General features: G+C 46.8%; 1 protein-coding gene and 1 long non-coding RNA gene across 5 annotated transcripts; one reads left to right on the top strand and one right to left on the bottom strand.

The window, feature by feature from the left end:
• Nucleotides 1-30,773: 30,773 nt before the first annotated feature.
• On the bottom strand, nucleotides 30,774-38,509 carry LOC149325267 (uncharacterized). The gene is made up of 3 exons (XR_016286424.1): nucleotides 38,301-38,509; nucleotides 34,629-35,697; nucleotides 30,774-33,329 (listed from the first exon to the last, which is right to left on the bottom strand). It is a non-coding gene; the product is annotated as an uncharacterized LOC149325267 (long non-coding RNA).
• Nucleotides 38,510-40,500: 1,991 nt separating this feature from the next.
• On the top strand, nucleotides 40,501-50,457 carry LOC149325266 (BEN domain-containing protein 5-like). Of its 4 annotated transcripts, XM_089563595.1 has the most exons (8): nucleotides 40,502-40,827; nucleotides 41,150-41,218; nucleotides 41,733-41,797; nucleotides 43,523-43,706; nucleotides 44,112-44,282; nucleotides 45,407-45,540; nucleotides 47,912-48,137; nucleotides 50,283-50,457. In XM_089563595.1, the coding sequence occupies exons 4-6, from the start codon at nucleotides 43,550-43,552 to the stop codon at nucleotides 45,448-45,450; spliced, it is 372 nt and encodes a 123-aa protein (XP_089419721.1). In that variant the 5' UTR covers nucleotides 40,502-40,827; nucleotides 41,150-41,218; nucleotides 41,733-41,797; nucleotides 43,523-43,549; the 3' UTR covers nucleotides 45,451-45,540; nucleotides 47,912-48,137; nucleotides 50,283-50,457. The 4 variants fall into 4 exon arrangements, with proteins under 4 accessions (XP_089419722.1, XP_089419721.1, XP_089419723.1 ...); XM_089563596.1 differs by having other exon boundaries at nucleotides 40,501-40,827; nucleotides 41,733-43,706; XM_089563597.1 differs by lacking the exon at nucleotides 43,523-43,706 and having other exon boundaries at nucleotides 40,555-40,827.
• Nucleotides 50,458-71,824: the final 21,367 nt, after the last annotated feature.

The raw sequence follows: 71,824 nt of genomic DNA, 5'->3' as shown, positions 1-71,824 counted from the left end.
CACCTATTCTCCAACCTGGGTGCAGTCTCCGAGGCCGGGTTACTACCCCGTGCACCTGCCAACGCAGTCGCGTAACGCCTTAGCCACTGCGCTACCTCGGAGAGTGGTTACGTGTGGTGTGAGGGCCCCTTGTATGTGTGTAAGGTGCAGCGATAAGCTCCTTTCGGTCTTTTACAGGTATGGCAGGCAGGCGTGGCACCAGAAGCCAAAGGGTTGGGGTGCGTACATAGGGGCTCCAATGCACACCCCCACTCCACGCTCGCAATCTTCATGCAATTGGTCTGCCTAGCAAATCAAGAGGCACTCGTGCCCTCTACTTAACTCTTTGCTAAAGCGATTAATTACATTAGATAGTTTATTTCACAGTTGCTGGATAAAAAAAATTTTATTTTACAGTTGCAGTGTTAGTTTTTATTATAATTAGCAACATTTTCTTACAGTTACATTTCTGTTGTTTCTACTTGTCTTTTTATTGTTTTGTTACGGAAGGTTGTATTTCCGTAGTGGAGAGCTACGGAAGCCTTCCTTTGTACGTGTACCTGTACAGTACACGGGCGTTTTCGCACCCATTCTCCAACCTGGTTGCAGTCTCCGAGGCCGGGTTACTACCCCGTGCACCTGCCAACGCAGTCGCGTAACGCCTTAGCCACTGCGCTGCCTCGGAGAGTGGTTACCTGTGGTGTGAGGGCCCCTTGTATGCCTGTAAGGTGCAGCGATAAGCACCTTTCGGTCTTTTAAAGGTATGGCGGGCAGGCGTGGCACCAGAAGCCAAAGGGTTGGGGTGCGTACATAGGGGCTATAACGCACCCCCCCCCACTCCACGCTCGCAATCTTCATGCAATTGGTCTGCCTAGCAAATCAAGAGGCACCCGTGCCCTGTACTTAACTCTTTGCTAAAGCGATTAATTACATTAGATAGTTTATTTCACAGTTGCAGGATAAAAAAATTTTATTTTACAGTTGCAGTGTTAGTTTTTATTATAATTAGCAACATTTTCTTACAGTTACATTTGTGTTGTTTCTACTTGTCATTTTAATGTTTTGTTACAGAAGGTTGTATTTCCGTAGTGGAGAGCTACGGAAGCCTTCCTTTGTACGTGTACCTGTACACTACACGGGCGTTTTCGCACCCATTCTCCAACCTGGGTGCAGTCTCCGAAGCCGGGTTACTACCCCGTACACCTGCCAACGCAGTCGCGTAACGCCTTAGCCACTGCGCTACCTCGGAGAGTGGTTACCTGTGGTGTGAGGGCCCCTTGTATGTGTGTAAGGTGCAGCGATAAGCTCCTTTCGGTCTTTTACAGGTATGGCAGGCATGCGTGGCACCAGAAGCCAAAGGGTTGGGGTGCGTACATAGGGGCTCCAATGCACACCCCCCACTCCACGCTCGCAATCTTCATGCAATTGGTCTGCCTAGCAAATCAAGAGGCACCCGTGCCCTGTACTTAACTCTTTGCTAAAGCGATTAATTACATTAGATAGTTTATTTCACAGTTGCAGGATCAAAAAAATTTTATTTTACAGTTGCAGTGTTAGTTTTTATTATAATTAGCAACATTTTCTTACAGTTACATTTGTGTTGTTTCTACTTGTCTTTTTATTGTTTTGTTACGGAAGGTTGTATTTCCGTAGTGGAGAGCTACGGAAGCCTTCCTTTGTACGTGTACCTGTACAGTACACGGGCGTTTTCGCACCCATTCTCCAACCTGGTTGCAGTCTCCGAGGCCGGGTTACTACCCCGTGCACCTGCCAACGCAGTCGCGTAACGCCTTAGCCACTGCGCTACCTCGGAGAGTGGTTACCTGTGGTGTGAGGGCCCCTTGTATGCCTGTAAGGTGCAGCGATAAGCACCTTTCGGTCTTTTAAAGGTATGGCGGGCAGGCGTGGCACCAGAAGCCAAAGGGTTGGGGTGCGTACATAGGGGCTATAATGCACACCCCCCCACTCCACGCTCGCAATCTTCATGCAATTGGTCTGCCTAGCAAATCAAGAGGCACACGTGCCCTGTACTTAACTCTTTGCTAAAGCGATTAATTAGATTAGATAGTTTATTTCACAGTTGCAGGATAAAAAAAAAATTTTATTTTACAGTTGCAGTGTTAGTTTTTATTATAATTAGAAACATTTTCTTACAGTTACATTTGTGTTGTTTCTACTTGTCTTTTTATTGTTTTGTTACGGAAGGTTGTATTTCCGTAGTGGAGAGCTACGGAAGCCTTCCTTTGTACGTGTACCTGTACAGTACCCGGGCGTTTTCGCACCCATTCTCCAACCTGGGTGCAGTCTCCGAGGCCGGGTTACTACCCCGTGCACCTGCCAACGCAGTCACGTAAGGCCTTAACCACTGCGCTACCTCGGAGAGTGGTTACCTGTGGTGTGAGGGCCCCTTGTATGTGTGTAAGGTGCAGCGATAAGCTCCTTTCGGTCTTTTACAGGTATGGCAGGCAGGCGTGGCACCAGAAGCCAAAGGGTTGGGGTGCGTACATAGGGGCTCCAATGCACACCCCCCCCACTCCACGCTCGCAATCTTCATGCAATTGGTCTGCCTAGCAAATCAAGAGGCACCCGTGCCCTGTACTTAACTCTTTGCTAAAGCGATTAATTACATTAGATAGTTTATTTCTAAGTCGCAGGATAAAAAAAGATTATTTTACAGTTGCAGTGTTAGTTTTTATTATAATTAGCAACATTTGCTTACAGTTACATTTGTGTTGTTTCTACTTGTCATTTTATTGTTTTGTTACGGAAGGTTGTATTTCCGTAGTGGAGAGCTACGGAAGCCTTCCTTTGTACGTGTACCTGTACAGTACACGGGCGTTTTCGCACCCATTCTCCAACCTGGGTGCAGTCTCCGAGGCCGGGTTACTACTCCGTGCACCTGCCAACGCAGTCGCGTAACGCCTTAGCCACTGCGCTACCTCGGAGAGTGGTTACCTGTGTTGTGAGGGCGCCTCATATGCCTGTGAGGTGCAGCGATAAGCTCCTTTCGGTCTGTTACAGGTATGGCAGGCAGGCGTGGCACCAGAAGCCAAAAGGTTGAGGTGCGTACATAGGGGCTCCAATGCCCACCCCCCAACTCCGCGCTCGCAATCTTCATGCGATTGGTCTGGCTAGCAAACGAAAAGGCACCCGCTTCCTGTACTTTACACTTTGCTAAAGCGATTAATTACATTAGGTAGTTTATTTCACAGTTGCAGTACAAAAATTTTTATTTCACATTATATATATTATTTTACAGTTCCGGTGTTAGTTTTTATTATAATTAGCAACATTTTTTACAGTTACATTTGTGTTGTTTCTACTCGTCATTTTATTGTTTTGTTACGGAAGGTTGTATTTCCGTAGTGGGGACCTACGGAAGCCTTCCTTTGTACGTGTACCTGTACAGTACACGGGCGTTTTCACACCCGCTCTCCAAACTGGGTGCAGTCTCCGAGGCCGGGTTACTACCCCGTGCTCCTGCCAACACAGTCCTGCCAGTCCTGCCAACGTAACGCCTTAGCCACTGCGCTACCACGGAGAGTGGTTACCTGTGGTTTGAGGACCCCTTATATGCCTGTAAGGTGCAGCGATAAGCACCTTTCAGTCTTTTAAAGGTATGGCGGGCAGGCGTGGCACCAGAAGCCAAAGGGTTGGGGTGCGTCATTAGGGGCTATAATGCACACCCCCCCCTCTCCACGCTCGCAATCTTCATGCAATTGGTCTGCCTAGCAAATCAAGAGGCACCCGTGCCCTGTACTTAACTCTTTGCTAAAGTGAATAATTACATTAGATAGTTTATTTCACAGTTGCAGGATAAAAAAAATTTTATTTTACAGTTGCAGTGTTAGTTTTTATTATAATTAGCAACATTTTCTTACAGTTACATTTGTGTTGTTTTTACTTGTCATTTTAATGTTCTGTTACGGAAGGTTGTATTTCCGTAGTGGAGAGCTACGGAAGCCTTCCTTTGTACGTGTACCTGTACAGTACACGGGCGTTTTCGCACCCATTCTCCAACCTGGGTGCAGTCTCCGAAGCCGGGTTACTACCCCGTGCACCTGCCAACGCAGTCGCGTAAGGCCTTAGCCACTGCGCTACCTCGGAGAGTGGTTACCTGTGGTGTGAGGGCCCCTTGTATGTGTGTAAGGTGCAGCGATAAGCTCCTTTCGGTCTTTTACAGGTATGACAGGCAGGCGTGGCACCAGAAGCCAAAGGGTTGCGGTGCGTACATTGGGGCTCCAATGCACACCCCCCACTCCACGCTCGCAATCTTCATGCAATTGGTCTGCCTAGCAAATCAAGAGGCACCCGTGCCCTGTACTTAACTCTTTGCTAAAGCGATTAATTACATTAGATAGTTTATTTCACAGTTGCAGGATAAAAAAAAATTTATTTTACAGTTGCAGTGTTAGTTTTTATTATAATTAGCAACATTTTCTTACAGTTACATTTGTGTTGTTTTTACTTGTCATTTTAATGTTCTGTTACGGAAGGTTGTATTTCCGTAGTGGAGAGCTACGGAAGCCTTCCTTTGTACGTGTACCTGTACAGTACACGGGCGTTTTCGCACCCATTCTTCAACCTGGGTGCAGTCTCCGAGGCCGGGTTACTACCCCGTGCACCTGCCAACGCAGTCGCGTAACGCCTTAGCCACTGCGCTACCTCGGAGAGTGGTTACCTGTGGTGTGAGGGCCCCTTGTATGCCTGTAAGGTGCAGCGATAAGCACCTTTCGGTCTTTTAAAGGTATGGCGGGCAGGCGTGGCACCAGAAGCCAAAGGGTTGGGGTGCGTACATAGGGGCTATAATGCACACCCCCCACTCCACGCTCGCAATCTTCATGCAATTGGTCTGCCTAGCAAATCAAGAGGCACACGTGCCCTGTACTTAACTCTTTGCTAAAGCGATTAATTAGATTAGATAGTTTATTTCACAGTTGCAGGATAAAAAAAAAATTTTATTTTACAGTTGCAGTGTTAGTTTTTATTATAATAAGCAACATTTTCTTACATTTACATTTGTGTTGTTTCTACTTGTCATTTTAATGTTTTGTTACGGAAGGTTGTATTTCCGTAGTGGAGAGCTACGGAAGCCTTCCTTTGTACGTGTACCTGTACAGTACACGGGCGTTTTCGCACCTATTCTCCAACCTGGGTGCAGTCTCCGAGGCCGGGTTACTACCCCGTGCACCTGCCAACGCAGTCGCGTAACGCCTTAGCCACTGCGCTACCTCGGAGAGTGGTTACGTGTGGTGTGAGGGCCCCTTGTATGTGTGTAAGGTGCAGCGATAAGCTCCTTTCGGTCTTTTACAGGTATGGCAGGCAGGCGTGGCACCAGAAGCCAAAGGGTTGGGGTGCGTACATAGGGGCTCCAATGCACACCCCCACTCCACGCTCGCAATCTTCATGCAATTGGTCTGCCTAGCAAATCAAGAGGCACTCGTGCCCTCTACTTAACTCTTTGCTAAAGCAATTAATTACATTAGATAGTTTATTTCACAGTTGCTGGATAAAAAAAATTTTATTTTACAGTTGCAGTGTTAGTTTTTATTATAATTAGCAACATTTTCTTACAGTTACATTTCTGTTGTTTCTACTTGTCTTTTTATTGTTTTGTTACGGAAGGTTGTATTTCCGTAGTGGAGAGCTACGGAAGCCTTCCTTTGTACGTGTACCTGTACAGTACACGGGCGTTTTCGCACCCATTCTCCAACCTGGTTGCAGTCTCCGAGGCCGGGTTACTACCCCGTGCACCTGCCAACGCAGTCGCGTAACGCCTTAGCCACTGCGCTGCCTCGGAGAGTGGTTACCTGTGGTGTGAGGGCCCCTTGTATGCCTGTAAGGTGCAGCGATAAGCACCTTTCGGTCTTTTAAAGGTATGGCGGGCAGGCGTGGCACCAGAAGCCAAAGGGTTGGGGTGCGTACATAGGGGCTATAACGCACCCCCCCCCACTCCACGCTCGCAATCTTCATGCAATTGGTCTGCCTAGCAAATCAAGAGGCACCCGTGCCCTGTACTTAACTCTTTGCTAAAGCGATTAATTACATTAGATAGTTTATTTCACAGTTGCAGGATAAAAAAAATTTATTTTACAGTTGCAGTGTTAGTTTTTATTATAATTAGCAACATTTTCTTACAGTTACATTTGTGTTGTTTCTACTTGTCATTTTAATGTTTTGTTACAGAAGGTTGTATTTCCGTAGTGGAGAGCTACGGAAGCCTTCCTTTGTACGTGTACCTGTACACTACACGGGCGTTTTCGCACCCATTCTCCAACCTGGGTGCAGTCTCCGAAGCCGGGTTACTACCCCGTACACCTGCCAACGCAGTCGCGTAACGCCTTAGCCACTGCGCTACCTCGAAGAGTGGTTACCTGTGGTGTGAGGGCCCCTTGTATGTGTGTAAGGTGCAGCGATAAGCTCCTTTCGGTCTTTTACAGGTATGGCAGGCAGGCGTGGCACCAGAAGCCAAAGGGTTGGGGTGCGTACATAGGGGCTCCAATGCACACCCCCCACTCCACGCTCGCAATCTTCATGCAATTGGTCTGCCTAGCAAATCAAGAGGCACCCGTGCCCTGTACTTAACTCTTTGCTAAAGCGATTAATTACATTAGATAGTTTATTTCACAGTTGCAGGATCAAAAAAATTTTATTTTACAGTTGCAGTGTTAGTTTTTATTATAATTAGCAACATTTTCTTACAGTTACATTTGTGTTGTTTCTACTTGTCTTTTTATTGTTTTGTTACGGAAGGTTGTATTTCCGTAGTGGAGAGCTACGGAAGCCTTCCTTTGTACGTGTACCTGTACAGTACACGGGCGTTTTCGCACCCATTCTCCAACCTGGTTGCAGTCTCCGAGGCCGGGTTACTACCCCGTGCACCTGCCAACGCAGTCGCGTAACGCCTTAGCCACTGCGCTACCTCGGAGAGTGGTTACCTGTGGTGTGAGGGCCCCTTGTATGCCTGTAAGGTGCAGCGATAAGCACCTTTCGGTCTTTTAAAGGTATGGCGGGCAGGCGTGGCACCAGAAGCCAAAGGGTTGGGGTGCGTACATAGGGGCTATAATGCACACCCCCCCACTCCACGCTCGCAATCTTCATGCAATTGGTCTGCCTAGCAAATCAAGAGGCACACGTGCCCTGTACTTAACTCTTTGCTAAAGCGATTAATTAGATTAGATAGTTTATTTCACAGTTGCAGGATAAAAAAAAATTTTATTTTACAGTTGCAGTGTTAGTTTTTATTATAATTAGAAACATTTTCTTACAGTTACATTTGTGTTGTTTCTACTTGTCTTTTTATTGTTTTGTTACGGAAGGTTGTATTTCCGTAGTGGAGAGCTACGGAAGCCTTCCTTTGTACGTGTACCTGTACAGTACCCGGGCGTTTTCGCACCCATTCTCCAACCTGGGTGCAGTCTCCGAGGCCGGGTTACTACCCCGTGCACCTGCCAACGCAGTCACGTAAGGCCTTAACCACTGCGCTACCTCGGAGAGTGGTTACCTGTGGTGTGAGGGCCCCTTGTATGTGTGTAAGGTGCAGCGATAAGCTCCTTTCGGTCTTTTACAGGTATGGCAGGCAGGCGTGGCACCAGAAGCCAAAGGGTTGGGGTGCGTACATAGGGGCTCCAATGCACACCCCCCCCACTCCACGCTCGCAATCTTCATGCAATTGGTCTGCCTAGCAAATCAAGAGGCACCCGTGCCCTGTACTTAACTCTTTGCTAAAGCGATTAATTACATTAGATAGTTTATTTCTAAGTCGCAGGATAAAAAAAAATTATTTTACAGTTGCAGTGTTACTTTTTATTATAATTAGCAACATTTGCTTACAGTTACATTTGTGTTGTTTCTACTTGTCATTTTATTGTTTTGTTACGGAAGGTTGTATTTCCGTAGTGGAGAGCTACGGAAGCCTTCCTTTGTACGTGTACCTGTACAGTACACGGGCGTTTTCGCGCCCATTCTCCAACCTGGGTGCAGTCTCCGAGGCCGGGTTACTACTCCGTGCACCTGCCAACGCAGTCGCGTAACGCCTTAGCCACTGCGCTACCTCGGAGAGTGGTTACCTGTGTTGTGAGGGCGCCTCATATGCCTGTGAGGTGCAGCGATAAGCTCCTTTCGGTCTGTTACAGGTATGGCAGGCAGGCGTGGCACCAGAAGCCAAAAGGTTGAGGTGCGTACATAGGGGCTCCAATGCCCACCCCCCAACTCCGCGCTCGCAATCTTCATGCGATTGGTCTGGCTAGCAAACGAAAAGGCACCCGCTTCCTGTACTTTACACTTTGCTAAAGCGATTAATTACATTAGGTAGTTTATTTCACAGTTGCAGTACAAAAATTTTTATTTCACATTATTATATTATTTTACAGTTCCGGTGTTAGTTTTTATTATAATTAGCAACATTTTTCTACAGTTACATTTGTGTTGTTTCTACTCGTCATTTTATTGTTTTGTTACGGAAGGTTGTATTTCCGTAGTGGGGACCTACGGAAGCCTTCCTTTGTACGTGTACCTGTACAGTACACGGGCGTTTTCACACCCGCTCTCCAAACTGGGTGCAGTCTCCGAGGCCGGGTTACTACCCCGTGCTCCTGCCAACACAGTCCTGCCAGTCCTGCCAACGTAACGCCTTAACCACTGCGCTACCACGGAGAGTGGTTACCTGTGGTTTGAGGACCCCTTATATGCCTGTAAGGTGCAGCGATAAGCACCTTTCAGTCTTTTAAAGGTATGGCGGGCAGGCGTGGCACCAGAAGCCAAAGGGTTGGGGTGCGTCATTAGGGGCTATAATGCACACCCCCCCCTCTCCACGCTCGCAATCTTCATGCAATTGGTCTGCCTAGCAAATCAAGAGGCACCCGTGCCCTGTACTTAACTCTTTGCTAAAGTGAATAATTACATTAGATAGTTTATTTCACAGTTGCAGGATAAAAAAAATTTTATTTTACAGTTGCAGTGTTAGTTTTTATTATAATTAGCAACATTTTCTTACAGTTACATTTGTGTTGTTTTTACTTGTCATTTTAATGTTCTGTTACGGAAGGTTGTATTTCCGTAGTGGAGAGCTACGGAAGCCTTCCTTTGTACGTGTACCTGTACAGTACACGGGCGTTTTCGCACCCATTCTCCAACCTGGGTGCAGTCTCCGAAGCCGGGTTACTACCCCGTGCACCTGCCAACGCAGTCGCGTAAGGCCTTAGCCACTGCGCTACCTCGGAGAGTGGTTACCTGTGGTGTGAGGGCCCCTTGTATGTGTGTAAGGTGCAGCGATAAGCTCCTTTCGGTCTTTTACAGGTATGACAGGCAGGCGTGGCACCAGAAGCCAAAGGGTTGCGGTGCGTACATTGGGGCTCCAATGCACACCCCCCACTCCACGCTCGCAATCTTCATGCAATTGGTCTGCCTAGCAAATCAAGAGGCACCCGTGCCCTGTACTTAACTCTTTGCTAAAGCGATTAATTACATTAGATAGTTTATTTCACAGTTGCAGGATAAAAAAAAATTTATTTTACAGTTGCAGTGTTAGTTTTTATTATAATTAGCAACATTTTCTTACAGTTACATTTGTGTTGTTTTTACTTGTCATTTTAATGTTCTGTTACGGAAGGTTGTATTTCCGTAGTGGAGAGCTACGGAAGCCTTCCTTTGTACGTGTACCTGTACAGTACACGGGCGTTTTCGCACCCATTCTTCAACCTGGGTGCAGTCTCCGAGGCCGGGTTACTACCCCGTGCACCTGCCAACGCAGTCGCGTAACGCCTTAGCCACTGCGCTACCTCGGAGAGTGGTTACCTGTGGTGTGAGGGCCCCTTGTATGCCTGTAAGGTGCAGCGATAAGCACCTTTCGGTCTTTTAAAGGTATGGCGGGCAGGCGTGGCACCAGAAGCCAAAGGGTTGGGGTGCGTACATAGGGGCTATAATGCACACCCCCCACTCCACGCTCGCAATCTTCATGCAATTGGTCTGCCGAGCAAATCAAGAGGCACCCGTGCCCTGTACTTAACTCTTTGCTAAAGCGATTAATTACATTAGATAGTTTATTTCACAGTTGCAGGATAAAAAAAATTTATTTTACAGTTGCAGTGTTAGTTTTTATTATAATTAGCAACATTTTCTTACAGTTACATTTGTGTTGTTTCTACTTGTCATTTTAATGTTTTGTTATGGAAGGTTGTATTTCCGTAGTGGAGAGCTACGGAAGCCTTCCTTTGTACGTGTACCTGTACAGTACACGGGCGTTTTCGCACCCATTCTCCAACCTGGGTGCAGTCTCCGAGGCCGGGTTACTACCCCGTGCACCTGCCAACGCAGTCGCGTAACGCCTTAGCCACTGCGCTACCTCGGAGAGTGGTTACCTGTGGTGTGAGTGTGAAGGCCCCTTGTATGTGTGTAAGGTGCAGCGATAAGCTCCTTTCGGTCTTTTACAGGTATGGCAGGCAGGCGTGGCACCAGAAGCCAAAGGGTTGGGGTGCGTACATAGGGGCTCCAATGCACACCCCCCCCACTCCACGCTCGCAATCTTCATGCAATTGGTCTGCCTAGCAAATCAAGAGGCACCTGTGCCCTGTACTTAACTCTTTGCTAAAGCGATTAATTACATTAGATAGTTTATTTCTAAGTCGGAGGATAAAAAAAAATTTATTTTACAGTTGCAGTGTTAGTTTTTATTATAATTAGCAACATTTGCTTACAGTTACATTTGTGTTGTTTCTACTTGTCATTTTATTGTTTTGTTACGGAAGGTTGTATTTCCGTAGTGGAGAGCTAGGGAAGCCTTCCTTTGTACGTGTACCTGTACAGTATACGGGCGTTTTCGCACCCATTCTCCAACCTGGGTGCAGTCTCCGAGGCCGGGTTACTACCCCGTGCACCTGCCAAAGACGTCGCGTAACGCCTTAGCCACTGCGCTACCTCGGAGAGTGGTTACCTGTGTTGTGAGGGCCCCTCATATGCCTGTGAGGTGTAGCGATAAGCTCCTTTCGGTCTTTTACAGGTATGGCAGGCAGGCGTGGCACCAGAAGACAGAAGGTTGGGGTGCGTACATAGGGGCTCCAATGCACACCCCCCAACTCCGCGCTCGCAATCTTCATGCGATTAGTCTGGCTAGCAAACGAAAAGGCACCCGCTTCCTGTAATTTACACTTTGCTAAAGCGATTAATTACATTAGATAGTTTATTTCACAGTTGCAGTACAAAAATTTTTATTTCACATTATATATATTATTTTACAGTTCCGGTGTTAGTTTTTATTATAATTAGCAACATTTTTCTACAGTTACATTTGTGTTGTTTCTACTCGTCATTTTATTGTTTGGTTACGGAAGGTTGTATTTCCGTAGTGGGGACATACGGAAGCCTTCCTTTGTACGTGTACCTGTACAGTACACGGGCGTTTTCACACCCGCTCTCCAACCTGGGTGCAGTCTCCGAGGCCGGGTTACTACCCCGTGCACCTGCCAACACAGTCCTGCCAGTCCTGCCAACGTAACGCCTTAGCCACTGCGCTACCACGGAGAGTGGTTACCTGTGGTGTGAGGGCCCCTTATATGCCTGTAAGGTGCAGCGATAAGCTCCTTTCGGTCTTTTACAGCCATGGCAGGCAGGCGTGGCACCAGACGCCAAAGGGTTGGGGTACGTACATAGGGGCTCCAATGCACACCCCCCCACTCCACGCTCGGAATCTTCATGCAATTGGTCTGCCTAGCAAATCAAAACGCACCCGTGCCCTCTACTTAACTCTCTGCTAAAGCGATTAATTACATTAGATAGTTTATTTCACAGTTGCAGGATAAAAAAAAAATTATTTTACAGTTGCAGTGTTAGTTTTTATTATAATTAGCAACATTTTCTTACAGTTACATTTGTGTTGTTTCTACTTGTCACTTTAATGTTTTGTTACGGAAGGTTGTATTTCCGTAGTGGAGAGCTACGGAAGCCTTCCTTTGTACGTGCACCTGTACAGTACACGGGCGTTTTCGCACCCATTCTCCAACCTGGGTGCAGTCTCCGAGGCCGGGTTGCTACCCCGTGCAGCTGCCAACGCAGTCGCGTAACGCCTTAGCCACTGCGCTACCTCGGAGAGTGGTTACCTGTGGTGTGAGGGCCCCTTGTATGTGTGTAAGGTGCAGCGATAACCTCCTTTCGGTCTTTTACAGGCATCGCAGGCAGGCGCGGCACCAGAAGCCAAAGGGTTGGGGTGCGACATAGGGGCTCCAATGCACCCCCCCCCACTCCACGCTCGCAATCTTCATGCAATTGGTCTGCCTAGCAAATCAAGAGGCACCCGTGCCCTGTGCTTTACACTTTGCTGAAGCGATTAATTACATTAGATAGTTTATTTCACAGTTGCAGGATAAAAAAATAATTTTACAGTTGCGGTGTTAGTTTTTACTATAATTAGCAACATTTTCTTACTGTTACATTTGTGTTGTTTCTACTTGTCATTTTATTCTTTTGTTACGGAAGGTTGTATTTCCGTAGTGGAGAGCTACGGAAGCCTTCCTTTGTACGTGTACCTGTACAGTACACGGGCGTTTTCGCACCCATTCTCCAACCTGGGTGCAGTCTCCGAGGCCGGGTTGCTACCCCGTGCAGCTGCCAACGCAGTCGCGTAACGCCTTAGCCACTGCGCTACCTCGGAGAGTGGTTACCTGTGGTGTGAGGGCCCCTTGTATGTGTGTAAGGTGCAGCGATAAGCTCCTTTCGGTCTTTTACAGGCATCGCAGGCAGGCGCGGCACCAGAAGCCAAAGGGTTGGGGTGCGGCATAGGGGCTCCAATGCACACCCCCCACTCCACGCTCGCAATCTTCATGCAATTGGTCTGCCTAGCAAATCAAAACGCACCCGTGTCCTGTGCTTTACACTTTGCTAAAGCGATTAATTACATTATATAGTTTATTTCACAGTTGCAGTATAAAAAAATAATTTTACAGTTGCGGTGTTAGTTTTTATTATAATTACCAACATTTTCTTACTGTTACATTTGTGTTGTTTCTACTTGTCATTTTATTCTTTTGTTACGGAAGGTTGTATTTCCGTAGTGGAGAGCTACGGAAGCCTTCCTTTGTACGTGTACCTGTACAGTACACGGGCGTTTTCGCACCCATTCTCCAACCTGGGTGCAGTCTCCGAGGCCGGGTTACTACCCCGTGCACCTGCCAACGCAGTCGCGTAACGCCTCAGCCACTGCGCTACCTCGGAGAGTGGTTACCTGTGTTGTGAGGGCCCCTCATATGCCTGTGAGGTGCAGCGATAAGCTCATTTCGGTCTTTTGCAGGTATGGCAGGCAGGCGTGGCACCAGAAGCCAAAAGGTTGGGGTGCGTACGTAGGGGCTCCAATGCACACACCCCACTCCACGCTCGCAATCTTCATGCAATTGGTCTGCCTAGCAAATCAAAAGGCACCCGTGTCCTGTGCTCTACACTTTGCTAAAGCGATTAATTGCATTATATAGTTTATTTCAGAGTTGCAGTATAAAAAAAAATTATTTTACAGTTGCGGTGTTAATTTTTATTATAATTACCAACATTTTCTTACTGTTACATTTGTGCTGTTTCTACTTGTCATTTTATTGTTTTGTTACGGAAGGTTGTATTTCCGTAGTGGAGAGCTACGGAAGCCTTCCTTTGTACGTGTACCTGTACAGTACACGGGCGTTTTCGCACCCATTCTCCAACCTGGGTGCCGTCTCCGAGGCCGGGTTACTACCCCGTGCACCTGCCAACGCAGTCTCGTAACGCCTTAGCCACTGCGCTACCTCGGAGAGTGGTTACCTGTGTTGTGAGGGCCCCTCATATGCCTGTGAGGTGCAGCGATAAGCTCCTTTCGGTCTTTTACAGGTATGGCAGGCAGGCGTGGCACCAGAAGCCAAAAGGTTGGGCTGCATACATAGGGGCTCCAATGCACACCCCCCAACTCCACGCTCGCAATCTTCATGCGATTGGTCTGCCTAGCAAACGAAAAGGCACCCGCTTCCTGTACTTTACACTTTGCTGAAGCGATTAATTACATTATATAGTTTATTTCAGAGTTGCAGCATAAAAAAAATTATTTTACAGTTGGGGTGTTAGTTTTTATTATAATTACCAACATTTTCTTACTGTTACATTTGTGTTGTTTCTACTTGTCATTTTATTGTTTTGTTACGGAAGGTTGTATTCCCGTAGTGGAGAGCTACGGAAGCCTTCCTTTGTACGTGTACCTGTACAGTACACGGGCGTTTTCGCACCCATTCTCCAACCTGGGTGCAGTCTCCGAGGCCGGGTTACTACCCCGTGCACCTGCCAACGCGGTCGCGTAACGCCTTAGGCACTGCGCTACCTCGGAGAGTGGTTACCTGTGTTGTGAGGGCCCCTCATATGCTTGTGAGGTGCAGCGATAAGCTCCTTTCGGTCTTTTACAGGTATGGCAGGCAGGCGTGGCACCAGAAGCCACAAGGTTGGGGTGCGTACATAGGGGCTCAATGCACACCCCCCAACTCCGCGCTCGCAATCTTCATGCGATTGGTCTGCCTAGCAAACGAAGAGGCACCCGCTTCCTGTACTTTACACTTTGCTAAAGCGATTAATTACATTAGATAGTTTATTTCGCAGTTGCAGTACAAAAATTTTTATTTCACATTATATATATTATTTTACAGTTCCGGTGTTAGTTTTTATTATAATTAGCAACATTTTTCTACAGTTACATTTGTGTTGTTTCTACTCGTCATTTTATTGTTTTGTTACGGAAGGTTGTATTTCCGTAGTGGGGACCTACGGAAGCCTTCCTTTGTACGTGTACCTGTACAGTACACGGGCGTTTTCACACCCGCTCTCCAACCTGGGTGCAGTCTCTGAGGCCGGGTTACTACCCCGTGCACCTGCCAACACAGTCCTGCCAGTCCTGCCAGCGTAACGCCTTAGCCACTGCGATACCACGGAGAGTGGTTACCTTTGGTGTGAGGGCCCCTTATATGCCTGTAAGGTGCAGCGATAAGCTCCTTTCTGTCTTTTACAGCCATGGCAGGCAGGCGTGGCACCAGACGCCAAAGGGTTGGGGTACGTACATAGGGGATCCAATGCACACCCCCCCACTCCACGCTCGGAATCTTCATGCAATTGGTCTGCCTAGCAAATCAAAACGCACCCGTGTCCTGTGCTTTACACTTTGCTAAAGCGATTAAATACATTATATAGTTTATTTCAGAGTTGCAGTATAAAAAAAATTATTTTACAGTTGCGGTGTTAGTTTTTATTATAATTACCAACATTTTCTTACTGTTACATTTGTGCTGTTTCTACTTGTCATTTTATTCTTTTGTTACGGAAGGTTGTATTTCCGTAGTGGAGAGCTACGGAAGCCTTCCTTTGTACGTGTACCTGTACAGTACACGGGCGTTTTCGCACCCATTCTCCAACCTGGGTGCAGTCTCCGAGGCCGGGTTACTACCCCGTGCACCTGCCAACGCAGTCGCGTAACGCCTTAGCCACTGCGATACCTCGGAGAGTGGTTACCTGTGTTGTGAGGGCCCCTCATATGCCTGTGAGGTGCAGCGATAAGCTCCTTTCGGTCTTTTACAGGTATGGCAGGCAGGCGTGGCACCAGAAGCCAAAAGGTTGGGGTGCGTACATAGGGGCTCCAATGCACACACCCCAACTCCGCGCTCGCATCTTCATGCGATTGGTCTGCCTAGCAAACGAAAAGGCACCCGCTTCCTGTTCTTTACACTTTGCTAAAGCGATTAATTACATTAGATAGTTTATTTCACAGTTGCAGTACAAAAATTTTTATTTCACATTATATATATTATTTTACAGTTCCAGTGTTAGTTTTTATTATAATTAGCAACATTTTTCCACAGTTAGATTTGTGTTGTTTCTACTCGTCATTTTATTGTTTTGTTACGGAAGGTTGTATTTCCGTAGTGGGGACCTACGGAAGCCTTCCTTTGTACGTGTACCTGTACAGTACACGGGCGTTTTCACACCCGCTCTCCAACCTGGGTGCAGTCTCCGAGGCCGGGTTACTACCCCGTGCACCTGCCAACAGAGTCCTGCCAGTCCTGCCAACGTAACGCCTTAGCCACTGCGCTACCACGGAGAGTGGTTACCTGTGGTGTGAGGGCCGCTTATATGCCTGTAAGGTGCAGCGATAAGCTCCTTTCGGTCTTTTACAGGCATCGCAGGCAGGCGCGGCACCAGAAGCCGAAGGGTTGGGGTGCGTACATAGGGGCTCCAATGCACACCCCCCACTCCACGCTCGCAATCTTCATGCAATTGGTCTGCCTAGCAAATCAAAACGCACCCGTGTCCTGTGCTTTACACTTTGCTAAAGCGATTAATTACATTAGATAGTTTATTTCACAGTTGCAGGATAAAAAAAATTTTATTTTACAGTTGCAGTGTTAGTTTTTATTATAATTAGCAACATTTTCTTACAGTTACATTTGTGTTGTTTCTACTTGTCATTTTAATGTTTTGTTACAGAAGGTTGTATTTCCGTAGTGGAGAGCTACGGAAGCCTTCCTTTCTACGTGTACCTGTAGTATACACGGGCGTTTTCGCACCCATTCTCCAACCTGGGTGCAGTCTCCGAGGCCGGGTTACTACCCCGTGCACCTGCCAACGCAGTCGCGTAACGCCTTAGCCACTGCGCTACATCGGAGTGTTTACATGTGGTGTGAGGGCCCCTTATATGCCTGTAAGGTGCAGCGATAAGCACCTTTCGGTCTTTTACAGGTATGGCGGGCAGGCGTGGCACCAGAAGCCAAAGGGTTGGGGTGCGTACATAGGGGCTATAATGCACACCCCCCACTCCACGCTCGCAATCTTCATGCAATTGGTCTGCCTAGCAAATCAAGAGGCACCCGTGCCCTGTACTTAACTCTTTGCTAAAGCGATTAATTACATTAGATAGTTTATTTCACAGTTGCGGGATAAAAAAAATTATATTTTACAGTTCCAGTGTTAGTTTTTATTATAATTAGCAACATTTGCTTACAGTTACATTTGTGTTGTTTCTACTTGTCATTTTAATGTTTTGTTATGGAAGGTTGTATTTCCGTAGTGGAGAGCTACGGAAGCCTTCCTTTGTACGTGTACCTGTACAGTACACGGGCGTTTTCGCACCCATTCTCCAACCTGGGTGCAGTCTCCGAGGCCGGGTTACTACCCCGTGCACCTGCCAACGCAGTCGCGTAACGCCTTAGCCACTGCGCTACCTCGGAGAGTGGTTACCTGTGGTGTGAGTGTGAAGGCCCCTTGTATGTGTGTAAGGTGCAGCGATAAGCTCCTTTCGGTCTTTTACAGGTATGGCAGGCAGGCGTGGCACCAGAAGCCAAAGGGTTGGGGTGCGTACATAGGGGCTCCAATGCACACCCCCCCACTCCACGCTCGCAATCTTCATGCAATTGGTCTGCCTAGCAAATCAAGAGGCACCTGTGCCCTGTACTTAACTCTTTGCTAAAGCGATTAATTACATTAGATAGTTTATTTCTAAGTCGGAGGATAAAAAAAAATTTATTTTACAGTTGCAGTGTTAGTTTTTATTATAATTAGCAACATTTGCTTACAGTTACATTTGTGTGATTTCTACTTGTCATTTTATTGTTTTGATACGGAAGGTTGTATTTCCGTAGTGGAGAGCTACGGAAGCCTTCCTTTGTACGTGTACCTGTACAGTATACGGGCGTTTTCGCACCCATTCTCCAACCTGGGTGCAGTCTCCGAGGCCGGGTTACTACCCCGTGCACCTGCCAAAGCAGTCGCGTAACGCCTTAGCCACTGCGCTACCTCGGAGAGTGGTTACCTGTGTTGTGAGGGCCCCTCATATGCCTGTGAGGTGTAGCGATAAGCTCCTTTCGGTCTTTTACAGGTATGGCAGGCAGGCGTGGCACCAGAAGACAGAAGGTTGGGGTGCGTACATAGGGGCTCCAATGCACACCCCCCAACTCCGCGCTCGCAATCTTCATGCGATTAGTCTGGCTAGCAAACGAAAAGGCACCCGCTTCCTGTAATTTACACTTTGCTAAAGCGATTAATTACATTAGATAGTTTATTTCACAGTTGCAGTACAAAAATTTTTATTTCACATTATATATATTATTTTACAGTTCCGGTGTTAGTTTTTATTATAATTAGCAACATTTTTCTACAGTTACATTTGTGTTGTTTCTACTCGTCATTTTATTGTTTGGTTACGGAAGGTTGTATTTCCGTAGTGGGGACATACGGAAGCCTTCCTTTGTACGTGTACCTGCACAGTACACGGGCGTTTTCAGACCCGCTCTCCAACCTGGGTGCAGTCTCCGAGGCCGGGTTACTACCCCGTGCACCTGCCAACACAGTCCTGCCAGTCCTGCCAACGTAACGCCTTAGCCACTGCGCTACCACGGAGAGTGGTTACCTGTGGTGTGAGGGCCCCTTATATGCCTGTAAGGTGCAGCGATAAGCTCCTTTCGGTCTTTTACAGCCATGGCAGGCAGGCGTGGCACCAGACGCCAAAGGGTTGGGGTACGTACATAGGGGCTCCAATGCACACCCCCCCACTCCACGCTCGGAATCTTCATGCAATTGGTCTGCCTAGCAAATCAAAACGCACCCGTGCCCTCTACTTAACTCTCTGCTAAAGCGATTAATTACATTAGATAGTTTATTTCACAGTTGCAGGATAAAAAAAAATTATTTTACAGTTGCAGTGTTAGTTTTTATTATAATTAGCAACATTTTCTTACAGTTACATTTGTGTTGTTTCTACTTGTCACTTTAATGTTTTGTTACGGAAGGTTGTATTTCCGTAGTGGAGAGCTACGGAAGCCTTCCTTTGTACGTGCACCTGTACAGTACACGGGCGTTTTCGCACCCATTCTCCAACCTGGGTGCAGTCTCCGAGGCCGGGTTGCTACCCCGTGCAGCTGCCAACGCAGTCGCGTAACGCCTTAGCCACTGCGCTACCTCGGAGAGTGGTTACCTGTGGTGTGAGGGCCCCTTGTATGTGTGTAAGGTGCAGCGATAAGCTCCTTTCGGTCTTTTACAGGCATCGCAGGCAGGCGCGGCACCAGAAGCCAAAGGGTTGGGGTGCGACATAGGGGCTCCAATGCACCCCCCCCCACTCCACGCTCGCAATCTTCATGCAATTGGTCTGCCTAGCAAATCAAGAGGCACCCGTGCCCTGTGCTTTACACTTTGCTGAAGCGATTAATTACATTAGATAGTTTATTTCACAGTTGCAGGATAAAAAAATAATTTTACAGTTGCGGTGTTAGTTTTTATTATAATTAGCAACATTTTCTTACTGTTACATTTGTGTTGTTTCTACTTGTCATTTTATTCTTTTGTTACGGAAGGTTGTATTTCCGTAGTGGAGAGCTACGGAAGCCTTCCTTTGTACGTGTACCTGTACAGTACACGGGCGTTTTCGCACCCATTCTCTAACCTGGGTGCAGTCTCCGAGGCCGGGTTACTACCCCGTGCACCTGCCAACGCAGTCGCGTAACGCCTTAGCCACTGCGCTACCTCGGAGAGTGGTTACCTGTGGTGTGAGGGCCCCTTGTATGCCTGTAAGGTGCAGCGATAAGATCTTTCGGTCTTTTAAAGGTATGACGGGCAGGCGTGGCACCAGAAGCCAAAGGGTTGGGGTGCGTACATAGGGGCTATAATGCACACCCCCCACTCCACGCTCGCAATCTTCATGCAATTGGTCTGCATAGCAAATCAAGAGGCACCCGTGCCCTGTACTTAACTCTTTGCTAAAGCGATTAATTACATTAGATAGTTTATTTCACAGTTGCAGGATAAAAAAAATTTTATTTTACAGTTGCAGTGTTAGTTTTTATTATAATTAGCAACATTTTTTTACAGTTACATTTGTTTTGTTTCTACTTGTCATTTTAATGTTTTGTTACGGAAGGTTGTATTTCCGTAGTGGAGAGCTACGGAAGCCTTCCTTTGTACGTGTACCTGTACAGTACACGGGCGTTTTCGCACCCATTCTCCAACCTGGGTGCAGTCTCCGAGGCCGGGTTGCTACCCCGTGCAGCTGCCAACGCAGTCGCGTAACGCCTTAGCCACTGCGCTACCTCGGAGAGTGGTTACCTGTGGTGTGAGGGCCCCTTGTATGTGTGTAAGGTGCAGCGATAAGCTCCTTTCGGTCTTTTACAGGCATCGCAGGCAGGCGCGGCACCAGAAGCCAAAGGGTTGGGGTGCGGCATAGGGGCTCCAATGCACACCCCCCACTCCACGCTCGCAATCTTCATGCAATTGGTCTGCCTAGCAAATCAAAACGCACCCGTGTCCTGTGCTTTACACTTTGCTAAAGCGATTAATTACATTATATAGTTTATTTCACAGTTGCAGTATAAAAAAATAATTTTACAGTTGCGGTGTTAGTTTTTATTATAATTACCAACATTTTCTTACTGTTACATTTGTGTTGTTTCTACTTGTCATTTTATTCTTTTGTTACGGAAGGTTGTATTTCCGTAGTGGAGAGCTACGGAAGCCTTCCTTTGTACGTGTACCTGTACAGTACACGGGCGTTTTCGCACCCATTCTCCAACCTGGGTGCAGTCTCCGAGGCCGGGTTACTACCCCGTGCACCTGCCAACGCAGTCGCGTAACGCCTTAGCCACTGCGCTACCTCGGAGAGTGGTTACCTGTGTTGTGAGGGCCCCTCATATGCCTGTGAGGTGCAGCGATAAGCTCATTTCGGTCTTTTGCAGGTATGGCAGGCAGGCGTGGCACCAGAAGCCAAAAGGTTGGGGTGCGTACGTAGGGGCTCCAATGCACACACCCCACTCCACGCTCGCAATCTTCATGCAATTGGTCTGCCTAGCAAATCAAAAGGCACCCGTGTCCTGTGCTCTACACTTTGCTAAAGCGATTAATTGCATTATATAGTTTATTTCAGAGTTGCAGTATAAAAAAAAATTATTTTACAGTTGCGGTGTTAATTTTTATTATAATTACCAACATTTTCTTACTGTTACATTTGTGCTGTTTCTACTTGTCATTTTATTGTTTTGTTACGGAAGGTTGTATTTCCGTAGTGGAGAGCTACGGAAGCCTTCCTTTGTACGTGTACCTGTACAGTACACGGGCGTTTTCGCACCCATTCTCCAACCTGGGTGCCGTCTCCGAGGCCGGGTTACTACCCCGTGCACCTGCCAACGCAGTCGCGTAACGCCTTAGCCACTGCGCTACCTCGGAGAGTGGTTACCTGTGTTGTGAGGGCCCCTCATATGCCTGTGAGGTGCAGCGATAAGCTCCTTTCGGTCTTTTACAGGTATGGCAGGCAGGCGTGGCACCAGAAGCCAAAAGGTTGGGCTGCATACATAGGGGCTCCAATGCACACCCCCCAACTCCACGCTCGCAATCTTCATGCGATTGGTCTGCCTAGCAAACGAAAAGGCACCCGCTTCCTGTACTTTACACTTTGCTGAAGCGATTAATTACATTATATAGTTTATTTCAGAGTTGCAGCATAAAAAAAATTATTTTACAGTTGGGGTGTTAGTTTTTATTATAATTACCAACATTTTCTTACTGTTACATTTGTGCTGTTTCTACTTGTCATTTTATTCTTTTGTTACGGAAGGTTGTATTTCCGTAGTGGAGAGCTACGGAAGCCTTCCTTTGTACGTGTACCTGTACAGTACACGGGCGTTTTCGCACCCATTCTCCAACCTGGGTGCAGTCTCCGAGGCCGGGTTACTACCCCGTGCACCCGCCAACGCAGTCGCGTAACGCCTTAGCCACTGCGATACCTCGGAGAGTGGTTACCTGTGTTGTGAGGGCCCCTCATATGCCTGTGAGGTGCAGCGATAAGCTCCTTTCGGTCTTTTACAGGTATGGCAGGCAGGCGTGGCACCAGAAGCCAAAAGGTTGGGGTGCGTACATAGGGGCTCCAATGCACACACCCCAACTCCGCGCTCGCATCTTCATGCGATTGGTCTGCCTAGCAAACGAAAAGGCACCCGCTTCCTGTTCTTTACACTTTGCTAAAGCGATTAATTACATTAGATAGTTTATTTCACAGTTGCAGTACAAAAATTTTTATTTCACATTATATATATTATTTTACAGTTCCAGTGTTAGTTTTTATTATAATTAGCAACATTTTTCCACAGTTAGATTTGTGTTGTTTCTACTCGTCATTTTATTGTTTTGTTACGGAAGGTTGTATTTCCGTAGTGGGGACCTACGGAAGCCTTCCTTTGTACGTGTACCTGTACAGTACACGGGCGTTTTCACACCCGCTCTCCAACCTGGGTGCAGTCTCCGAGGCCGGGTTACTACCCCGTGCACCTGCCAACAGAGTCCTGCCAGTCCTGCCAACGTAACGCCTTAGCCACTGCGCTACCACGGAGAGTGGTTACCTGTGGTGTGAGGGCCGCTTATATGCCTGTAAGGTGCAGCGATAAGCTCCTTTCGGTCTTTTACAGGCATCGCAGGCAGGCGCGGCACCAGAAGCCGAAGGGTTGGGGTGCGTACATAGGGGCTCCAATGCACACCCCCCACTCCACGCTCGCAATCTTCATGCAATTGGTCTGCCTAGCAAATCAAAACGCACCCGTGTCCTGTGCTTTACACTTTGCTAAAGCGATTAATTACATTAGATAGTTTATTTCACAGTTGCAGGATAAAAAAAATTTTATTTTACAGTTGCAGTGTTAGTTTTTATTATAATTAGCAACATTTTCTTACAGTTACATTTGTGTTGTTTCTACTTGTCATTTTAATGTTTTGTTACAGAAGGTTGTATTTCCGTAGTGGAGAGCTACGGAAGCCTTCCTTTGTACGTGTACCTGTAGTATACACGGGCGTTTTCGCACCCATTCTCCAACCTGGGTGCAGTCTCCGAGGCCGGGTTACTACCCCGTGCACCTGCCAACGCAGTCGCGTAACGCCTTAGCCACTGCGCTACATGGGAGTGTTTACATGTGGTGTGAGGGCCCCTTATATGCCTGTAAGGTGCAGCGATAAGCACCTTTCGGTCTTTTACAGGTATGGCGGGCAGGCGTGGCACCAGAAGCCAAAGGGTTGGGGTGCGTACATAGGGGCTATAATGCACACCCCCCACTCCACGCTCGCAATCTTCATGCAATTGGTCTGCCTAGCAAATCAAGAGGCACCCGTGCCCTGTACTTAACTCTTTGCTAAAGCGATTAATTACATTAGATAGTTTATTTCACAGTTGCGGGATAAAAAAAATTATATTTTACAGTTCCAGTGTTAGTTTTTATTATAATTAGCAACATTTTCTTACAGTTACATTTGTGTTGTTTCTACTTGTCATTTTAATGTTTTGTTACGGAAGGTTGTATTTCCGTAGTGGAGAGCTACGGAAGCCTTCCTTTGTACGTGTACCTGTACAGTACACGGCCGTTTTCGCACCCATTCTCCAACCTGGGTGCAGTCTCCGAGGCCGGGTTACTACCCCGTGCACCTGCCAACGCAGTCGCGTAACGCCTTAGCCACTGCGCTACATCGGAGAGTGGTTACCTGTGGTGTGAGGGCCCCTTGTATGTGTGTAAGGTGCAGCGATAAGCTCCTTTCGGTCTTTTACAGGTATGGCAGGCAGGCGTGGCACCAGAAGCAAAAGGGTTGGGGTGCGTACATAGGGGCTCCAATGCACCCCCCCCCCACTCCACGCTCGCAATCTTCATGCAATTGGTCGGCCTAGCAAATCAAGAGGCACCCGTGCCCTGTGCTTTACACTTTGCTGAAGCGATTAATTACATTAGATAGTTTATTTCACAGTTGCAGGATAAAAAAATAATTTTACAGTTGCGGTGTTAGTTTTTATTATAATTAGCAACATTTTCTTACTGTTACATTTGTGTTGTTTCTACTTGTCATTTTATTCTTTTGTTACGGAAGGTTGTATTTCCGTAGTGGAGAGCTACGGAAGCCTTCCTTTGTACGTGTACCTGTACAGTACACGGGCGTTTTCGCACCCATTCTCTAACCTGGGTGCAGTCTCCGAGGCCGGGTTACTACCCCGTGCACCTGCCAACGCAGTCGCGTAACGCCTTAGCCACTGCGCTACCTCGGAGAGTGGTTACCTGTGGTGTGAGGGCCCCTTGTATGCCTGTAAGGTGCAGCGATAAGATCTTTCGGTCTTTTAAAGGTATGACGGGCAGGCGTGGCACCAGAAGCCAAAGGGTTGGGGTGCGTACATAGGGGCTATAATGCACACCCCCCCACTCCACGCTCGCAATCTTCATGCAATTGGTCTGCATAGCAAATCAAGAGGCACCCGTGCCCTGTACTTAACTCTTTGCTAAAGCGATTAATTACATTAGATAGTTTATTTCACAGTTGCAGGATAAAAAAAATTTTATTTTACAGTTGCAGTGTTAGTTTTTATTATAATTAGCAACATTTTTTTACAGTTACATTTGTGTTGTTTCTACTTGTCATTTTAATGTTTTGTTACGGAAGGTTGTATTTCCGTAGTGGAGAGCTACGGAAGCCTTCCTTTGTACGTCTACCTGTACAGTACACGGGCGTTTTCGCACCCATTCTCCAACCTGGGTGCAGTCTCCGAGGCCGGTTTGCTACCCCGTGCAGCTGCCAACGCAGTCGCGTAACGCCTTAGCCACTGCGCTACCTCGGAGAGTGGTTACCTGTGGTGTGAGGGCCCCTTGTATGTGTGTAAGGTGCAGCGATAAGCTCCTTTCGGTCTTTTACAGGCATCGCAGGCAGGCGCGGCACCAGAAGCCAAAGGGTTGGGGTGCGGCATAGGGGCTCCAATGCACACCCTCCACTCCACGCTCGCAATCTTCATGCAATTGGTCTGCCTAGCAAATCAAAACGCACCCGTGTCCTGTGCTTTACACTTTGGTAAAGCGATTAATTACATTATATAGTTTATTTCACAGTTGCAGTATAAAAAAATAATTTTACAGTTGCGGTGTTAGTTTTTATTATAATTACCAACATTTTCTTACTGTTACATTTGTGTTGTTTCTACTTGTCATTTTATTCTTTTGTTACGGAAGGTTGTATTTCCGTAGTGGAGAGCTACGGAAGCCTTCCTTTGTGTACCTGTACAGTACACGGGCGTTTTCGCACCCATTCTCCAACCTGGGTGCAGTCTCCGAGGCCGGGTTACTACCCCGTGCACCTGCCAACGCAGTCGCGTAACGCCTTAGCCACTGCGCTACCTCGGAGAGTGGTTACCTGTTTGTGAGGGCCCCTCATATGCCTGTGAGGTGCAGCGATAAGCTCCTTTCGGTCTTTTGCAGGTATGGCAGGCAGGCGTGGCACCAGAAGCCAAAAGGTTGGGGTGCGTACATAGGGGCTCCAATGCACACACCCCACTCCACGCTCGCAATCTTCATGCAATTGGTCTGCCTAGCAAATCAAAAGGCACCCGTGTCCTGTGATCTACACTTTGCTAAAGCGATTAATTGCATTATATAGTTTATTTCAGAGTTGCAGTATAAAACAAAATTATTTTACAGTTGCGGTGTTAATTTTTATTATAATTACCAACATTTTCTTACTGTTACATTTGTGCTGTTTCTACTTGTCATTTTATTGTTTTGTTACGGAAGGTTGTATTTCCGTAGTGGAGAGCTACGGAAGCCTTCCTTTGTACGTGTACCTGTACAGTACACGGGCGTTTTCGCACCCATTCTCCAACCTGGGTGCCGTCTCCGAGGCCGGGTTACTACCCCGTGCACCTGCCAACGCAGTCGAGTAACGCGTTAGCCACTGCGCTACCTCGGAGAGTGGTTACCTGTGTTGTGAGGGCCCCTCATATGCCTGTGAGGTGCAGCGATAAGCTCCTTTCGGTCTTTTACAGGTATGGCAGGCAGGCGTGGCACCAGAAGCCAAAAGGTTGGGCTGCATACATAGGGGCTCCAATGCACACCCCCCAACTCCGCGCTCGCAATCTTCATGCGATTGGTCTGCCTAGCAAACGAAGAGGCACCCGCTTCCTGTACTTTACACTTTGGTAAAGCGATTAATTACATTAGATAGTTTATTTCGCAGTTGCAGTACAAAAATTTTTATTTCACATTATATATATTATTTTACAGTTCCGGTGTTAGTTTTTATTATAATTAGCAACATTTTTCTACAGTTACATTTGTGTTGTTTCTACTCGTCATTTTATTGTTTTGTTACGGAAGGTTGTATTTCCGTAGTGGGGACCTACGGAAGCCTTCCTTTGTACGTGTACCTGTACAGTACACGGGCGTTTTCACACCCGCTCTCCAACCTGGGTGCAGTCTCTGAGGCCGGGTTACTACCCCGTGCACCTGCCAACACAGTCCTGCCAGTCCTGCCAGCGTAACGCCTTAGCCACTGCGATACCACGGAGAGTGGTTACCTTTGGTGTGAGGGCCCCTTATATGCCTGTAAGGTGCAGCGATAAGCTCCTTTCTGTCTTTTACAGCCATGGCAGGCAGGCGTGGCACCAGACGCCAAAGGGTTGGGGTACGTGCATAGGGGATCCAATGCACACCCCCCACTCCACGCTCGGAATCTTCATGCAATTGGTCTGCCTAGCAAATCAAAACGCACCCGTGTCCTGTGCTTTACACTTTGCTAAAGCGATTAATTACATTATATAGTTTATTTCAGAGTTGCAGTATAAAAAAAATTATTTTACAGTTGCGGTGTTAGTTTTTATTATAATTACCAACATTTTCTTACTGTTACATTTGTGTTGTTTCTACTTGTCATTTTATTCTTTTGTTACGGAAGGTTGTATTTCCGTAGTGGAGAGCTACGGAAGCCTTCCTTTGTACGTGTACCTGTACAGTACACGGGCGTTTTCGCACCCATTCTCCAACCTGGGTGCAGTCTCCGAGGCCGGGTTACTACCCCGTGCACCTGCCAACGCAGTCGCGTAACGCCTTAGCCACTGCGATACCTCGGAGAGTGGTTACCTGTGTTGTGAGGGCCCCTCATATGCCTGTGAGGTGCAGCGATAAGCTCCTTTCGGTCTTTTACAGGTATGGCAGGCAGGCGTGGCACCAGAAGCCAAAAGGTTGGGGTGCGTACATAGGGGCTCCAATGCACACACCCCAACTCCGCGCTCGCAATCTTCATGCGATTGGTCTGCCTAGGAAACGAAAAGGCACCCGCTTCCTGTTCTTTACACTTTGCTAAAGCGATTAATTACATTAGATAGTTTATTTCACAGTTGCAGTACAAAAATTTTTATTTCACATTATATATATTATTTTACAGTTCCGGTGTTAGTTTTTATTATAATTAGCAACATTTTTCTACAGTTACATTTGTGTTGTTTCTACTCGTCATTTTATTGTTTTGTTACGGAAGGTTGTATTTCCGTAGTGGGGACCTACGGAAGCCTTCCTTTGTACGTGTACCTGTACAGTACACGGGCGTTTTCACACCCGCTCTCCAACCTGGGTGCAGTCTCCGAGGCCGGGTTACTACCCCGTGCACCTGCCAACAGAGTCCTGCCAGTCCTGCCAACGTAACGCCTTAGCCACTGCGCTACCATGGAGAGTGGTTACCTGTGGTGTGAGGGCCGCTTATATGCCTGTAAGGTGCAGCGATAAGCTCCTTTCGGTCTTTTACAGGCATCGCAGGCAGGCGCGGCACCAGAAGCCGAAGGGTTGGGGTGCGTACATAGGGGCTCCAATGCACACCCCCCACTCCACGCTCGCAATCTTCATGCAATTGGTCTGCCTAGCAAATCAAAACGCACCCGTGTCCTGTGCTTTACACTTTGCTAAAGCGATTAATTACATTAGATAGTTTATTTCACAGTTGCAGGATAAAAAAAATTTTATTTTACAGTTGCAGTGTTAGTTTTTATTATAATTAGCAACATTTTCTTACAGTTACATTTGTGTTGTTTCTACTTGTCATTTTAATGTTTTGTTACGGAAGGTTGTATTCCCGTAGTGGAGAGCTACGGAAGCCTTCCTTTGTACGTGTACCTGTACAGTACACGGGCGTTTTCGCACCCATTCTCCAACCTGGGTGCAGTCTCCGAGGCCGGGTTACTACCCCGTGCACCTGCCAACGCAGTCGCGTAACGCCTTAGGCACTGCGCTACCTCGGAGAGTGGTTACCTGTGGTGTGAGGGCCCTTGTATGTGTGTAAGGTGCAGCGATAAGCTCCTTTCGGTCATTTACAGGTATGGCAGGCAGGCGTGGCACCAGAAGCCAAAGGGTTGGGGTGCGTACATAGGGGCTCCAATGCACACCCCCCACTCCACGCTCGCAATCTTCATGCAGTTGGTCTGCCTAGCAAATCAAGAGGCACCCGTGCCCTGTACTTAACGCTTTGCTAAAGCGATTAATTACATTAGATAGTTTATTTCACAGTTGCGGGATAATAAAATTTATTTTACAGTTGCAGTGTTTGTTTTTATTATAATTACCAACATTTTCTTACAGTTACATTTGTGCTGTTTCTACTTGTCATTTTATTGTTTTGTTACGGAAGGTTGTATTTCCGTAGTGGAGAGCTACGGAAGCCTTCCTTTGTACGTGTACCTGTACAGTACACGGGCGTTTTCGCACCCATTCTCCAACCTGGGTGCAGTCTCCGAGGCCGGGTTACTACCCCGTGCACCTGCCAACGCAGTCGCGTAACGCCTTAGCCACTGCGCTACCTCGGAGAGTGGTTACCTGTGGTGTGAGGGCCCCTTGTATGCCTGTAAGGTGCAGCGATAAGCACCTTTCGGTCTTTTAAAGGTATGGCGGGCAGGCGTGGCACCAGAAGCCAAAGGGTTGGGGTGCGTACATAGGGGCTATAATGCACACCCCCCACTCCACGCTCGCAATCTTCATGCAATTGGTCTGCCTAGCAAATCAAGAGGCACCCGTGCCCTGTACTTAACTCTTTGCTAAAGCGATTAATTACATTAGATAGTTTATTTCACAGTTGCAGGATAAAAAAAACTATATTTTACAGTTCCAGTGTTAGTTTTTATTATAATTAGCAACATTTTCTTACAGTTACATTTGTGTTGTTTCTACTTGTCATTTTAATGTTTTGTTACGGAAGGTTGTATTTCCGTAGTGGAGAGCTACGGAAGCCTTCCATTGTACGTGTACCTGTACAGTACACGGGCGTTTTCGCACCCATTCTCCAACCTGGGTGCAGTCTCCGAGGCCGGGTTACTACCCCGTGCACCTGCCAACGCAGTCGCGTAACGCCTTAGCCACTGCGCTACCTCGGAGAGTGGTTACCTGTGGTGTGAGGGCCCCTTGTATGTGTGTAAGGTGCAGCGATAAGCTCCTTTCGGTCTTTTACAGGTATGGCAGGCAGGCGTGGCACCAGAAGCAAAAGGGTTGGGGTGCGTACATAGGGGCTCCAATGCACACCCCCCACTCCACGCTCGCAATCTTCATGCAATTGGTCTGCCTAGCAAATCAAGAGGCACTCGTGCCCTCTACTTAATTCTTTGCTAAAGCGATTAATTACATTAGATAGTTTATTTCACAGTTGCAGGATAAAAAAAAATTTATTTTACAGTTGCAGTGTTAGTTTTTATTATAATTAGCAACATTTTCTTACAGTTACATTTGTGTTGTTTCTACTTGTCTTTTTATTGTTTTTTTACGGAAGGTTGTATTTCCGTAGTGGAGAGCTACGGAAGCCTTCCTTTGTACGTGTACCTGTACAGTACACGGGCGTTTTCGCACCCATTCTCCAACCTGGGTGCAGTCTCCGAGGCCGGATTCTACCCCGTGCACCTGCCAACGCAGTCGCGTAAGGCCTTAGCCACTGCGCTACCTCGGAGAGTGGTTACCTGTGGTGTGAGGGCCCCGTGTATGTGTGTAAGGTGCAGCGATAAGCTCCTTTCGGTCTTTTACAGGTATGGCAGGCAGGCGTGGCACCAGAAGCCAAAGAGTTGGGGTGCGTACATAGGGGCTCCAGTGCACCCCCCCCCACTCCACGCTCGCAATCTTCATGCAATTGGTCTGCCTAGCAAATCAAGAGGCACCCGTGCCCTGTACTTAACTATTTGCTTAAGCGATTAATTACATTAGATAGTTTATTTCACAGTTGCAGGATAAAAAAATTTTATATTACAGTTGCAGTGTTAGTTTTTATTATAATTACCAACATTTTCTTACAGTTACATTTGTGTTGTTTCTACTTGTCTTTTTATTGTTTTTTTACGGAAGGTTGTATTTCCGTAGTGGAGACCCAGTTGAAAAATACACCAGGATGGCTTGGTGTGTTCTGGTGTTTCCTAGTGTGAACACCAGACCGGGCTGGTGTGTTCTGATGTTAACACCAGACCGGGCTGGTGTGTTCTGATGTTAACACCAGACCGGGCTGGTGTGTTGTAACGTGCACACCAGCCCGCTTTGGTGTGTCTTAGTGTGCACACCAGCCCGGTTTGGTGTGTCTTAGTGTGCACACCAGCCCGGTTTGGTGTGTGGCAGCGTGCACGCCAGACTGGGCTGGTGTGTTGCAGCGTGCACGCCAGACTGGGCTGGTGTGTTGCAGTGTGCACACCAGACTGGGTTGGTGTGCTGCAGCGGGCACACCACAACGGGTTGGCGTGTTGTAGCGTGCACACCAGAAAGCGTTGGTGTGTTGTAGCATGCACACTACACTTGATTGGTGTATTTTGGTACCCACAGCGTGCAGTGTTAGTGTGTTGTAGTGCATACACCAGACTGCATGGGTTGTGGTGTGCACACTGTTTTGGTCGTCAATTGCACTTAAGAGTGGATTGGTTAATTTTGGCACGAAAAACACTTTGAATAGGCATTAAGGTTTGGACACCAATCAACCACATTCTGGCTGACACACACAGGAAGTTAGTGTGCTGTTGTAAACGTATACAACTACACTGCAGTACCTAATTTAGTTTACTTTAGTTTGGGGGCATACACAGCAAAGACAAATATTGGCAGAGTGCATCCATCCTAATCTGGACTTCTTGTCTAACGCGCGTCGCACTGATCACAAAGTGCAGTATAGAACTATACCAACCATTTTTCAGGGAAAGCGAAGGGCAGAAGTGTTTCATGCTTAAGCGTGCCTTAACTTTGCTTCACTGGATGTTATGTGCTGATGCAAATGCCTCAACATACCATTTCAAGCAGAACGTATGCAGCAGAAGGTCGCCCTTTTAGATCTAATCGCCTCTGTGAAACAATGTTGAGTAGAATGATAATTAAGGTAACCTCCTAACATGTTTTCATAAACATGTGTGAAAATTATATATCAAACATCATAATTCTTTATTTACACTACAAATGAAGCGCTATTTTAACAAACCTCACATAACAAACTAACAATCTCACATAACAAACCAAAACACGTACATTTGAACCTTAGGCCAAATATGGCATATGAAAAATGCGATTACAAGCCACATTCAACTTTAGTAATTACAAACAGGACTACACACTGGACATTAGACAGAATGCTTCTTCTATATACAATGACCTATAGCAGTGCAACACAGAGATGCAGAGATGTTTCACAATAATCGAGAACTGCACAAGGAAATAAACTTCAAATGACATATGCAGCAAAAGGTGCACACCTTCCATACAACTGAGGCAAATATTGTCACAGAGTGGTGACTGCAGTACGGAGAGCAAGAAGACAGCGAAAATTGCTTCTAACCGAAACTCTTTTTGTGCCGACTTGCACAAGCAAAGAACTGAATGACTCCGCGGCGGCGTAGCAACAGGCGAACTCTGCGGTCGGACAGAATGCCTGCCGCTCTTGGCCATGCTGAATTTAAAGCTGATAGCGAACTTTCGAGATAAAGCGTGCAAAGTTACTAGAACATTCTGGTATAACGTAGAAGCGGCTCCGCCTGGATGCGATCAATCGAGATAAATCTGGTCGCGTCTTGCATCACAGCCAAAGCAATAAAGCGGCGCACCGGCAACACTGAAGAATAAACAAACACTACAAAGGTTAAGAGAATTTCTCCCCTTTCAAAGAAGCATCGACCCAATGCTTTAAAACATAAGACTACAAACAAATAAAATGGACTGTGCAAAAGAAAACAGTGTGGGAACAGTGTCCTTCAGCATGCATAATTGGGCTCTAGACGGACAACATAGAAAACTTCTGGTCATACGCAGCGTCGCAGGGATTGGCTATAAGCCAATTTAAATTTGTCCCTGGCATCTGTTCCTAATCACTTTCATAGAGATTGGGCACCTTCACAATATGTGACTGGTCGCTCTGTGCCACAAGCACACAAGGTGAAATAACTTTCTGCTCACAAATTAGGCACAACCCAACATCAGTCGGAGGGTGTTCAGCAGTGAACATGAAAGGCATAAAGCTTTCCTCGGTAATTAGTTCTTGGCAGAGTAAGAAGATACTGTTTTCCACTAAAAAGATTTTGATCACTCGCAAGAACTTGCCATCATCTGTTAGCATATATTCAGAGCACGTTTTCTCGGTCCTGTTGTAATTGGCACTATGTACAGTGAACCCTTTAATACGTGCTCTGAGGTATTCACTCATACTGGGCACAGCACCAATGGTCTGGCTGATCAAATCCAGAACATGGCATTCAAGACTGCCAGGCTGCAATGGCGAACCTAATACTCCTAACTGGAGCTTATTGCCTTGCTTCCCCGAGATCAGCTTTTGCTGCTTGTTCAGGTAGGGTGGCAGTAGTACCAGACGCTTCAGGGACTTCTGCACCTCTCGCATGATGAAGCGCTCTGCTATTTGATGTGGAACACCTTTCGCTGCAGAAACCAGCTTGGGAACGTCACCATTCCCTCCTTCAAATGGGAAGGTAGAGGTTGCCCACAGTGGCCCAGTCATGCGCACAGATTTTGCAAGGTGCACAAGTTGGTGCACATTGAATGTCAGGGTGTGTTCACCATAGAGAATTGGCATCTGCTCAACAAACTCCACAAGAAGCCTTTCGGCACAAAAAATATCTGTCTCTTCAACACTTGCTTATAAGAGTAAACTCTGCAAGAAGGCAGAAATGCGTCAAATATCTCTGCGGGAGCATATCGAAGAGACAAGGTGCACTGTAGTAAAGAAGCCAATATCTCCACTCTGTAGCTTTCCAAAACGAGCGCTCAGTTACCAGTCTTGGCAATCTGGTGAAATTGGTGGCCGAACTTTCAACAGGCGGTCATTCAACTCCCTCACATGATTCCCAATGTGCCAGGCACTTCCTGGTGAACACAGCCAAAGTTCCATTTGCTGCGATGTGACACCTTCCAGTACGCAGTGCATGTAGTCCGGCGGAAAGCCCCACGCCAGGTCCAATGTGCTGAGGGTTGCGACGGCTGACAAGCCCTTCATACCATCCACAGGACGGTCTCACCTGGCTGCAAGTTTCATTGTACTGTACACAGTGTCATGGCATCGCTCGACCATATCTCGCCCCTCCATGATATATTTCAGGGTGCCTGAAAAAAGAAATGACAGATAAATTTCTCATAGTACTATGCATAATAAACAAAGAAATACATGCTAAAGAACTGACAGGAGAGTACGAATGCACATGTAAGTGACGGTTATGAAATGCTACAATAACTTAAACTACATGCAATGGTACCACATCTACCTTTAATCAATGCACAAGCCCATTTTACAAAATTAGGCTTTTCATGTTACACTCAGAATATGTAAATGGGCAATAAGTCAACATGTGGAGCTTGCATGCCCTATTTTTCACTGCAGAACCCAACTTCCAAGAGGTAGACCTAGGCTATGGGAGATGCTAATGAAAAGCTCTGGATTATTAGGATCACTATGGAATCTGACCTGCACAGTCAATCTTCCTGACCTTTAATGTGCATAGCTTCTGCAGGAAGAGGTACAAAAGTTTACAAGAGTGCTTGTGTAAGATAGAACTTCCAAGTGACAATTTTTTCCATTCTGAATCCATACATGTGCACCACAGGTGACAACTGTGATTCCAGTCTTCACACCTCGTACGTCTTGGATCACCAGACAATAAACTTATCACAAGTTTAAACAGACAGCACAGACATTTGCTCACATAATTAACAGCACCAAATCTCCTCGTAGCTAGAAATAAGTGCCCTGTGCATATCTGCACATATTTCTCACAGTAAACACAAAGCTAAATGTGACTGCTCACCAACGCGCAAAATGACCGTCCTTTGTCATTATGCCTGCTAGAGAGTAAACTAAGCACCCCACAACAGCCTTTTGTTTCAGAATACTTATGAGGAGTTTTAGAAGACCTGTGATCCCTATGGTCGAAAACTGCTATACCCTGGCACTTGTCAGGCTCCATCTCTGGAATATGTGAATAGAAAAATTTCTTTAAAAGACTAAGCAGCAGAGTTACAGTTGTCACAATCAAGCAACTTTGCCATCCTTTTCTCTGCCATACCATCTTCGAGTCTCTCTCTCCCCCATATGGGTGATAATCCTTCCCAAGTGAAATTTCTTTCACTGCTTTTATGGGGAAGCACAGATTGTCACGTCATCATCATGGCCCTCCATCACCAAGTTGCTGCAACACCAAGTTTTTTGTATTAGAACACAACCTTGTTCAAACTGATATGAACCAGTATTTTTATACCTGGTAACAGTTGATACCAACCACATGGGATACGAGTATGTTGCTTGTTGCATGTGAATGCATTTAAGCAACAAAATTATGTTCTTAGAGCTGTACAGTGTGCAGAAAGCAGAAGAGGCAAAGCTTGTAATATGACTGAAACAATTCTTACCATCAACAAGCGTTTCTTTTTGAAGGCACCAAGAACAGCCATAGTATCCGTTGTATTGCTTAGCATTCAGCAGTGAAGCGCGAGCTGGCGAGTCAACACAAAAGCACAACACATTCACTGTTGACTGCACAACTTTGCTGGCAAATGACCACGTGAAGCTGCCCATAGTGTGGAATTTCTCAACAAATGTCTTCAAGTAGAGGCGAGTAGGTGGGTGACCTTTGGCAAACCAAATGACGCCGATGAGGATGTTCTTCCAACGATAGGGAAGAGGGAGCTCATTAAGCGCTACTTGAATTGGCCAGACTGACCCTTTGCTCGACTTAAATACTGGCGATCCATCGCTGTTAGCGGTAACAGTCAGGTCACTCCAATTCATGTTCCTTTCACGGCGGACCTTTCTGTACAGTTGGCCATCTGTGATATCCTTATAAGCTCCCTGATGAGTTTCAGCTGTGGGTTTCTGGAGGTTTGCGCCAACTATATCCCCAAACTTCTTTAAGAGACACTGTAGCTGATGCTTGAGGTCGACAGTTATGAAAAAGCTTCCTTTTTTTCACCAGCTGTGCCACAGTCATTGTGGCTGCACAATTAGTGCAGTGCTGGAAATCTAGGCCGCAGCTTGATGTCAGGCACTCACACGTTGGGCAGTATGTATGGACTTCCACCATCCTTGATTTGTGCAAATCCCATAACTTCCTAAAGCCATATTTTGTCGATGGGAAGACGTTCTGGCCAAGAAATGCATTCAACAGCTTCAACAAGCTGTCCACTTGTGTCCAAGGAAGGCCAGCAGCAACAACAAATGTTAATAATGTTAATACACGCAGCATCGCCTGCAGGTGGGTAGTGTTCTGTGTGGAAGTCTCGACTTGGAGTTCACTCTGATAAATTCCGACAAGTCTTCATCGGGGTCCTCTAGCACATGGTTGTCAAGCCCATTGGTGTCCTCATCAAGCCTTGGCAGTTGTGCATCAGAAATGCTGTCATCAAGATGCAGGGTTGAAGGCTCATCATCCAAGTTGGGATGACTTGTAGAGGCGTTGTCATGCACCTCATCTTCAGGTTGCTACAAAAAACATTGGAAAGGCTACATCAGCAACAGAAGAAAAAAACATCAGTATTGAAGTGAATGACTGCAACCTGTTCATGTATACCCCGAGTTGGTATCATTCCGCATGAACATCATTCCGATTCCCTTCACATTTTAATATTTTCATCACAGGTTTGTTTTTTTCTTTATAATGATCCATAAGAGATAGTATACATGGACCACCATGTGACACTGACCTACAATCACTAAATAATTTATAATCGAATTTCGTATCTCACCTGTTTCAGCTTCAACAGTCAAGTAATGGCTACAACGTGAAAGGTCAGTATAAGTCACGTGAGACACAAATAAAAAGTGCAACATAATCACTGCTTCATAATTTTAATTCACTGTGATGCTAAAGACAGCTTGCCGCAAGAGCTGGAATGGCAATGGGTTTGGTGCATGGTTCATGGGAGTTGTGGCGTCCTAAAGCGACCCCGGCTATGAGGGATCCCAAAGTGGAGGGCTCCGGATAATTTCACCCACACCTGGGGTTCTCGAATGTGTACTGACATCGCGCAACACATGAGACTCTAGCATTTCAACTCCACTGAAATGTGATCATAGTGGCTGGGACTTAACCCCCGCTTTTCAAGTCAACAGTCGAGAACCATAACTGAGCCACCACAGCAGCAGAATCGCAATGAGTGAAGCAGCAGCGATTATATTGCAGCTGTCTTCATGCCTCATGTGACCTATACTGACCTGACATCGTAGCCATCACACTGCTTTTGTAACAGAAGCCGAATCAGGTGAGAGATGAAATTTGATTATTATTTAGCAGCTGTAGCCAGATACCTCATGGTGTTCCATGTATAGTAATGTCTAACGCACCATTACAAACAAGAAAACATAGGCAACCAAAATTTGGTATCTACACTCCTTTAAATTTTATATGGGAAAGTGTTAAAAAGGTAGGACCAAGAGTGAAAGTGCGACAAGCCGCCTTACAGTTCAGCATTGCCAGTTTCGTTGAGTATGATTTCACAACAGTCACACAAGGCAGACAACAACAAGAGATGCTAATATTTTTAAAAAGAGAGCTGCTCAACAGCGGCATGAGCCCATGCATAGAACAAGCATTAGCACAACTGAGTGGGCAGGAAACATAGGCAAATAAAATAATACATTTTCTCATAATACCGCATCTGCCTGGTTCACAGGCAGCTAACATTAAACTATCAAAAGGGCACACAAGAAACCAAACATGCATTTTCGGGCTCAACTGCCAAGCACCTAAACACATAGTCACCACAGCAAGTCTACGTGCACATATCTATGTGGCTTCGCTTGAATTCAAGAATTGCCTCTGAACACCTCAACATTTACACGAAAATTTAGATTCATTCTGGGGCAAAGGGCAGTAGGGTAGTACATCAGTGTGTGTGTGTGTGTGTGTGTGTGTGTGTGTGTGTGTGTGTGTGTGCGTGTGCGTGCGTGCGTGCGTGTGTGTGTGTGTGTGTGTGTGTGTGTGTGTGTGTAAGGGGGGGGGGGGGGGAGGGCAAACCACTTGAACTGTGTACTGCTTGGAGATTTTTTTTTCTTCGGAAAATTGGGATAAGCAAAGTTTTCCTATGCAAAATTTCAGGCTTGTGGAGGGGGATAGATTGTCCCCTTTCAATGGGTGGGGTGCGTTTCCAGAGTCAGCGCAGAGGCTCATGGAAAAGTCGTCTGCTACAGCTACTTCCGGTTCCAAATTTCTCCCCCTGCTTGTTGCTTCACGGCAGTCGCTGTGTTAATTCGCTTCTAACACTAATTTATTTCCACTGCAACACCGCTGATTGTATTGCATCATCGCAAGACCAACCAGACGTCGACTCTGTTCTGCTTCGTAGCGTGTACTCGCATGAAGTACAACCACAATAATGTAAACGGTCGGATGCTTCCTATGCGTACGCAGTGGGACGTGTTGAGACGCGCTGCGCGCACGGTTGCATGTATGTGCTAGCCCGCTGGCAGCTTTTACACGCTTTGAGGCAAATACATCAATCGTTTGCTAAACTGTGCAAGCTCAGCCTTCGTTGCCTTCGTGATGCAGCAAAAAAAAACAAATATATAACGACCAACGCGTTAAACTATTTCGCGCACACAGCCGACTGCCGTGCATACACTCGAGAAAACACTCGTACCTTTCGTAATTGTCATTTTCTGCGCTCAGGACGCGTTCATACACAGCACGCGCTGATCTTACGGTGCAATACGCAATGTCGCAGCACAAATAGATTAGCGAATAAACGATGCACGAATACAGGGCATTTGCTATGCAGAAGGCAGTGCATGGGAGAAATTTGTAACCGGAAAAAGCTGACAGACGATTCTTCCATGGTCGTTTGCATTCACTTCGGAAACACGCCTCACCTATTCACCACTGCCTGTTAAATCCGCCCCCATCCCTCAAATATGCACTCGCCTCGATTCGGTGCGGGCCCCACGACACGCTAGAAACAGGCTTACTTGCCTCTGCTCATCGATTTTTTATTTTTTTTCGTAGAAGCCCAAGGTACAGCCCAAGGAGTACGGGGAGAAATTGGGGGGTAGCGGGCGTATTTGGAAACGTGTCATGCGCAACGGCTCACCTGTGAAACTTCATTCGACGGTTCCCTTTGCCGCTGGCTCCACACGGTTTGCCGCGGAACTTTCGCTGACGACGCACCGGGCTCAAAATAAGCAAGTTACCGTTTTTTAGGAGGCATGCTGCGATAAAGTGCACGGCCTGCTGGTAAAAGAAAGCCTTCGAACCGAGTACCAAAAAGGCGACACAGATTAACAGACGCACTCAACGAAGGCGAGGCAAGAAGGAGCGCACCATGGAAAAATAGACTGCGCTATTGGCGCGCGGTCTCGGCCTCCACAGTTACGTAACCATCACGCCGCCGCTTTGCACCTCTGAACTCTCAGAACAATACCTTTTTTTTTCATTAATACAAGCGCAAATGACCGTTTTTCACAGTTCTTTCTTCGCGGTAGATACTGTAGATCTGTGAGCAGGGAAATGTTTTGTCATGCTGTTTCGGTTTCGGTTTTTAACAGCCGAACGATGACTGTATCGTCAAAGTGGCTTATAGGTCAAGAAGCGCGAGACATGAAAAAAAAACTACAATATAATCTCTGCTTCTACATTCGTTGTCATTCCGATTCTTGAAGCAGACTGCATTGAAGCGAAGTAAAACGACTAATCAACGTATCGCAGTTTTTTCATGTCTCCCGTGACCTGTGAACCATAAGCACAGTGCAGACAACTGACACAAACAGCACATGCACAGAATAGCAATAGTTATCAGTATCAGTAAGCGCGATATCTGCACTATGAAGGACCAGCTTTAGGTCCCGCTCTTGCCTTGTTAGCTATAAACACACGTTGGCGTCACAGCCATCGCTATAGGCTGTTGAAACCGAAATAGCACGAGAAAGAAATTTGATTATAATTATTTAGCGCTCGTAAGAGAACACCACGGAATAATCCATGTACAGCAATGTCTTGCGCATCATTACAATCAAGACATTACACACAATTAGATGCATATACTACTGTAACCACAACAGCGGCTTTCCTTTAATTGTAATCAGAGATGTCCATCCCTTTTGCTTCCGCGACCTGTACCATTTATTTTGGCTTCCTTTACTGAGATCTTTGTTTCAGTTGCTGTTAACTGGCAAAAGTGAAGAAATATCATAGGCAGTAAAATTAAGCGACCACAGAAAGATACACCATTTGAGGGGCCTGTAATTTATGAGCGAGGGCTCATTTCACATGCGTATACTTCTTGGATATTTTTCGCCGAAAAAGTGGAGTTCGGCATGGCCTTCCTACGTAATTTTTTTTATTGGCGGGGGGGGGGGGGGTTAGAGAGTGCCATATTTCTACTTAAATCATGCCTGAGTTTCTGGGTTTGTCATACGTACGGTTTATTATTCTCAGCTGTTCGCATAAAATGATCGTGAAGCTTTTTTTTTTTTTTACCAAAGAAGCTTTTCTCAGTCTAACTGGATTATTTCCACCACATTTTGAGTTGCATAATGCGCGCAGTTCCTTTTTATGAGATTTCTATAGCTTCGAATGTGACAGCAAGAACTATATATTAGTAAAGCTTTTTGACGGGCTAGTTGGTACATATCCATATTTGAAAGGGTGTGCGCTAAAAAGACGTACACAGGAAAAAGATAGAGACGACAGGAAAGAAGCGCAACTTCCAACTTTACCCAGTCAACCACGGATATCCGGGGTAGGTCCGAGTAAGGTCCGAATCTCCAGTGCCAGGCTGGGATGTCCATAGGGCATGCCTACGTATGTCCATATTCGGATATACGCATCGGAGATTCTGTGTATGTACGAGGGACGTTCGTTTTTAGATGGCTGGCGGACATCCGCCGGCGGATGTCCGAGGAGTATCCGTAAACATCCCTCTTGGGATGTGAGCTTACATGGCATATATAATTTGTTTTCCCTCAGGCGAACATTTTAAAACAAATTCTATTTTGCCAATGCCAAAATTCACACAATCACATTTCTACCACCAACTAGTTTAATATTCAGATTGATTAAGATCACTCAACTATGGTGTTGATGTAAAAGAACCAGAATTAAACGAATCGCTTGGCTTTCTGGCGCCAGTGCTCATAATTAACGCCCTTTTATCCTGCAGCACTCCTTCGAGGTAACCGAGGCATGTAAAAACGTTAAAACAGATGCTTGGGCAAGATGCATGGCTACATGCCGGTGAAAACGAGGCATGTAGCCATGCATGCTGCCTTCCATGAAAACAAACCCGAATAAACTCCTACCAGGGGCCGCGGCAGAGCGGTAAGCCTAAAAGTCAACCCAATCCAATCTATCAGCCAAGCCAATATTTGTGGCGCGATGGTCTCGTTGGTTTTCGTCGCGCGGTGCTCCTTTCGACCTTTACTTTTGCTGCAATGTGCGGTTTGTTCGCTCTGTGGTTGCTTGGCTGTGCTACAAATGTGATGTGTCATCTACGCGCTCGAAAAGACGCTCGTTTGATTCTGAAGCTCTCGTGAAAAAGCTCCGGTGTCGCCTGACCCCTTGCCGAGACATGCTTTGTTGCTTCGGATGAAAGAAGCGGCCATGGTGTTGACACTTGCGAGGTAAGTAACTGTGCTTGAAAATTACTTTCAGGGTGTTGCTGTGGGATGACTAAATCGCATTAACGCAGTTGTACTCTGTTGCGCTACTTGTTTGCCACGGAGTGGAAATTGCAAGCACTATGCATTAGCTGCCGCAAACGTGTTTCTCGTGTTTGTGAAAAAAAAGTCGAGACGGTGTGTAGTTGCATGGTGTGAATCTTAAGGCAATTGCGCGTAGGTTCATAATTACGATAAAACAGAATGCACGAAAACCATAGTGCCAGGACGGTGTTAGTTTTTCAGTGCTTCGCGACTGAGTTTTTCTTTTCTGTTGCCTTTGCAGTGTGGATGTGGCCCGGCTACCGAGTGTATTGGTGCCTACATTAATTATGCCAAGCCGTGCAAAGCACAGGTAGGTTGAAAATGTCATATAAAAGTTGTGCATACTTCCACAGCTTATCAATTTATTTATTAGGCTTGCCAAATGGAAGTCTCCAACCATCCACTCACTGCACAGTACTTTGCACTGTGCAGTAGCATTGTTTAGGACAGCTTAACTGTTGTGTTAAATTTGCGAGCTTCAGTCACATTTTTCACTTACTTCCCAATCACTGAGTGCAATGAGCTCTTGCAGTGCTTTGGTATAACTTTGCCAAACATGTTATGCCCACAGGGCTCAATGCTGAGCCAGATAGCAGGACCATATATGACACCCCTAGAGCCACATGTTCCTGGATTGTGACCAGACCTCTCTTCCTTACTCCTGTGCAGCTGTGGATCATCAAATATGCTGTCAGTGCCCTGATGCGTGATTCATCAGTGAGCCCTGTGGGCATTGTAGTTTCGACAGAGATTGTGTTTTGCTGCATCGTTGACAACGTGCTGTATAAGGTGCTCTCTCGTACTTTATTTTCTTGTCCATACAGTGTGGATGTGACTGACCTAAGCTAGCAGCTATATAGTACCTGCAGCTTACAGCAGCAACCTTCAGGTAAGTTTGAACTACAGTGCAAGTTTGACCCTGTCACATAATGGATACTTTCCTTCTGTTTGCTTTGTGCAGCGGAGGGTATCTAGCTATACTGCAGTGTTCTTGTACAGTAATGGATAAAAATTTGTGGGATGAGAGTTCTTTGTGAAACATTTTCTCTGTACTGTTAGCCAGAGCAATTTAATCAAAAGCCTAGAATGAGGAGGGGACATGGATACTCGATCTTATTGAACAAATTTCAGCTGACTGCCTGGCGAGGCAATGCAAAAATAAATATTTTCGGAAAATCGACATCCAGCAAACTTTTCTCTATGAGTGTACCTTGTGCCCAACCTAAGTCATTAGCTAGCTTGCAACGATGTGGTAAGGATCCCTACTCTTGCACTTGAATTTTTTTGACCATCAGTATGGAAGTGACTGCCTGTGGGAGTAGCTGTGGTGTCTTGCAATGTAAAAGACAAAAGAGCTACTACTGGGGCGAGTTGGAAATACATACTTGAAGGAATTGGTGAGCGCTATAAAAACACTGAAAACGCACAGGACGAAGCGCTTTCTAACTACTGTTTAATCTCAGAAGAAACATGACTATATACACACATTTGACGACAAGAATGAAGGAAAAACAGGTAAAAACTACGCGCGCTTACAACAGCCGAAGATTACTGTTCTTGAGGGAGGTTAATTCTGTTCCCCCTAACATCACTGAAGGGGAGCTGACGCATTGCTTATCTGGTTTGGTTTGGTTTGGTTTGTTTTGGAGCAATGTGCATTGCAAAAGCTTTGATAATTTCTTGTTCCCGTCCGTTTCTAGCCCTACCTATTACCTTGGTGTTTTTTAGCAAGGGTATGCATTTACAGTGTGCGAAATGAGCTGCCAGATTCCCGGACTTTGCAAGTTGTTCACATGATCTTTCGTGTTCCCGGAGCCTCTTGTTAAGGCATCTTCCCGTTTGCCCTGCGTAAGTTTGTTGGCAGCTGAGCGGAATGCTGTAAATGACGTTTTCGTCACACTTTACATAGGTGTTTTCATGTCTGATGTTGCACCCAGGTTTCTTTTTGTGGTCTTCATTCTCGTTGACCTTTTTACACATTCCAATGAGCTTATTGGCAGCTGAAAAAACCACCTGGACTCCGTACTTGTTAGCTGTCCTCCTTATTCTGTGGGAGATATTGTGAACATACGGCATCACGGCAGGGCGTCCCTCGTAGCTCATTTTCTTAGTTTTGTAGGACCCAGTAACTTCTCTTAGTAAGCTTTCAGCAATGCCGCAAAGTAACTGCTCCGGATAACCGCTCTCCTTCAATTGGGAGACCTGTTGGTCTACGCTGTGAATTATCGAGTAGGGTCAAGATTTTTTTATAGCTGGTTTCAGGCAAGACGTAGCTACAGCTCGCTTTACAATTCTGGAATGACTGCCATCTGCCATCACAGAGCGTGGTGTTGAGGTTCACATGAGCCTGGATACTATGCTCTGTTATGGCAGATCACGCAGCAATGTTGTTTTGCTTCGCCCCGCCACGCATCACAGATCCTGCAAACTTTTGCGGCCAACAGTACCGTGTTATGGATGAGGAAACGCCTAATGTACTTGTGGCAAGTGGGTGAATCTCCTTGCAATGGTCAAACAAATGCCAGTATGCTGATTATATACGAAGTGCATGATGACTTGTGCATGATACACATTTGCTGCATTTATATTGGTTATGCCTATGCTTTAATTCTAGTCAACAAAAAAGGTGAAGAAGTTGAGAATGGCTGCGAAAAGAAGTGCCAATGAGGACATTGTGGCACTCAGAGAAAGCAATGCGCTAAAAGAGGAGCTGGAAGCCCTCAAGAAAGAAAATTCGAAGCTGTGGCAGTTAAACATGAAGCTGCAGGAGCAGCTTCTGAAATGCCTCTCAGCTCCAGGTTAGTCTTGTATGGCAGTATGCCTACTTCTTAATCTGGATACCGCTTGCTACAGCCTGTAAGTTATTACTTTTTTCTTGTAAGCTCCAGTCTGTTAAAAATACACAAGTGCATTATAAAAAGGACTTCTTTTTGGGAAAGCAAGTGTTAAAAATTTTGCATGTTTATTACATTCCTCATTGGTTGTAGAAATGCAGTTTTACACTAACTCCATGGCTTTAATGATCCTAACGTCTGCATCACAGTGGAAATGTGAACTTTAGCTGCATATGTTCATGTTCTTAGTGGAGCTTAGATAAATTACCTAAAAAGACCAAAAACAAAAAGATAAGAAAGTATGATGAAACAAGAAAAAATGAACTTGCTAAACGGGAAGTCTAACACAGCAAACGTTTTTGTCAACAGCTGCTGAAGTGAGCAATGTGGCTAGCATTGCACTCGTTGAGAATGCCGCTGAAGACACCCCTCCAAGGGCGGTGACACCGTTACCACAACAGTGCCACCCCATCCTGTCACTGGAAGGGCCCACGCTGCTGTCATCTGAAGTACGCAATGCGTGCTTATCAGCTGAGGAAGGTATGGAAAGTCATCAGCAGCACTCCGGAATCATGTCTATTATCTGTGCCCTGCTGCGGTGGCTCAGTGATTACGGCGCTCGGCTGCTGACCCAAAAGACGCAGGTTCCATCCCGGCCGCGGCGGTCGAATTTCGATGGAGGCAAAATGCTAGAGGCCCGTGTACTGTGCAATGTCAGTGCACGTTAAAGAACCCCGGGTGGTCGAAATCTCCGTAGCCCTTCACTGCGGCGTCCCTCATAGCCTGAGTTGCCTTGGGCCCCAGTAAACCCCAGTAAACCAATAAACCATGCCCACTATCTGTAATTGCCAGTGACATTGTTGCTGAGTCCTTAACCTACCACTGGGCACATTTTTTTCAGTTCGCAGCAAGTTTATAGCCCGTTTTTCAAGCTGCAAGGATAGCCTAATGACGGAACGAACAGGGAAGGGTATAGAAATGAGGAGCTCGTTACAGCATAAATAGGAAGGTAGCCAACAGTCATTGAAACCAAAGGAAGCATACGAGAATGTTGTTTTTAAATCACTATTCATTATGCTAATGGGAAATTCATCGGTACGGGCAGCAGCCATGTTGAGAAGGCTTGAAATTAACCTCAGGACAGCGCAGTGCGTGTAACATTAAGAGACAGAAAGAGAGTAGTGCGGTAGTATATGGTATGGAGGACAGGTGGTGAATGGTCCATTACTACTTATGAAATAGATTCCAAAAAAGGTAAACATTGCAGACGAGATTAGGAAATCTGTGGGCTGTAGGATGGCTGTAGCTGGCCCAATACTAAATTGGGGGTCAGTGGGTAGTGCTTTTAACCTGGTTTGGGCATAGGCAGGATGATGAAGTTCACCACCAGAAATAACTGCATTTTGCTTTTCTTTGCTATGCATTAAACGCAAGTACTAAGGGGTAGCTAGCTGTCTTGCCATAAGTATGGATAAAATTGATTCCATATTTCATGTCTGCATAACAAAAGAATAATCTAATTATTTATTTGATATGCTTCGAGGCTGAGGGTATTGATTTCAGCTTAAATTGTATGAAATGTTGTTCCTACTGCACTAGTCTGAATTGTGGCTTAATCTCTACTAGGTAAATATCAAGCTTGTGTTGTGCCGTATTGCGTGCAGACATGCCGGCTTTGGAAGGAGGTGAGCCATCTGTGATGTCTTGAGAAGTACACCTTCCAGCAGTGCCTGCTGGACCGCCTGCAGCAGAACCACGACCAGTCCAGGGTGTTTGTACTCTGACAGACAGTGGAAAGGTGAAAGCACCTAAATTTCATGTCTTATGAAATGTGACTTTGAGAACTGCTTGCTGTTGCATCAGGGGGGGTAGCATGCACATATATTCATTCACCGGTGTTGAATGTTTAGCAAGTTGATACTTGTCTATACTGGCTATAGCAGCATAAATAAGACGTGGCACCAGCATTCACTTGCCTCTGTAAATTTTTATTCAAGAAACACAGATTATAGAATGAAAGAAAAAAAAGAAACAGAAAAAAAAGGTCACCATCCAAATCGAGCAACATTTGTCCTGCTGCGAAAATTTACTAGACGCTCATGAAACGAATTTCACCTCTACATGTAATTGTTATATCTGCCCTTTTATTCCCTTAGGTAATCTATGGTGTCGCAGTACAATTAACCAACTCCTATAAATACTTGGGTGTAACCTTAAGCCAAGATCTAAGCTGGAATGCGCATGTCACTAACATTCTATCATCAGCTAACAAAACCCTTGGTTTCCTGAAACGTCATTTGCGCCATGCACCGCCAAACGTTAAGCTTCTTGCCTACAAGTCCCTGGTTCGAACAAAACTAGAATATGCATCCCCCATTTGGAGCCCTAACCAAATCTATTTGTTAAAATCACTAGAATCGCTACAGAACCGAGCCACTAGATTCATTCATTCATGTTATTCATATGATATCAGCATGTCATCTTTAAAAGCAGAGTTGAGCCTAGCAAACCTTGCCTGTCGTCGTCGCATCGCCAGTATGTGTTTATTTCAGAAGTTTTTTTACAGCTCATTGCGTATTCCACCCTACATTAGCCCTCCAGGACGCATTTCACTCCGCCTTGGTCATCCCCTGCAAGTTTCCCGTCCACAGACTCATACCACAACGTTTGCTGCATCATTCTTTCCTCGCTCAGCCAAACACTAGAACGGCCTTCCACACGACGTCGCTGCAACTACCTGTCCATTCTCATTTTTGAATTGTATAAACGCCATATTTAATGAATAACATCTTTGTACACAAAATTTAATTCTATTTGTACCCACCCCTTATGTAATACCCCCTAACTGGGGGTCTTTAAGGTAATAAAGTGAAGTGCAGTGAGGTGAACGGAGTGGATTCCAAGAGAAGGCAAGCGTAGCAGGGTGCGGCAGAAAGTTAGGTGGGTGGATGAGATCAAGAAGTTTGCAGGGATACGGTGGCGGCAACTGGCAAAAGGACAGGGTCAGTTGGAGAGACATGGGAGAGGCCTTTGCCCTGCAGTGGGCGCAGTCAGGCTGATGATGATGCATGTGGGTGTCTTATATTTTGGTGTATGCTTTTCAGCTGTGCACTCTTTCTTAGCATTGTCATGCGTAGTAAACAAGCTAGATGCTTTACAAAATTTGTCTATTAGGCCAGTTGGTTTAGCACACTGAATTTTGAATGCACGAGTAAGGACGGAGGAGAAGTGTTTGTCCCGTTGACTTCTGTCCTTCATCATTACCAGTGCTTTTAAAATTCAGTAAGCTATATCCATTTTATTTTGGTGGTTTAACGACAGGTATATGGGACTAGTTTTGGTCAGGCTTGAACAGTCAGATGTTTATTTCTTGCGGCTCGTGCAGTTACTTTACAGGTTCAGTTTGGTCCACAAAGGTAGCCCATATAGTATTGATGATCACTAAAATTTTTCCATATGATCATGCTTAGTGCTGCTTTTAAAAAGAGCACTGGCAGCTAACACATCAATGAGATGTTAGGGGTCAGTGCAGGTTGAGCAGTAGAAGAGCCTGTGTTGCAGCCATGTGCCCCACAATGACAGCAAAAGGGGAGGCATGAGGGTGAAGCATGAGAGGCCAGCTCTGTGTCGGAAGGGTAGCTTGTCTTTGTGTGTGGTCTTTCGCATTGCTTAGTCATCATGACATGTCTTGAGAAGGGCATCTGGTGGCTATAGAAATTTCGTGACCATTCCACTCTACAAGGGGCACCATATCATGTGAAGCACAAACAGCACGGCTTTTTTGTGTGCTGTTCTTATTTTTTTAGCATTTGTTACTGTGCGCACATACTAATTGGCTATGTCCAGCAAGGTAGAGCCATTTTTCTGAAATTATTTGCCGATAGCATTCCAAACATGAATTCAGATTAGCATTAGCCAGTTACAAGCACTGCATGCAGTTACCTTTGATACTCCACTGCTGTTAAGAAGTGCCACTAAATGCCCATCGCACTGTTAATGTCCACGCTTAAGTTCTGCAGTTATTTTCAAGTTTTAAATGATTTTGACCTTGGTGCTGTGGCAAGTGCTAACACTGAGTTTTAAGCCAGAATGCACTCGGTAAACAATGATAATTTGTACATTATGTACGTCCCTTTCAGTTCGGCATGCCATTTTTCTTTTTCCTGCAGGTACACCTGGCCAATGGCCACGAAATATCGAAAGAGGCATACGATGCTCTCATGGCGCTGCCAAAAGATTCGCTGTTTGTCAAAAGAGCGGCAACCACATTGTGGTCAACAGAAGTGCTGGCTCAGCGCAGCTTCACCGGAACGCTGTCCAACAGATTCCTGGCAGAGGGTGGGGACAAGGCACCGCAGAAGCCACTGACGCTGCTGAAGGTGGAGACGATAAGGGGTAATTATTGTATTCTACTGGGGTTAGCACATGTGCATATTGTCATATTGCATTAACATATGAAAGGAGGCTATCTCGACCTTGGCAATAGCTCATGAGAAGGTAATAATTATCAAACACTATTTGACTCATATTAGAGTGGATCAATTCATTGCATGGCTTTTGGTTGTGCACGAGAATTCATGTGCAGTTAGCTACTTGACAGGCACAATGAGAAGCATTTGGTTGAGATAAAAACTTCCTACAGAGCTGAGCCGCTAGATGAGTGTATGACATGAGCACTCCACATCTGTGGCAACAACCAAAGAACATAACTTGTTTTGTGATGCTAAAATAGGCTGTTGTCACATGACAATGTTGAGCTGGAAAGTTAGGTTCTTAAGAGCTGCGCATTTTTAAAACCTTTAAATGTGCACTGAACAGGAATCAGAACTCGTCTTTTTGCCACGGGAACCCGATCTACACATTCCAAGCATTCTTAGAAACTTTGAATTATTGCCCTGTGGGGCTGATTTTCCTCATTTAAATGTGATTAATGTCTGGCTCCCGCCTTTTTTTTTAATTCTCCGCAGTCGGGGAGGAGTCAGCCAACGCATGGAGTGCCTTGCAGGCAGTCGCATGGCGGCTTTGCTTTCGTTTTTATTTTGCTTTTTTTTACATTTCCGTGGATAAATAGATCTATTCAGAGACTACATAGCTGCAAATTAGGCCCACAAAAATAAAAATACGCGTGGACTCTGCTTTCGCCAATCACTCCGTATCGCTCCGCCGATGGCAGAGCGGCAAGCCGCCACAGGACTGGTTGAAAGATTAGTCGACTCCTCCCACTGTCTGCGGGGGAATTAAAAAAAAAGGCGGGAACCGGGTGTTTAATTCGATTTAAACTAGAGAAACCGACTGCACAGGGAAATAATTCGCAGTTTCTAAGAATGTTCGGAATGTGTAGAACGAGTTCCATCGGTAAAAGTATGAGTTCAGATTCCTCTTTAGTGCACCTTTAACGCAAATGCTGATGGTATCATTCTTATGTATCTTCCTGTCCTTTTTTGTTATTGTTTCATCTTTATTGCCTTAGCAAAGGCACTAATTATGGGATGGTTTAGCACAAACATATTCTCGGGAAATGTACGCAGTTCGACCTGTTGTACACTTCGCATACATAGTAATGCTTGGTGTTCTTTGGCTTTGTGTTCAGGACCATACCATGTATGCATGTGCTAGGGCACTGGGCACTGCCTGCATTCTTACAATTGACAAACGCTTTTTTCTGATGACCTTAGTCATTTTTCTGCTTTACACTTGGCGTGAATATTAAGGCGACATGCTCATTCTGATGATGTCGGCAGTGCAAAGTGTCACAGCAGCTGTCGTGCTTGCAGTATTGGCACTCATGGCCTTTGCACATGCACAAGATTTGGCAGCATAGCTTTGTGCAACCTTTCTAGAGTGGAGAAAGTGATTTGTTTACATATCTGCTGAGATTTACCCAGAATCAGAACACCTTGTTGCACTATTACTCATATTAGACAGAAGTCTTCTAGGCTTAATTCTAGGCTCATTTACAACTTTCTTTTGATGTGCTGTGTTTTAGGGTGTTTCGCTTAAATTCGCTCACCATTACTGCTGCACTGTTCTGTTGAGATTGCACATGCTTCTACACTTACTAAGAGCAGAAGGAATGGCATTGTGCATCGTCAGAGCTACAGCTTTGTGCCCTAATTGTGTTACAGGTGTTGAAACATGGACGGTCTCACACCAGGATTTGGCCCTTTTCATGTGTGAATCGAACTATGGGTTCATTTTCTAACCCAATTTTCGCAGCAATGAATGACTCTGCAACATCAACATGGCCCCAAAGCCATACAATTAATTTTTACAAAGAACTAAAGCTGGATGAGGTTGTCCTCTGTGTCCCTTTGATATGATCAGGCGAATGAATTTACTTATCATGTAGCATACTGTTCTTTGTTACAACAAGCCGTGGCGTTACAAGTAGATGCGGCGGTTTTTGTAGTGCTGAGCTAATTGTCAGGCTAAGACTTACTGTATGTCCTGGAAATTGGTTCTACAACAACAATTCTGTCGAAGCCAGAATAATAACAAAGCTTGCGCTATTTTTAACTCTTATGCCTGATTTTCTTTCAGTGTTCTTCAGGCATTATGCCCGCAGTCGGGGAGTGACGGACGAAGCAGCCACGGAAGCTGAAAAAAGCATAAGACTGTGGCTATCACAGAAAACTTGCGAACTTCGCCGAAAGAGGCCCGCTGCTTCAAAGAGCTAAGCGAATCAGAATAAATTTTGTTTCTTTTTTCTTTTCTACATGCCCTTGCAATTTCTTTTGGCAATCATACGAATTGAGTATTGGCGTATGCGTGCAAATTTTGTTTAATTTTCTTTCCCTAAAATTTCTATTGGTAAGTGTAAAAATTGAGTGCTGGTGTATGCATGCTGTTATGTGTATCCTAATGCACTGCATCGCTATCAAAGCACATTGAATTTGCGTTTTTCTCACGGCCACTCTGCGTACACACAACTCTTCTCTTTGAGTTCTCCAGTGATAGTGAACAACTGCGCAAGCATTGCAGAAGCTGGCGGTTTAACTGTACTTGTGCAGTTTATATCAGCAACAGTACCAAAGACAGAAGAGGGCAGCTGTCGAGCTCACACTTGCCTCCTCACGTGTGAAGTTGGCGTCTTGTGGAGCCACACCTTGCCTGCTTCACCCACGTGCGCTTCTTTTCAACCTGTTTTCTCGGTACCAGGTATGCTCGTTATGCTCCACAGCGGGCGGCACATATCGTGAAACAGGCAAATTGTTCCCGAAGGCTCCTAACCCGGTCAGCACGGTACCAAATTAAATCACATCAGAAAACACCAGACCGGGCCACGCCAAAAACATCAGCCCGGGTCACACCAGACCCGGTAACACCAGACCGGGACACACCAGACCGGGACACACCAGACCGGGACACACCAGACCGGGTCACACCAGACCGGGTCACACCAGGCCGGGTCACACCAGGCCGGGTCACACCAGAACCCGTGTCTGAATTTCCGGTCTGGTGTAAACACCAGATACGGGCTGGTGTTTTTTTCGACTGGGGAGCTACGGAAGCGTTCCTTTGTACGTGTACCTGTACAGTACACGGGCGTTTTCGCACCCATTCTCCAACCTGGGTGCAGTCTCCGAGGCCGGGTTACTACCCCGTGCACCTGCCAACGCAGTCGCGTAAGGCCTTAGCCACTGCGCTACCTCGGAGAGTGGTTACCTGTGGTGTGAGGGCCCCTTGTATGCCTGTAAGGTGCAGCGATAAGCACCTTTCGGTCTTTTAAAGGTATGACGGGCAGGCGTGGCACCAGAAGCCAAAGGGTTGGGGTGCGTACATAGGGGCTCCAGTGCACCCCCCCCACTCCACGCTCGCAATCTTCATGCAATTGGTCTGCCTAGCAAATCAAGAGGCACCCGTGCCCTGTACTTAACTATTTGCTTAAGCGATTAATTACATTAGATAGTTTATTTCACAGTTGCAGGATAAAAAAATTTTATTTTACAGTTGCAGTGTTAGTTTTTATTATAATTAGCAACATTTTCTTACAGTTACATTTGTGTTGTTTCTACTTCTCATTTTATGGTTTTGTTACGGAAGGTTGTATTTCCGTAGTGGAGAGCTACGGAAGCGTTCCTTTGTACGTGTACCTGTACAGTACACGGGCGTTTTCGCACCCATTCTCCAACCTGGGTGCAGTCTCCGAGGCCGGGTTACTACCCCGTGCACCTGCCAACGCAGTCGCGTAGCGCCTTAGCCACTGCGCTACCTCGGAGAGTGGTTACCTGTGGTGTGAGGGCCCCTTTTATGTGTGTAAGGTGCAGCGATAAGCTCCTTTCGGTCTTTTACAGGTATGGCAGGCAGGCGTGGCACCAGAAGCCAAAGGGTTGGGGTGCGTACATAGGGGCTCCAATGCACCCCCCCCCACTCCACGCTCGCAATCTTCATGCAATTGGTCTGCCTAGCAAATCAAGAGGCACCCGTGCCCTGTACTTAACTATTTGCTTAAGCGATTAATTACATTAGATAGTTTATTTCACAGTTGCAGTATAAAAAAATAATTTTACAGTTGCGGTGTTAGTTTTTATTATAATTACCAACATTTTCTTACTGTTACATTTGTGTTGTTTCTACTTGTCATTTTATTCTTTTGTTACGGAAGGTTGTATTTCCGTAGTGGAGAGCTACGGAAGCCTTCCTTTGTACGTGTACCTGTACAGTACACGGGCGTTTTCGCACCCATTCTCCAACCTGGGTGCAGTCTCCGAGGCCGGGTTACTACCCCGTGCACCTGCCAACGCAGTCGCGTAACGCCTTAGCCACTGCGCTACCTCGGAGAGTGGTTACCTGTGTTGTGAGGGCCCCTCATATGCCTATGAGGTGCAGCGATAAGCTCCTTTCGGTCTTTTGCAGGTATGGCAGGCAGGCGTGGCACCAGAAGCCAAAAGGTTGGGGTGCGTACATAGGGGCTCCAATGCACACACCCCACTCCACGCTCGCAATCTTCATGCAATTGGTCTGCCTAGCAAATCAAAAGGCACCCGTGTCCTGTGCTCTACACTTTGCTAAAGCGATTAATTGCATTATATTGCCACATTCCTGGACATTCTCGTGGCGCCGTCTTCTGGCCGAACTATCTTAACCGCCATCCTGGCTAGCCTTAGCCATGGTGGCGGGCGGGGCTTCTTCGTCGTCTCTTCTTCGGGTTCCGCTCGGGAGTTCGCTGCTACCTGGCGCTGTTCAGTAAAACGTGACCTGGCTGTCCCGACTGTATAGCCGTGACATATTTGGTGGAGCGGGCTGGGTAACGTCCCATGTACACTGACTCTGAAGACACCTTTGAAGCCAGCCCTCAGTGCGTGGACACAACCCCCGTCCACAAAGCGAGCCGCCGCCTGCGAGGCCTACAGCCAGAGTTCAGCGGCCTGACAAAACCGGCAAGAGATATGACATCAACCACAGCTAGCCAGACCACTCAACATTTTGGAGCTGACGCTCCCTTCGTACTTCACGCGCCCAGGTCACCGCCGACGTTCCACGGTGACAGGTTCGAGGATGTTGAAGACTGGTTGGCCAGTTTCGACCGTGTGGCAGCCTTCAACCAGTGGGACGGTGAGCGCAAGTTGAGGAACGTTTACTTCGCGCTAGAGGACTCGGCAAAGATCTGGTTCGAGAACCACGAGTCCTCTTTTGCCACCTGGGAGGTTTTTCGTCGCGACCTGCTGGCGACATTCGGCACCAGTGAACGAAAAGAGAAGGCGGAAGTCGCTCTGCACTCGAGATCGCAGCAGCCTAATGAGAGCGTCACCATGTTCGTTGAGGACATGATGCGCCTCTTCAGTCGAGCCGACCCTGCTATGGCCGAGGCAAAGAAAGTGCGACACCTGATGCGGGGCGTTAAGGAGCAGCTGTTTGCTGGACTTGTCCGCGACCCTCCAAGGACAGTGGCCGATTTTACGAAGGAGGCAGTGAGCATAGAACGCTCCTTGCAGGAACGCGGTGCACAGTACGGCCGGCAGGCTAGTATGGCAACCGCTCAAACCTGCACGCCTACGACGCTGCCTCCTGAAGATCTTCGAGACCTTGTAAGGAGCATCGTTCGCGAAGAACTCGCGAAACTCCGCTTCGAAGCTCCACAGGCCAGCGTCGCCACCCTGTCGGACGTGGTACGGGATGAAATCCGTCGAGTGGTGCAGCCAGCACCAGTTGTTCCGGAACCGCAACCCTACATCATGACCTACAGCGAGGCACTTCGACGGCCTGCGGCAGTGGCACAAGCTTTTTCACCTGTGCCGGCTGTGCAGTACCCACGTCCAACTGTGCCCACCACCGTGCCGCAGGAATTCCGGCCCGCCATGCGTAAAGCGGACATGTGGCGAACGCCGAGGAACCGGCCACTCTGCTACCACTGCGGTGAGCCCGGCCACATCCTGCGCCACTGCCCCTACCGTCGGATGGGTTTAAGGGGTTTCGCTTCAGACGCTCCTCGACCACGCTACGGCGAGCGACCCCAGCAGATTGAACAATACCTGACGTCCAACGTGCAGGCTCAGACCGTGCCGCGACGCCAGTCTCGATCCCCATCGCCCAGGAGACTCTCTTCTCCCAGCCGCCCGTCGACCTCTGGCGAATTCAGAGGCAGGTCCCCACGGCGGGAAAACTGAAGACGGCGTCCTCTGGGGGTAGGGCCGCCGCAGCTAGAAAGAAACAAGAGCCTCCACTCGACGATCTGCAGCGACGACGAGACCAACGACCACCTGACCCGACGAGCCCACCGCCGACGAAGAGCCAGCAGTTGGCTTCTACGGAAATTCCAGTAACCGCCGATAACTGTGAAGTAACCGCACTTGTAGATACCGGCGCTGATTTCTCTGTGATAAGCAGCCGGCTAGCCACGACCCTTAGAAAGGTTTTGACACCTTGGACTGGGCCCCAGATCCGCACAGCCGGCGGCCATGTTGTGACGCCGACCGGCGTTTGCACCTTACGAATTCAGATCCGCGGCGTCACTTTCCCCGGCTGCTTTGCTGTGCTTCCTTAGTGTTCTAAAGACCTGATTCTCGGTCTGGATTTCCTACAGGAATATGGGGCTGTCATCGACTTTAAGGAGCTGATCGTCTCGTTTGCCGCACACCGTACTGTTGGCGACGAACCGCAGCGACGCAGGACTAAGTTGCGGGTCTGCGATAATAACGTGGTGATTCCGTCGAGAACCACCATGCTAGTAACTGTGGAGTGCGATGACAGCGCCGGCACTCATGGCATCGCTGAAGCCAACATGTCACTGCTCCTGGGTCGGCAAGTGTGTGTAGCTCGCGGGCTTATAGAACTGAACAATAAGCGAGCCGAACTACTGATAACAAATTTCGGTTGTGAACCCCAACGTTTAGCGGCCAACACAACGATTGCTTATTTTGAAGAACTCGGGGAATGCGCCGGAGAGTACGCGTTGACAGGGACTACGAAGTCCGTGGAATCAACGAATGCTCCGGTTAAACTCGACGTGAACCCGAATCTCCTGCCTAGTCAAAAACGCAACCTGCAGACTGTCATTAACTCTTTCCAGGACTGTTTTGCGTCAACCTCCAGAGTTAGGCAAACGCCGATAACAAAACATCGAATTATAGTTGATGAAAGCCAGAGACCATTACGCCAGTCGCCGTACCGGATATCTTCAAAGTAACGGGATGCAATTCGAAGGCAAGTTCAAGAAATGCTCCGCGACGACGTGATCCAGCCTTCGAAGAGCCCGTGGGCGTCGCCTGTGGTCCTAGTTGCAAAGAAAGATGGGACCCTCCGGTTTTGTGTCATTACCGACGTCTGAGCAAAGTCACTAAGAAAGACGTTTATCCTTTGCCGCGCATTGATGACTCCCTAGACCGTCTGCGCCACGCCAGATACTTTTCATCACTCGATTTACGCAGCGGCTACTGGCAGATAGAGGTGGACGAACGTGACCGGGAGAAGACCGCATTTATTACCCCGGACGGTTTGTACGAATTCAGGGTGCTCCCCTTTGGCCTCTGCTCAGCTCCGGCAACTTTCCAACGGATGATGGACACTGTGCTTTCTGATCTCAAATGGCAGTCATGTCTTGTGTACCTGGATGATGTTGTCATCTTGTCCGACACTTTCGAAGAACACCTCAGCCGCTTACGCGCTGTTTTCGAAGCTATCCGTTCAGCTGGTCTCTCCCTTAAGCCCGAAAAATGTCACTTCGCTTTCCAGGAGCTGAAGTTTTTGGGCCACATTGTGAGCGCCAAGGGCGTTAGTCCAGACCCCGACAAAACTGCCGCCGTCGCTTCTTTTCCCATTCCTGCTGACAAGCGAAGTGTGCGCCGTTTTCTGGGTCTCTGCGCCTACTATCGGCGCTTTGTGAAGAACTTCTCCCGAATAGCTGAGCCCCTTACTCGCCTCACCAAAGATAACGAACCGTTCGTCTGGGGTCGGGAGCAACAACATGCCTTTGAAGAGCTACGCACGCGTCTTCAAAATACACCCATACTTGGGCACTTCGATGAGGCAGCTGACACAGAACTGCACACAGACGCGAGTAACGTTGGCCTTGGTGCGGTACTTGTACAGTGGCAGGATGGTGTCGAACGCGTAATCGCTTACGCAAGCCGCACGTTATCACGGTCTGAGGTGAACTATTCCACCACCGAAAAAGAATGTCTAGCTATTGTGTGGGCAGTAACGAAATTTCGACCCTATTTGTATGGCCGCCCTTTCCGAGTGGTGAGCGACCACCACTCGCTGTGTTGGTTGGCAAATCTCAAGGATCCCTCAGGGCGACTCGCACGCTGGAGCCTCCGACTGCAAGAATTTGATGTCACCATCGTGTATAAATCAGGGCAAAAGCACACTGATGCAGACTGTTTGTCCCGTGCCCCACTTCCTGCCAGTCCCGTGGACCTCGATGACGATTCTCTTTTCCTTGGGGTCATTTCCGCGTCCACCCTGGCTCACCGCCAACGAGACGACATTGAATTACGGTCCCTGATTGACTATCTCGAAGGAAGCGCTCAGACTCCGCCCCGCATCTTTTCACGCGGCCTGTCATCATTCTGCTTACGGGAGGGTATCCTGTACAAAAAAGAACTATAGGTCGACGGAGCATGCCTATCTGCTCGTTATCCCTAATGCCTTTCGCGATGAAGTCTTGCAGGCGTGCCACGATGATCCTTCCTCTGGTCACCTTGGGTTCTCCCGAACGTTGGCCCGCATACGGCAAAAATATTACTGGCCCAAGCTCGCGGAGGTTGTTAAACGCTACGTCCGAACTTGCCGCGAGTGTCAACGTAGCAAGACGTCGTCGACTAAGCCGGCCGGACTTTTGCAGCCTATCGATCCACCACAAGTTCCTTTCTACCAAGTCGGCATGGATTTACTCGGCCCCTTTCCGGAGTCTTCGCTGGGTAACCGGTACATTGTGGTCGCCACCGACTACCTCAGTCGATACTGTGAGACGAAAGCTCTTCCCCGCGGAACAGCTGCGGAAATTGCCACCTTCTTCATGCACAACATCGCGCTTCGTCATGGCGCACCCACGGTAGTTATAACTGACAGAGGAACGGCCTTTACCTCGGCGCTGACACAGGAAGTTATGCGACTCAGCGGCACGAGTCACCGACGAACAACAGCTTATCACCCCCAAACTAATGGACTCACTGAGCGCCTAAATAAGACGATCGCCGACATGATTTCCATGTATGTCGACGACGACCACCGCAACTGGGATGCAGTACTCCCTTACGTTACGTTCGCATATAACACCGCGCTGCAAGAGACTACTCACTTCACACCATTTCGCTTAGTCCATGGTCGCGAGGCCGTGACAATGCTCGACGCCATGCTGCTTCCTGGTAGTGTAAACTCCACTGTCGTGGGGGCCGACCGCTTTGTTCACGAAGCCGAGGCCGCCCGCCAACTTGCTCGGCAGCATATCCGGCATCAACAAGAAAAAGACGCTCGCCGTTACAACCATCACCACAGGGATGTCACTTACCTGCCCGGAGAACATGTTTGGGTGTGGAGCCCAGTCCGTCAACGAGGGCGCTCTGAAAAGCTTCTTTGGCGGTACTTTGGCCCCTATAAAGTGTTACGCCAACTCGGCGAGGTAAACTATGAAGTTCTCCCTCAAGGAACTGTTCGTTCCTCTAGGCGACCAACGTCCGAAGTTGTGCATGTCGCCCGAATGAAGCCTTACCACGCCCGCTAGCAGCTCACTCGTCTCTACCTTCTCTCTCTCCACTAGGCTCTTCGCCGTGCGCACCCGTCGAGATGGTGATCGGCCAGAACCGCCTCATGGAATTCGGCAACGTCAACATCCATTCCACACTTGCCGTGCTGTTCAACCACAACACTCTGCAGCTTGAATATTTCGTCGGACGGAGTACCCACGCTTCACTGTCGCGAACGCTGAACGACCGCGTGCTGCTCCCACTGGAAGTAGCCTATGTCCAGACGACTAAGAACGCAAAGATCATGGCATTCTCCATCCTGACCGTCCATATGCTCCAGCTATCCGCACCTATGATGATTGTCTTAATGCCTCCCTCTCCTCGCGTACGAGATCACGACGGCCGAGAAAGTGGATTCCGCGCCCGTCGCCGATACCTACTATATACACCAGGACTACTGCGCCTCTGCAAGGGCACTCTATGATCAGCGGATGTTCGTGCCCCAAAAGCCTGTGCCCGGACCACACGCCCTCTGCCGGACCACACGCCCTCCAGCGCCGCGGGCGGCGCTTTCCAGAGGGGGGGAGCAATGCCACATTCCTGGACATTCTCGTGGCGCCGTCTTCTGGCCGAACTATCTTAACCGCCATCCTGGCTAGCCCTAGCCATGGTGGCGGGCGGGGCTTCTTCGTCGTCTCTTCTTCGGGTTCCGCGCGGGAGTTCGCTGCTACCTGGCGCTGTTCAGTAAAACGTGACCTGGCTGTCCCGACTGTATAGCCGTGACAATATAGTTTATTTCAGAGTTGCAGTATAAAAAAAAATTATTTTACAGTTCCGGTGTTAATTTTTATTATAATTACCAACATTTTCTTACTGTTACATTTGTGCTATTTCTACTTGTCATTTTATTGTTTTGTTACGGAAGGTTGTATTTCCGTAGTGGAGAGCTACGGAAGCCTTCCTTTGTACGTGTACCTGTACAGTACACGGGCGTTTTCGCACCCATTCTCCAACCTGGGTGCCGTCTCCGAGGCCGGGTTACTACCCCGTGCACCTGCCAACGCAGTCGCGTAACGCCTTAGCCACTGCGCTACCTCGGAGAGTGGTTACCTGTGTTGTGAGGGCCCCTCATATGCCTGTGAGGTGCAGCGATAAGCTCCTTTCGGTCTTTTACAGGTATGGCAGGCAGGCGTGGCACCAGAAGCCAAAAGGTTGGGGTGCGTACATAGGGGCTCCAATGCACACCCCCAACTCCACGCTCGCAATCTTCATGCGATTGGTCTGCCTAGCAAACGAAAAGGCACCCGCTTCCTGTACTTTACACTTTGCTGAAGCGATTAATTACATTATATAGTTTATTTCAGAGTTGCAGTATAAAAAAAATTATTTTACAGTTGGGGTGTTAGTTTTTATTATAATTACCAACATTTTCTTACTGTTACATTTGTGTTGTTTCTACTTGTCATTTTATTGTTTTGTTACGGAAGGTTGTATTCCCGTAGTGGAGAGCTACGGAAGCCTTCCTTTGTACGTGTACCTGTACAGTACACGGGCGTTTTCGCACCCATTCTCCAACCTGGGTGCAGTCTCCGAGGCCGGGTTACTACCCCGTGCACTTGCCAACGCAGTCGCGTAACGCCTTAGGCACTGCGCTACCTCGGAGAGTGGTTACCTGTGTTGTGAGGGCCCCTAATATGCTTGTGAGGTGCAGCGATAAGCTCCTTTCGGTCTTTTACAGGTATGGCAGGCAGGCGTGGCACCAGAAGCCAAAAGGTTGGGGTGCGTACATAGGGGCTCCAATGCACACCCCCCAACTCCGCGCTCGCAATCTTCATGCGACTGGTCTGCCTAGCAAACGAAGAGGCACCCGCTTCCTGTACTTTACACTTTGCTAAAGCGATTAATTACATTAGATAGTTTATTTCCCAGTTGCAGTACAAAAATTTTTATTTCACATTATATATATTATTTTACAGTTCCGGTGTTAGTTTTTATTATAATTAGCAACATTTTTCTACAGTTACGTTTGTGTTGTTTCTACTCGTCATTTTATTGTTTTGTTACGGAAGGTTGTATTTCCGTAGTGGGGACCTACGGAAGCCTTCCTTTGTACGTGTACCTGTACAGTACACGGGCGTTTTCACACCCGCTCTCCAACCTGGGTGCAGTCTCTGAGGCCGGGTTACTACCCCGTGCACCTGCCAACACAGTCCTGCCAGTCCTGCCAGCGTAACGCCTTAGCCACTGCGATACCACGGAGAGTGGTTACCTGTGGTGTGAGGGCCCCTTATATGCCTGTAAGGTGCAGCGATAAGCTCCTTTCTGTCTTTTACAGCCATGGCAGGCAGGCGTGGCACCAGACGCCAAAGGGTTGGGGTACGTACATAGGGGCTCCAATGCACACCCCCCCACTCCACGCTCGGAATCTTCATGCAATTGGTCTGCCTAGCAAATCAAAACGCACCCGTGTCCTGTGCTTTACACTTTGCTAAAGCGATTAATTACATTATATAGTTTATTTCAGAGTTGCAGTATAAAAAAAATTATTTTACAGTTGCGGTGTTAGTTTTTATTATAATTACCAACATTTTCTTACTGTTACATTTGTGTTGTTTCTACTTGTCATTTTATTCTTTTGTTACGGAAGGTTGTATTTCCGTAGTGGAGAGCTACGGAAGCCTTCCTTTGTACGTGTACCTGTACAGTACACGGGCGTTTTCGCACCCATTCTCCAACCTGGGTGCAGTCTCCGAGGCCGGGTTACTACCCCGTGCACCTACCAACGCAGTCGCGTAACGCCTTAGCCACTGCGATACCTCGGAGAGTGGTTACCTGTGTTGTGAGGGCCCCTCATATGCCTGTGAGGTGCAGCGATAAGCTCCTTTCGGTCTTTTACAGGTATGGCAGGCAGGCGTGGCACCAGAAGCCAAAAGGTTGGGGTGCGTACATAGGGGCTCCAATGCACACCCCCCAACTCCGCGCTCGCAATCTTCATGCGATTGGTCTGCCTAGCAAACGAAAAGGCACCCGCTTCCTGTTCTTTACACTTTGCTAAAGCGATTAATTACATTAGATAGTTTATTTAAGCTGGACACACGGACACACGGACACACGGGCGGCGGCGGCGGTGGCGAAAGGACGCTTGGCTTATCTGCTCTTTTTTGCTTATCCAGACTTCCCCTGCAACTGCTGCCCTGGCTGCAACACTGCGCCCTGCTTGACGTCATCCAACCCGTGATCCACCCACCAAGTGTTGTCGCGTTTCCTGTGCCGGAATTACAGCTGGACACACGGGCGGCGGCGGCGGTGGCGAAAGGACGCTTGGCTTATCTGCTCTTTTTTGCTTATCCAGGTGGGTTTCCAACTTCTGGGCAGGAGGTGCCTGATCGTGCCTTGGAATCGTCGTGCCTGCTGCTGTTTTCCGAGGCAACGGTTCCTTTTCTACGTGTTGTTCAGCGTGAAATTTCTTCACCCTCCAGACTTCCCCTGCAACTGCTGCCCTGGCTGCAACACTGCGCCCTGCTTGACGTCATCCAACCCGTGATCCACCCACCAAGTGTTGTCGCGTTTCCTGTGCCGGAATTACAGCTGGACACACGGGCGGCGGCGGCGGTGGCGAAAGGACGCTTGGCTTATCTGCTCTTTTTTGCTTATCCAGGTTGGTAAAATTCACTTACTCGTTGCTTAACGCTGCGTTACTGCTACCGCCGTTGCCACCGTGTTCCGTGCTTTGCTCAGTGGTATGTGCTCTATATATCTTTGCTGTACTGTGTGATACCTCGGGCTTCTGGTCCACGAGTCATGGCAGACACTTGCCAGTCCTGCAATGAGTCCCTGCCAGATGACGGCCAATTCCTGATGTGCAGCGAATGTGAGTCCTCCTATCATATTGGTAGTTGTTCTGGCTGGTCGGAGTCAACATTTAAGGCCAAAGGAGAGAGCGGCCGCAGAGCATGGCGATACGTGGCATGCCGTCCATCTAAAGCTAAAAGTGGGGACAAAGGGAACATGGACTCTGAGCTAACTGTTTGCCTGGCAGATATAACTCGAAGGCTTGATGCTCTAGCAGGATTGCCTGCTCAGGTTGGGGAAATTAAGGACTCCATCGAGTTATTGTCCCAGAAGTACGACGATATCCTGAATCGACAAGTTAAACAAGAGAAAGGCATTAGTAACTTGAACAGACGTGTAGACAAATTAGAGGCTGTATGTACTTCAAGTGACGTTCACCAACTGAAAGCGACTGTCAATGATTTGGAATTTCGTAGCAGGAAATTGAACGTAGAAGTTCATGGCATCCAAGCTACGCCAAATGAGGACTTGATGTGCAAGTTGAATGCTGTGGCTAAGACTGTTAACCTGCCAGAGCTGACGGCAAATGACATTGGCGCTATTCACAGGCTTCCTTCCAAACCAAACAAAACGCCTGGAATTCTTGTTAGGTTTGCCCAGCAGTCAACTCGAGATAAATGGCTGGAAAAGCGTAAAGCCCTCAGAAATGGTTCATCTGGAGTCTCGATCACTGAAAACATGACACACCAAAACAGAGAGCTGCTCCGTCGCGCTAAGGAATGGGCAGAGGACAATGACTACCGATTTTCATGGCACTGCAATGGCAAGATCCTAGTGAGGAAAAGAGAAGGTGATAGCGCCGTTGTCATTCGTTGCGTGTTGACCTTGATATGCTGTGACATAGTTCAACCTGAAAAAGCCTTCCGTTTATCTCTGTTTTTGCTCCGATCATGCTTGATCCTTCGACTGCGCAGGTAGACGTTGCAAACCTTAAATACTTTTGCGATACTAGTTTTCAGAATTGTCTTAGTTGTGTTCATTTTAACTTGAGGTCTGGTAGAAATAAGCAGGATGCACTTGACTATTTTTTCGGCGAAGCGCAAATACGCTTTAATGTCATGATGTTTTCAGAAACATGGTTTGCCTCGGAAGAGGATGTGTTTACACCTCCGACGTATAAATCTTATTACATGAACCGCACAGGCAAAAGGGGTGGTGGCGTAGCAATGCTAATCTCTAACTCGATGGATTCTGAACTAATGTCAGAATTCAGCTGTATCACTCCTTTTTACGAAACGCTTGCCATTAGATGTGGTACTTCTGTTTTTTGTGTTTGTTATCGCCCGCCTTCAAATGACGTTCGTCTGTTCTTGCCTTTTTTAGACTCTTTCTTAGAATTTGTCAGTGAAAGAAAATATACATTAATTCTAGGTGGTGATCTGAACATTGACATGTTACAGAATAGCAGGGTTAAATTAGAACTAGATTCATTATTAAGCTCTCACTCCTGTCAAAACTTTATAACGTCTCCTACACAAATAACTACACAATCAACTACACTTTTAGATCTGTTTGTCACCAATATTGATCCTTCCCTTGTTAGAGCTGGCACTTTGATTTATGATATCAGCGACCACTTGCCTATATTTATGTTTGTCAGTCAAGTCGTTAACACGCCTACACGAATGCGCTCTGAATTTTCATACAGACGCATTACTCCTGATACGCTCTCCGCTTTTAAAGACTGCTTAAGCAGAGAAAACTGGAACGATGTGTTCGCAGTGAGCGATCCTAACTTAGCGTATGCGTTATTTATGAGCAAGTTCTCTAAGGTATACCTTGCGTGTTTTCCTATCAAGACGTTTAGAATTTGTAAGAAAAGTAGGAAGCCTTGGGTGGATAAAGAGTGCCTCAAGCTTATTAAGAAACGGGACCACTTGTTTAAGGCATTTATAGAGAGCAAGTCCCTTGAAGCCCTCAAAGTGTTTAAGAAGTACAGGAATTCAGTCACAAAACATCTTCGTAATGCAAAAAAGCAATATTACTCTAACCTGTTCGAAGCAACACAAGGACGCACAAACAACGTTTGGAAGGCACTAAACACTGTATTTGGTAATGATTCAGAAGCGGTAACCACAATCGTAAAAGATGGCACAGAACTTCAAGGCACTAAGATAGCTGACGCAATTAATGACTTCTTTTTATCACTCGGTGGTGCTACCAGTAGAAACCCTGATTTAAGATATATGAAGGAGCGAAGTAATCCAACTATATTTTTAGACCCAGTCACTAATAGTGAGCTTGTAGCGACATTTTTAACCCTAAGCAATAGTAGAGTTGCTGACGCGGACGATATTCAAGTGAAACCTGTAAAATTTGCCATTGATGTATTAGCACCTTGTCTTACCCACATTTTTAATATATGTTTGTCCACAGGATGCTTTCCTCAAAAAATGCAGCGAGCAAAAGTGACAGTTGTGTTTAAGAAGGGAAATAGAAATGACATGTCAAACTACCGCCCCATATCCGTTTTACCTGTATTCTCCAAAGGTTTAGAGAAAATAATTCTGAAACGCTTGACCTCTTTCACTGAACGTTACAACTTAATAACGTCTGCTCAGTTTGGCTTCCGCAGGAACAAATCTACGGAACTCGCACTGCTGGCCCAAAAGGAGTTCATTCTCGAAAACTTTGAGTGTAAAAATATGGCACTTGGGCTGTTTCTGGACTTTTCCAAAGCCTTTGACCTCATTAATCATGAAATTCTCCTTCAAAAACTCGATCACTACGGCATAAGAGGCATTTCGCATCAATTAATATCGTCTTACTTACAATACCGTACTCAGTTTGTCGTCATTCAAGGAAAACACTCCACATCAAAGTCAATCAAAACAGGTGTCCCACAGGGAAGCATCCTGGGACCATTTCTTTTCATTCTTTATATTAACGAGATAGTTCGCGTTGATACAACGGCACATTACATAATCTATGCGGACGACACAAGTTTATTCTTTTCAGGCAAATCGTTTGTTGATCTAGGTATCCGAGCGAATAGAACGTTGTCCGAGATCAATGCCTGGGCTCAAATTAACTGCCTAAAGCTAAACATTAATAAAACGAAGGCTATTTTATTTCACCCCCGACACACACATGTCCAGCGACCTTCCATTTTTTTAAATAACACTGAAATTGAAGTGGTAAAGAGCTTTAAATCACTGGGCGTGTATTTCTCAGAAAACATGACATGGGATGATCACGTAAACTATATCGTTGGTAAGCTATCCAGGACAGCTGGCGTTATGCGCCGTTACTGCTACAATTTTCCGATACCTGTTAACATGCTCATATATAACTCTTTATTTTCCTCTTTATTAAATTACGCGTTTTCTGTATGGGCAACAACAACAGCTGGAAACATTAGCAAACTTACTGTCTTGCAAAAAAGGGCTTTACGCCTCGCCTGTAAAGTTCCATATCGCTTCCACACAGCAGGCCTATTCAAGAAGTACCACATAATACAAGTTTCATCGATGAACGATCACAGACTGTGCCGCTTATATAAACTCAGTTTAATAAAAAATAATGATGCCATCACTAGCCTAGCAAGGCTAGAGAAAAACATTTCTGCTTATAATGTGCGCCATCCTGAGATGTGGTATGTTCCAAAATGCAGAACCAATTATGGAAATCAAATGATAAAATTTAAATTGCCTACACTTCTGAATCACATGATAAAGGATGCTAACATTGACATATCAGATATAACACCAAAAGGACTGCGTTTATTGTTTGTATAATGTTGTGATATGATTTTCTAGTTCTTCTTGCCTGTTTTATACTAACTTTTTCAACGATGTTGCCATATCCGACTGTGTTCTCTTGCCGCACGCTTCTGTCCTACCCCGTGTGTTGGGGGGTCAGGGCTTTTCAAGCTGTTCACACAGCTTTTCTCCTGTCCTCCTCGCAGCATCTTTTTGTTGTGGAATAAATTTCAAATTTCAAATTTCACAGTTGCAGTACAAAAATTTTTATTTCACATAATATATATTATTTTACAGTTCCGGTGTTAGTTTTTATTATAATTAGCAACATTTTTCTACAGTTACATTTGTGTTGTTTCTACTCGTCATTTTATTGTTTTGTTACGGAAGGTTGTATTTCCGTAGTGGGGACCTACGGAAGCCTTCCTTTGTACGTGTACCTGTACAGTACACGGGCGTTTTCACACCCGCTCTCCAACCTGGGTGCAGTCTCCGAGGCCGGGTTACTACCCCGTGCACCTGCCAACACAGTCCTGCCAGTCCTGCCAACGTAACGCCTTAGCCACTGCGCTACCACGGAGAGTGGTTACCTGTGGTGTGAGGGCCGCTTATATGCCTGTAAGGTGCAGCGATAAGCTCCTTTCGGTCTTTTACAGGCATCGCAGGCAGGCGCGGCACCAGAATCCAAAAGGTTGGGGTGCGTACATAGGGGCTCCAATGCACACCCCCCACTCCACGCTCGCAATCTTCATGCAATTGGTCTGCCTAGCAAATCAAAACGCACCCGTGTCCTGTGCTCTACACTTTGCTAAAGCGATTAATTGCATTATATAGTTTATTTCAGAGTTGCAGTATAAAAAAAATTATTTTACAGTTGCGGTGTTAGTTTTTATTATAATTACCAACATTTTCTTACTGTTACATTTGTGCTGTTTCTACTTGTCATTTTATTGTTTTGTTACGGAAGGTTGTATTTCCGTAGTGGAGAGCTACGGAAGCCTTCCTTTGTACGTGTACCTGTACAGTACACGGGCGTTTTCGCACCCATTCTCCAACCTGGGTGCAGTCTCCGAGGCCGGGTTACTACCCCGTGCACCTGCCAACGCAGTCGCGTAACGCCTTAGCCACTGCGCTACCTCGGAGAGTGGTTACCTGTGTTGTGAGGGCCCCTCATATGCCTGTGAGGTGCAGCGATAAGCTCCTTTCGGTCTTTTACAGGTATGGCAGGCAGGCGTGGCACCAGAAGCAAAAGGTTGGGATGCGTACATAGGGGCTCCAATGCACACCCCCCAACTCCACGCTCGCAATCTTCATGCGATTGGTCTGCCTAGCAAACGAAAAGGCACCCGCTTCCTGTACTTTACACTTTGCTGAAGCGATTAATTACATTATATAGTTTATTTCAGAGTTGCAGTATAAAAAAAAATTATTTTACAGTTGGGGTGTTAGTTTTTATTATAATTACCAACATTTTCTTACTGTTACATTTGTGTTGTTTCTACTTGTCATTTTATTGTTTTGTTACGGAAGGTTGTATTTCCGTAGTGGAGAGCTACGGAAGCCTTCCTTTGTACGCGTACCTGTACAGTACACGGGCGTTTTCGCACCCATTCTCCAACCTGGGTGCAGTCTCCGAGGCCGGGTTACTACCCCGTGCACCTGCCAACGCAGTCGCGTAACGCCTTAGCCACTGCGCTACCTTGGAGAGTGGTTACCTGTGTTGTGAGGGCCCCTCATATGCCTGTAAGGTGCAGCGATAAGCTCCTTTCGGTCTTTTACAGGTATGGCAGGCAGGCGTGGCACCAGAAGCCAAAAGGTTGGGCTGCATACATAGGGGCTCCAATGCACACCCCCCAACTCCACGCTCGCAATCTTCATGCGATTGGTCTGCCTAGCAAACGAAAAGGCACCCGCTTCCTGTACTTTACACTTTGCTGAAGCGATTAATTACATTATATAGTTTATTTCAGAGTCACAGTATAAAAAAAATGATTTTACAGTGGGGGTGTTTGTTTTTATTATAATTACCAACATTTTCTTACTGTTACATTTGTGTTGTTTCTACTTGTCATTTTATTGTTTTGTTACGGAAGGTTGTATTTCCGTAGTGGAGAGCTACGGAAGCCTTCCTTCGTACGTGTACCTGTACAGTACACGGGCGTGTTCGCACCCATTCCCCAACCTGGGTGAAGTCTCCGAGGCCGGGTTACTACCCCGTGCATCTGCCAGCGCAGTCGCGTAACGCCTTAGCCACTGCGCTACCTCGGAGAGTGGTTACCTGTGGTGTGAGGGCCCCTTGTATGCCTGTAAGGTGCAGTGATAAGCTCCTTTCGGTCTTTCTGGCAGCGGTGGCAGCAACGGAGGGACGTGGCCTGATTCCTCGTCTGTTTCTACCTTTTTACAGTTTACACCAGCCGCTGATTTTCTTCGGCCCTGCGTAGCCTCCAGCCTGGATTGATTTCTGCTACCTTTTGCGGTCTTCAGCCTGACGCACCGATAGGCGTATCAAGTTTATCCGTACGACTGCACCGAAATCCACCGCCCCTTGGTGTTATCGACGGAATCACTGAAAGCGAACTTTTCGACTGGTGTCATGCCGCGGAACATTTCATTTCTGGCAGCGGTGGCAGCGACGGAGGGACGTGGCCTGATTCCTCGTCTGTTTCTACCTTTTTACAGGTTGGTAGTATTGTTTTTGGCACATTGCACAACTTTTTGCTGTTGACTTGCCGATTTTTGTTTTTACTTCTGCCACCACTGCCTACTGCTGCCTACTGATCTTTATGTTGTATGGTGCTGCTTTCATTTGCTTTTTTTTAATACCTTTTTGCAATTAGTTTCCGATTTTGGGTATGGGGACCGAAATAGAAAGTTTCAAGCGCGAACTTCGGAAAGAAATTAGGGAGCTGAAAAGTAGCCTGGAATTTATAAACGACGAGTTTGAAACCCTCAAGACCGAGTGTAGTGATGTGAAGAGGGAAAACTCTGAGCTACAAGCGTCTAACAAGTTACTGATGCAAGAAATTGAAGCTCTGAAAAAACAAGTGCAAGAAAATGCTTTGAAGATCACTGCCCAAGACCAGTATTCAAGGAACAGAAATATAGAAATCAAGGGAATACCACTAAACAAAAATGAAAACTTGATTGATATAATTGGCAAAGTTGGCGACACTCTTGGTGAGCCAATAACGCAGGAGGATGTTGAGGCATGCCATCGCGTACGTGCATGGAATCCATCTGAGGGCCAAAACATTGTTGTGGCTTTCAACCGCAGAGCAAAACGGGATGCGGTTGTCGAGAAGGCAAAAAAGACGAGGTTCACGACTGAAGACTTGGGATTTTCCCCCACCCAATCAGTGTTTGTAAATGAGCACCTGTGCCCGCAACTGAAAAAACTTCTCGGGGAAACTATCAGAAAGAAAAAGGAAATGGGCTGGAAATTTGCCTGGTCGAAGGGCGGAAAGATTTTTGCGCGGAAAACAGAAACTTCCACTGTCGTCCCAATCGCATGCGAAGCTGACTTAGCAAAGATATCTTGAAGTGCCACCCCCAAATGTGCTAGCTTATCTTACCGATTTTCGCGATGAACGGACATCCACACACTATCGAAACAACACCTTAAGTGTTTGTTCACTCACAATTTAGGGAGGTAACGTCAATGTTTTGAAATCTTGTTTTATTATTGCAGCCTTTTGTGCAGGTATTTTTAATGGTGGCTGCATTACACTGTCTGTGGTAAAACTGTGGTCTGTGCTTCTATGCCTGCAAATGTAGCAGGAAATGTTTTTAGTCCTGTATAGCCATATATCAATTTCGCCGTTAGATGTTCTTCAGTGTGCAAAATATTGGTGATTAAGTATTAGTATTCGTCTTATTGAATCCATGTCTATCAGTTACATTGAACCAGTATTATTACTTTTTACTAATATGCAGCATTTTTGTTTGAAATTACTATGTATATTATGTATTTTGTGTTTACTATATATTTTGTGTTTACAGTTTCTATGTATACTACATGCTCTTATCTTCGTACAATTTTAATCGCAGCTTTGTATTATTTCTGCTGTTATCCGTTGCCAAGAGAAAACAAGGGGTAAGAACCGTTGTCAAGCTGCTCGAGAAGCAGCTTTTGTTCTTATCCTTGCATTTATTTCTGTATTGAAAGAAATGCTAAATAAATTGATTTGATTTGATTTCATTTGATTTTAGAGGTATGGCAGGCAGGCGTAAAACCAGAAGCCAAAGGGTCCGGGGGCGTACATAGGGGCTCCAATGCACACCCCCCACTCCACGCTCGCAGTCTTCATGCAATTGGTCTGCCTAGCAAATCAAAAGGCACCCGTGTCCTGTACTTTACAGTTTGCTAAAGCGATTAATTACATTAGATAGTTTATTTCACAGTTGCAGTATAAAAAATTTTTATTTCACATTATATATATTATTTTACAGTTCCGGTGTTAGTTTTTATTATAATTAGCAACATTTTCCTACAGTTACATTTGTGTTGTTTCTACTTGTCATTTTATTGTTTTGTTACGGAAGGTTGTATTTCCGTAGTGGAGAGCTACGGAAGCCTTCCTTTGTACGCGTACCTGTACAGTACACGGGCGTTTTCGCACCCATTCTCCAACCTGGGTGCAGTCTCCGAGGCCGGGTTACTACCCCGTGCACCTGCCAACGCAGTCGCGTAACGCCTTAGCCACTGCGCTATCTTGGAGAGTGGTTACCTGTGTTGTGAGGGCCCCTCATATGCCTGTAAGGTGCAGCGATAAGCTCCTTTCGGTCTTTTACAGGTATGGCAGGCAGGCGTGGCACCAGAAGCCAAAAGGTTGGGCTGCATACATAGGGGCTCCAATGCACACCCCCCAACTCCACGCTCGCAATCTTCATGCGATTGGTCTGCCTAGCAAACGAAAAGGCACCCGCTTCCTGTACTTTACACTTTGCTGAAGCGATTAATTACATTATATAGTTTATTTCAGAGTTGCAGTATAAAGAAAATTATTTTACAGTTGCGGTGTTAGTTTTTATTATAATTACCAACATTTTCTTACAGTTACGTTTGTGTTGTTTCTACTCGTCATTTTATTGTTTTGTTACGGAAGGTTGTATTTCCGTAGTGGGGACCTACGGAAGCCTTCCTTTGTACGTGTACCTGTACAGTACACGGGCGTTTTCACACCCGCTCTCCAACCTGGGTGCAGTCTCTGAGGCCGGGTTACTACCCCGTGCACCTGCCAACACAGTCCTGCCAGCGTAACGCCTTAGCCACTGCGATACCACGGAGAGTGGTTACCTGTGGTGTGAGGGCCCCTTATATGCCTGTAAGGTGCAGCGATAAGCTCCTTTCTGTCTTTTACAGCCATGGCAGGCAGGCGTGGCACCAGACGCCAAAGGGTTGGGGTACGTACATAGGGGCTCCAATGCACACCCCCCCACTCCACGCTCGGAATCTTCATGCAATTGGTCTGCCTAGCAAATCAAAACGCACCCGTGTCCTGTGCTTTACACTTTGCTAAAGCGATTAATTACATTATATAGTTTATTTCAGAGTTGCAGTATAAAAAAAATTATTTTACAGTTGCGGTGTTAGTTTTTATTATAATTACCAACATTTTCTTACTGTTACAATTGTGTTGTTTCTACTTGTCATTTTATTCTTTTGTTACGGAAGGTTGTATTTCCGTAGTGGAGAGCTACGGAAGCCTTCCTTTGTACGTGTACCTGTACAGTACACGGGCGTTTTCGCACCCATTCTCCAACCTGGGTGCAGTCTCCGAGGCCGGGTTACTACCCCGTGCACCTACCAACGCAGTCGCGTAACGCCTTAGCCACTGCGATACCTCGGAGAGTGGTTACCTGTGTTGTGAGGGCCCCTCATATGCCTGTGAGGTGCAGCGATAAGCTCCTTTCGGTCTTTTACAGGTATGGCAGGCAGGCGTGGCACCAGAAGCCAAAAGGTTGGGGTGCGTACATAGGGGCTCCAATGCACACCCCCCAACTCCGCGCTCGCAATCTTCATGCGATTGGTCTGCCTAGCAAACGAAAAGGCACCCGCTTCCTGTTCTTTACACTTTGCTAAAGCGATTAATTACATTAGATAGTTTATTTAAGCTGGACACACGGACACACGGACACACGGGCGGCGGCGGCGGTGGCGAAAGGACGCTTGGCTTATCTGCTCTTTTTTGCTTATCCAGACTTCCCCTGCAACTGCTGCCCTGGCTGCAACACTGCGCCCTGCTTGACGTCATCCAACCCGTGATCCACCCACCAAGTGTTGTCGCGTTTCCTGTGCCGGAATTACAGCTGGACACACGGGCGGCGGCGGCGGTGGCGAAAGGACGCTTGGCTTATCTGCTCTTTTTTGCTTATCCAGGTGGGTTTCCAACTTCTGGGCAGG

Source organism: Amblyomma mixtum, chromosome 10 (assembly GCF_055824585.1).
Source record: "Amblyomma mixtum isolate Tamu chromosome 10, ASM5582458v1, whole genome shotgun sequence".
Classification (NCBI taxonomy): Eukaryota; Metazoa; Arthropoda; class Arachnida; order Ixodida; family Ixodidae; genus Amblyomma; species Amblyomma mixtum.
Note: the sequence above shows the minus strand (reverse complement) of the source record. Positions and strands in the feature narration are given on the sequence as shown.

Bases quoted from the DNA above. Each gene is read 5' to 3' on its own strand.
- LOC149325266 (XM_089563594.1), top strand. From the start codon at position 47,888: ATGCCATTTTTCTTTTTCCTGCAGGTACACCTGGCCAATGGCCACGAA. The intron at 48,138-50,282 runs GTAATTATTGTA...ATTTTCTTTCAG, and splicing joins GAAGGTGGAGACGATAAGGG to TGTTCTTCAGGCATTATGCC.